The sequence below is a fragment of the Choloepus didactylus genome, chromosome Y (genome assembly GCF_015220235.1).
Source record: "Choloepus didactylus isolate mChoDid1 chromosome Y, mChoDid1.pri, whole genome shotgun sequence".
Lineage (NCBI taxonomy): Eukaryota > Metazoa > Chordata > Mammalia > Pilosa > Megalonychidae > Choloepus > Choloepus didactylus.
Window position 1 is genome coordinate 43,496,439 of NC_051335.1, and position 72,089 is coordinate 43,568,527.

The 72,089-nt window shown below is 37.1% G+C and overlaps 1 protein-coding gene across 1 annotated transcript; it reads left to right on the top strand.

Moving 5' to 3' along the window:
- Positions 1–27,268: 27,268 nt before the first annotated feature.
- On the top strand, positions 27,269–29,934 carry LOC119524070 (methylmalonate-semialdehyde dehydrogenase [acylating], mitochondrial-like). Its single transcript, XM_037822739.1, is given in 1 exon segment — positions 27,269–29,934. A coding segment is annotated over 1 exon segment (1,596 nt). The 5' UTR covers positions 27,269–27,271; the 3' UTR covers positions 28,868–29,934.
- The last annotated feature ends 42,155 nt before the right edge of the window (positions 29,935–72,089 follow it).

Here is a 72,089-nt window from a genome sequence, read left to right on the forward strand (position 1 = left end):
GAGGGGAAATACTCCCAGTGGGCAGAACTTCAAGCAGTGCACTGGTTGTTCACTTTGCTTGGAAGGAGAACTGGCCAGAGGTGCATTTGTATACTGATTCATGGGCTGATGCTGTGGTTTGGCTGGATGGTCAGGGACTTGGATGGAATATGATTGGAAAATTGGTGACAAAGAAGTCTGGGGAAGGGGTATGTGAATAGACCTCTCTGAGTGGGCAAAAAACGGGAAGATATTTGTGTCCCATGTGAATGCTCACCAGAGGGTGACTTCAGCAGAAGAAGATTTTAATAACCAAGTGGATAAAATGACCCATTTGGTGGATACTAACCAGCCTCTTTCCCCTGCAACTCCTGTCATTGCCCAATGGCCTCATGAACAAAGTGGTCCTGGTGGTAGGGATTGAGGTTATGCATGGGCTCAGCAACATGGACTTCCACTCACTAAGGCTGACCTGGCCACAGCCACTGCTGAGTGTCCAATCTGCCAGCAGCAAAGACCCACACTCAGTCCCTGATATGGCACCATTTCCCCAGGTGATCAGCCTGCTACCTGGTGGCAGGCTGATTACACTGGACCACTAACATGGAAGGGGCAGTGATTTGTTCTTACTGGAATAGACACATAGTCCACATATGGGTTTGCCTTCCCTGCACAACATGCTTCTGCCAAAACTACCATCCATGGGCTTACAGAATGCCTTATCCACCATCATGGTATTCCACACAGCATTGCTTCATACCAAGGAACCCACTTCACAGCAAATGAAGTGAGGGAATGGGCACATGCTCATGGAATTCTGTGGTCTTACCATGTTCCCCATCATCCAGAGGCAACTGGGTTGATAGAATGGTGGAATGGCCTGTTGAAGGCTCAGTTATGCTGCCAACTAGGTGGCAATACCTTGTAGGGCTTGGGTAGTGTTCTCCAGGAGGCTGTGTATGCTCTGAATCAGCATCCACTCTATGGTGCTGTTTCTCCCATAGCCAGGATTCATGGGTCCAGGAACTGAGGGGTGGAAAGAGGAGTGGCACCACTCACTATCACTCCTAGTGATCCACTAGGTAAACTTTTGCCTCCTGTCCCTGCAAGCTTAAGCTCTGCTGGTCTATAGGTCTTGGTTCCAAAAGGAGGAGTGCTTCCACCACGAAACACAACAATAATCCCATTTAACTGGAAGTTAAGACTGATGCCTGGCCATTTCGGTCTTCTTATGCCTCTGAATCAACAGGCAAGGAAGGGAATTACTGTACTGGCTGGGGTGATTGATCCTATCAAGGGGAAATAGTATCATAACTATGCAATGGAAGTAAAGAAGAATTTTCCTGGAATACAGGAGATCCCCTAGGGCCTCTCTTAGTACTACTATGCCCTGTGATTAAAGTCAATGGAAATCTGCAGCAAACCAATCCATGTAGGACTACCAAGGGCCAAAAAACTTCAGGAATGAAGGTTTGTGTCAGCCCACCAGGCAAAGAACCATGGGCAGCTGAAGTGCTTGCTGAGGGTAAAGGGAACATTGACTGGGTAGTGGAAGAAGTAGTGATAAATATGAACTATGGCCATGTGACCAGTTACAGAAATGAGGACTATGATGGCATGCATATTTCTTCCTCATTTTGTTATGATTATGTTTGTATTTGTCTGTAAAACAAAGATCTTTGTTTTCTTCTCTATCTTATCCCCTTATCATATGGCATAACCTGTACTGTTCATTTTGCTGTATTTAAGCTAAAGGAAATCAATTTTAAGAGCTAATATCACCCAAGGACTTGCACCCTATTCTGGAGAGATTTAGTGCATTTCCAGTTGTATGTTGCACAGCAGAGTATTGTTAGGCAAAATATATATCTGTTATTGTTATCTATTTAGGGATAAAGAATGGTTTTAGGTGATGTGTATAACTGCCAAATTGACAAGGGGTGGACTGTGATTGTTAGGTTCATGAGTCAACTTGGCCAGGTGATAGTACCCAGCTGTCTGGTCAAGCAAACACTGGCCTTACAATTGCTGTGAGGATGTTTGTGGCTGGTTAATAAACCAACAGGCTGGTTTATTAAATCTTCAGTCCATTGACTGCAGCTGTGACTGATGATGCACCAAAGGGTGTGTCTTCCACAATGAGGGAATTGAATTGGCTGGATTTAATTCAATTAATCAGTTGATGGCTCATAAGTGAGACAGATAGACGACCTTCACTTCTTCAGCTGCCCAGCAAAGCATTTCTTGAGAATTTCATCAAAGTTGCCGTTTCGTTTCCTGAGGAGTTCATCGGACATCTTCCTTGTAGTTGACAGTTTGCTGACTGCTCTATAGAATTTGGACTCATGCATTCCCACAGTTGTGTGAGTAACTTTTATACATTTTATAGTCATAGATACCTCTCATTGATTTTGTTTCCCTAGAGAACCCTAAATAATACAGGTAGTATTTCATTTTCTTCAATGTTTTGAAGGAGTTTAAGTAAGATTGGTGTCAGTTCTTTTTGGAAAGTTTGGTAGAATTTCCCTGGCCCTGGACATTTATTTGTGGGAAACTTTTTGTGACTGATTCTATCTCTTTGTTTTGATTGATTGGTTGAGGTCTTCTGTCTCTTCTCTGGTCAAAGTTGTTCATGTTTCCAGGGAATTGTCCATTTCCTCTACAGTATACAATTTATTGGCATACAGTTGTTCATAGTATCCTGATATATTTTTTTAATTTCTTCAGGATCCACAGTAATGTCACCTTTCTAATTCATTATTTTGTTTATATGGGTCTTCTTTCTTTTTGATTTTCTCAGTCTAACTAGGCGCTTGTCCATCTTGATCTTCTCAAAGAACGAAATTTAGGTGTCATTTATTCTCTTTATTTTTTTTCTCTATGTCATTTATTTCTGCTTTAATCCTTGTTATTTCTTTTCTTCTACTTGGTTAAGGATTGGTTTGCTCTTAATTTTCTAGCTTCTTCAGTTGCTCCATTAGTCCTTTGATTTTAGCTTTCTTCCTTTTTCATATATGCATTTAGTGTTATATATTTCCCCCCGTACCACTTTTGCTGCAGCCCACGTGTTTTGATATGTTGTGTTCTGATTTTCATTTGTCTCTATATATTTAGCAATTTATCTTGCTATTTCTTCTGTAACCCACTGATTGTTTAGGAGTGTGTTGTTTAATCTGCAGTTAATTGTGAATTTTCTGGGTTTCTGATGGTTATTGACTTCTAATTATATTCCTATGTGCTCAGAGAATGTGTTATGAATAATTTCATTTTTTTAAAATTTATTGAACCTTGTTTTATGTCTCAGCATATGGCCTATTCTGCAGAAAGTTCCATGAGCACTAGAGAAGGATGTGTATCCTGGTGATTTGAGACGTAATGTTCTAAATATGTCTGTTAAATCCAATTCATTTATCAGATTGTTTAGATTTTCAGTTTCCTTATTGGTGTTCTGTCTGGTTAATCTATCTATAGGAGAGAGTGATGTGTTGAAGTCTCCCACAATTATTGTGGAAACATCAATTGCTTCCTTCAGTTTTGCCAGTGTTTTGTCTTGTGTATTTTGTGGCACCTTGATTGTGTGCATAAACGTTTATGATTGTTATTTCTTCTTGTTGAATTGCCACTTTTATTAGTATGTAGTGGCCTTCTTTGTCTCTCATAACATCCTTGCAGTTAAAGTCTATTTTATCTGAGATTAATATTGATACACTTGCTTTTTTTTTGGCTTTGGCTTCCATGAAATATTTTTTCCATCCTTTCACTTTCAATTTCTTTGTGTCCCTGTGTCTAAGATGAGTCTCTTGTATGCAATATATTGATGGTTCTTATTTTTTCATCCATTCTGCCAGTCTATATTTTTAATTGGGGAGTTTAGTCCATTTACATTCAACGTTATTACTGTGAAGGCATTTCTTGAATCAGCCATCCTATCCTTGTTTTATGTTCATCAGATATATGTTTTCCCTCTCTCTCTTAATGTCCTTTAATGTACCCATACTGAATCTCTTTAGTACTGGACCTTTCTCCTTTCTCCATATCTCTCTCTCCTTTCTTTGTTTCTCTGTCTGTAGGGCTCCCTTTAGTATCTCAAGTAGGGCAGATCTCTTCTTAACAAATTCTCTCAGCATTTGTTTTTAGGTGAAAAATTTAAGCTCTCCTTCAAATTTGTAGGGGAGCTTGGCTGGATAAAGAATTCTTTTTTGGCAATTTTTCTCTCTCAGAATTTTAAATATGTCATGCCACTGCCTTGTCCCCTCCATGGTGGCCTCTGGGTAGTCACTGCTTAGTATTATACTGTTTCCTTTATAAGTGGTGAATTGCTTTCCTCTTGCTGCTTTCAGAACTTGATCCTTCTCTTCAGTATTTGACAATATGGTCAGAATATATCTCAGAGTGGGCTTATTGGGATTTATTCTATTTGGAGTTTGCTGGGCATTTATGATTTGTGTATTTATGTGGTTTAGAAGGTTTGGGAATTTTACCCCAAAAATTTCTTTGAATGCTTTCTCTAGACCTTTACCCTTGTCTTCCCCTTTGAACACCAATGACTCTTTTTTTAAAATTCATTTTATTGGGATATATTCACATACCATGCAGTCATACAATACAAGGTGTACATTCAGTTGTTCACAGTACCATTACACTGTTGTGCATTCATTACCAAAGTCAATCCCTGACACCTTCATTACCATACACACAATAGCAAGAAGAATAGTTAAAGTGAAAAAGAGCAATTAAAGTAAAAAAGAACACTGGGTGCCTTTGTTTCCTTCCCCCATTTTTCTACTAATCCATCCATAAAGTAGACAAAGAGGAGTGTGGTCCACATGGTTTTCCCAATCCCATTGTCACCCCTCATGAGCTACATTTTTATACAATCATCTTCAAGATTCATGGGTTCTGGGTTGTACTTTGATAGTTTCTGGTATTTACTGCTACCTTCTTCAATTCACTAGAACCTAAAAAGGGTTGTCTATATTGTGCATAAGAGTGCCCACCAGAGTGACCTCTCGGCTCCTTTTGGAAACTCTCTGCCACTGAAGCTTATTTCATTTCCTTTCACATCCCCCTTTTGGTCAAGAAGATGTTCTCCATCCCATGATGCCAGGTCTACATTCCTCCCCGGGAGTCATATTCCAAATTGCCAGTGAGATTCACTCCCCTGGGGTCTGATCCCACATAGTGGAAGGGTAGTGATTTCACCTGCCAAGTTGGCTTAGCTAGAGAGAGAGGGCCACATCCATAAATGACTTATATTTTGATGTTTTATAATATCTATCATATCCCTGGGGTTCAATTTGATTGTTTTTCCACATTCTTTCTTTTGTTCTTCGTTTTCCATTCTGTCATCCTCAAGGTCACTGAATCACTGTACAGCTTCCTCTCATCTTGTACATTTTATGTTCACCATAACTCCAAAATTCTCTGTTTTCATTTTTGAGGTTTTTTTGCTGTTTTTTTCTAGCCTTATCTCCTCTCCATCATGCTGACTGTGCCTGGATTATCCAGGATCTGGTCTCAGTCTACCTATGTCTTTAATTTTTCATCAGCCATCTGAGTTTTCAATGCTGCAACTGTAGTTCTCCATCCTTGTTCCCAGCACTGACAGTCCCTCCTCTCATGGGACTGACCCCAGTAGGGAGGGACACAGATCCCCTGGCCATGGGAACTTACAGATTTCACTGATCTCAGCTGTTCCCCATGTTTGTGAGTGTTGTATGAAGTATTCCCAAATTCAAATTTCTCTGCAGTGTCTGGTCCATGCAGTGCCTGTCTTTCTACCTACTGCCCTGGAGAAGGAACTAAAACCCACACTTCAGCACTCCGCCATCTTGCTCCACCCTCCCCCTTTGACATAATTTTGATGGTTGTCTTTCTTCAAAGTTGGTTGTTGAAAGTTTGATTGGGATTGTGTTGAACCTATAGATTGCTTTGGTAGAATTGAGATCTTAACAACATTTCATTAACAAATCTGTGCTAATGGAATGTTTTTCCATTTACTTACATCTTCTTTGATTTCTTTTATCAATGTTTTGTAGTTTTCTGTGTATAAGTGCATTGCATCCTTCGTTAAATTTTTTCCTAGGTATCTGTTTCTTGTAGTTGCTATTGTAAACACAATTTTTTCTTGATTTTTCTTCGAGTTGTTCAGTGCTTGTGTACAAAAGTACTACCATTTTTGGGTGCCTATCTTGTACCCTGCCGCTTTGTGGAATTCATTCATTAGCTCTTGGAGCTTTATTGTGGAATTTTCAGGATTTTGTCTGTATGGGATCGTATCTGCAAATAGGGAAAGTTTTACTTTTTCCTTTCCAATTTGGATGATTTTTATTTCTTTTTCTTGCCTAATTGCTCTGCAAGCACTTCCATTACAATATTGAAAAGTAGTGGAGACAGTGTTCATGCTTGTGTTGTTCTTGATCATAGAGGAACATCTTTCAGTCTTTCATCATTAAGTAGGATGTTACCTGTTGGTTGCTTGTACATGCCCTTTATGATGTTGAGGAAGTTTCTCTGTATTCCTATTAATCTAAAAGTTGAGGAAGTTTTCTTGTATTCCTGTGACTCTAAAAGTTTTCATCAAGAAGTTATGCTGGATATTGTCAAATGCCTTTTCTGCATCAATATAGATTATCATGTGTTTTTTTCTCTTCTTTCTGTTAATGGGGTATATTACACTGATTGATTTTCTTCTGTTGATCAATGCTTTCATACCAGGGATAAACTCCATCTGATCAAAAAAAAAAGATCATTTTTTTTGTTTTTGCATTTATATTCTTTAAATTTATAAATTTATATATTTTTTTGCATTTATATTCTTTAAACGTAGTCATCTGTAGTTTTCTTTTCTTCTGGTATCTTTATATGGCTTCAATATGGGGTAATGTTGGCCTCATAAAATGAAATAATAAGTGTTCCCTCTTCTTCAAATTTTTGGAATAGTTTGAAAGGAATTGTCATTAAATCTTCTTGCAGTGTTTCATAAAATTCCCTGTGAAGTCATCTGGTCCTGAGCTTTCATGTCTTACTTGGTTTTGGATAAGCAACTGATTTTTTTTTTTTTACTAGTAATTGGTTTGTTAAGGGCTTTTTCTTTCTTCCTTAAGTCATTGTAGATAGTTTGAATGTTTCTGAGAATTTCTCCATTTCATGTATGTTATTCAATTCATTGTACACTTGCTCATAGTATCCCCTTTATAGAACTTTTTATTTCAGCAGGGATGGCAGTAATGTCCTCTTACTCATTTCTGATTTTGTTTATTTGTTCCTCTCTCCTTTTTCCTTTGTCAGTCAAGCTAAAGGTTTTTTGAATTTATTGTCATTTTCTAAGAACCACCTTTTACTTTGTTGATTCTCTCTATTATATATTTCTTTATTTCCTCTATCTCTAATCTTTCTATTTTCATCTTTCTGCCCACTTTCATTTGGTTTCTCTTCTTCCTCTAGTTCTTCCAGTTTTGAGGTTAAGTCTATGATTTGAAGTCTCTCTGTTTTTTCAATATGAGCATTTAGTGCTATAAATTTACCTCTCAGCACTGCCTTTGCTGCATCCCATAAATTTTTCTGTTTTATTTTCATTTTCTTTTGCCTCAATATACTTCCTTAATTCCCTTGTGACTTACTCTTTAACACAGTATTTTTAAAAGAGTATGTTGTTGGATGGGGCAAAGTGGTGGAGTGGGGAGGTGCAGAATTTTGTCTGTCTCCTAGAGCAGCTGGCAATTACCCCAGAACAATATGAAACTGTGTTTTCAGGGTCTCCAGTAACCAGTCACACATGGGCTGCAAGTTTGGAATTGGAGGAAATGCTGAGAATGCAGCAAACATTGTAAGTTCCCTGGACCAGGGGTCTGGCGCCCATCCCCACCCAGACCTCACAGACTGTCTTGCTGCTGGCTCCTTGAAAGGGGAAAAAAAAACCCCCAAAAAACAGCAATCTGCTGAGGGCAAGAAGAGGTGCTCAACCCAGCCTCAACTGTAGAATTAATTAACAAATTAATTAACTAATTTTGGGAGCTGGGGTGCTAAAGAAGGGCTAGGCTCCAAGAAGGGGGGCAAATAAAAGTGGGCACCCATTCCCAGTCTCCAAAAAAGCCATTTTTCCCCTACATTTTGTCCCTTCTGGCTTCTCACTGATACCTTATCTTTTTTCATTTCCATAGGCCCCTGGGAGGGGTGGAATTGAAGCTGTTGGAGAGTAATTATCAGACAATAGCCCAAAGTACATCTTTAAATGCTCTATTCTGACACTGACAAAACTTCCAGGTTGGGGAAAGACTTTTAAAAGGGACTCCTTTTTTTTTTTCCTTTTTTCTTTTTCTTGTTTTTCTTTTCTATTTTTTTAATTGAAAAGTAGCATATGTGGTTATTTTGTATTGGAAAGCCCAGGTTGAGGGGCTAGGCTGGGCTTGGGGAGAGACACAGTACCCACAGCATCTATGAGTTCCAGATTCACTTCTGAAGGTCTCCACCCCATATTTAATTGGCAACTCTGGCTGACCAAGGAATCTAGCTGGAGATGCCCCAAAGAGGATAGGGGAGAAGAGAATAGAGCCCCTGAGAGACAACTGGAGTTCTGAGGATTGGGACAATGGAAGGAGGTCCAGCTCAACTGGCAGTCCTCCTTCTGGGAACTGAGACCCCAGGGGCTGAAATTCAGATTCTGGCTTCAGTCAGCCACACTCCCAACAGGATCAGAGTCACCAGGAGAACCAGTCTCCATACCTCCTTACACTGGTGGTGGTGCTGCAGGCTGGCAAGCCACCTGCTGGACAGGAGAGAAAAAGCACCAATACCTCAGGAAAACTCCATACCCCCCCAATGAGACCTGGGCCTCACTAGACTGGGAAAATCTGACTGGGGTCGACCATATCTGAGGAGACCCTCTCACAAAAAGGCTATATAGGGGCAGAGCAAGAAACAGAAAAAACAAGAGGTGAAAAATTCTGGTAAACTATATAGAACCTAAGTTAGAGGTCTACAATAAGTTGAACTGAATAACAGAGGCCAGACAACAAAGCCAACCAACAAGAAAACTGCTAGGTAAAATATAGATAACAAGCTACAGAATAAACTAATCAAGAAAATCAGATGCCTAGACAACCTAAGATAACAAGCTATACCAGGAAACATGAAAATATGGACAAGCCAAAGGAAGAAACTAATAGTTCACCTGAGATACATGAGTTGAGGAATCTAATGCTAAGTAAATTCAGTGAAATGAAAGAAGATATAGTGAAACAGATGAAGGATATAAAGAAGACACTGGATGACCATAAAGAAGAATTCATAAACTTGAAAAAACAAATAGCAGAACTCATGGGAATGAAGGCCACAATGGAGGAGATGAAAAACACAATGGAGGGACACAACAGTAGATTTGAACAGGAAGAAGAAAGGATCAGTGAACTGGAAGACAAGACATTTGAATTCATATGCACAAAAGAACAGATGGTGAAAAAAATGGAAAAACACAAGCAGGGTATTGGGGAGCTGAGTGACAACATGAAACACACAAATATACATGTTATGGGTACCCCAGAAGGAGAAGAGAGGGGAAAAGGGGCAGAAAGAGTAACAGAATAAATATTCACTGAAAATTTCCCAACTCTTATAAAAGACAGAAAATTAGAGATTCAAGAAGTACAGCATACCCCAAATAGAATACATCCCAATAGACCTCCAAGACACTTACTGATCAGATTGTCCAATGTCAAAGAAAAAGAGAGGATTCTGAAAGCAGCAAGAGAAAATCAATCCATCACATACAAGGGAGGGTCAATAAGACTATGTACAGATTTCTCGGCAGAAACCATGGAGGCAAGAAGACAGTGGCACGATATATTTAAGATACTGAAAAAGAAAAACCGCCAACCAAGAATTCTATATCCAGCAAAACTTTCCTTCAAAAATCAGGGAGAGATTAAAACATTTTCAGACAGACACTGAGAGAGTTTGTGAATAAGAGACCAGCACTACAAGAAATACTAAAGGGAGTGCTACAGGCTGATAGGAAAAAACAGGAGAGAGGGAGTTGGAGAAGAGTGCAGAAATGAAGATTATCAGGAAAGGTAAAAGACAGAGGAAAAAATAAGATATGACATACAAATTCCAAAAGACAAAATGGTAGTAGAAAGTACTGCCCTTACAGTAATAACACTAAATGTAAATGGATAAAACTCCCCAATGAAAAGAGACAGACTGGCAGAATGGATTAAAAAACAGGACCCATCTATATGCTGTCTACAAGAAACTCACTTTAGACACAAGGAGAAAAATAGACTGAAAGTGAAAGGTTGGAAAAAGATATTTCACACAAACAACAACCAGAAAAAAAGCAGAAAGAGCTATATTAATATCAGACAAATTAATCTTCAACAGTAAAACAATTTAAAGAGACAAAGAAGGACACTATATATTAATAAAAGGGTCAATTCATCAAGAAAATATAACAATAATAAATATTTATGCACCAAGCCAGAATGCCCTAAAATTTATGAGGCAAACATTGAGATCACTGAAAGGAGAAGTAGACACCTCTAAAATAATAGTTGGAGACTTCAATACACCACTCTCATCAATGGATAGAACATCTAGAGAGAGGATCACTAAAGAAACAGAGACATTGAATTTTATGATAAATGAACTAGACAGACATTTATAGAACACTACATCCAACAACAGCAGGATACACTTTTTTTCTCAAGTGGTCATGGATTGGAAGACTAAATATCATCACAAAGCAAGTCTCAACAAATTAAAAAATATTGATATTATACAAAACAATTTCTTGGACCATAATGGAATGAAGTTGGAACTAAATAAAAGGCAGAAGGTTGTAAAAGTCACAAACATATGGAGGCTAAACAACACCATCTTAGAAAACCAGTAGCTAAAGGAAGAAATTACAAGAGAAATTAGTAAATACCTAAGGCAAATGACAATGAAAACACAAGTTATCAAAACTTATGGGATGCAGCAAAGGTGGTGCTGAGAGGGAAATTTATTGCCCTAATTGCCTATATTAAAAGAGAAGAGAGAGCAAAACTTGAAGAGTTAACTGTTCACCTGGAGGAATTAGAGAAAGAACAGCAAACTAACCCCAAAGCAAGCAGAAGGGAAGAAATAACAAAGATTACAGCAGAAATAAATGCAATTGAGAACAGGAAAACAATAGAGAGAATCAACAAAACCGGAAGTTAGTTCTTTGAGAAAATCAATAAAATTGATGGACTGCTGTCTAGGCTTACAAAGAGAGAGAGAGGCGGGGGGGAGGGAGAGAGGGAGAGGATACAAATAAATGCAATCAGAAATGGGAAAGGAAATACAACTACTGACCCCACAGAAATTAAGGAGATGATGAAAAGATACTATGAGCAACTGTATGCTAAGAAATTAGAGAACTTAGATGAAATGGGCAATGTCCTAGAAAAGCATAAAAACCAACATTGACCCAAGAAGAAATAGATGACCTCAACAAACCAATCATGAGTAAAGAGATTGAGTCAGTTGTCAAAAAGCTGCCAAAAAGGAAAAGCCCAGGAGCAGATGGTTTCACATGTGAATTCTACCAAGCATTCAAGAAAGAATTAGTACCAATCCTGCTCAAACTCTTCAAAAAAAATTGAAGAAGAGGGAAAGCTACCTAACTCATTCTATGAAGCCAACGTCACCCTAATACCAAAATCAGACAAAGATACTACAAAAAAGAAAATTATAGACCAATTTCTTTAATGAATATAGACTCAAAAATCCTCAACAAAATACTTGGAAATTGAATCCAGCAACACATTAAAAGAATTATACACCACGACCAGGTGGGATTTATTCCAGGTATGCAAGGCTGGTTCAACACAAGAAAATCAATTAATGTAATACACCACATCAATAAATCAAAGCAGAAGAACCACTTGATCATCTCAATGAATGCAGAAAAGGCATTTGACAAAATTCAACACCCTTTCCTGATGAAAACATTTCAAAGGATAGGAATAGAAGGGAACTTTTTCAATATGATAAAGGCAATATATGAAAAACCCACAGCTAACCTCATTCTCAATGGGGAGAGATTGAAAACTTTTCTTCTAAAATCAGGAGCAAGACAGGGATGCCCACTGTCACCATTGTTATTCAAAATTGTGCTGGAAGTTCTAGCTATAGCAAATACTGAAGAAAAGGAAATAAAAGGCATCCAAATTGGAGAGGAAGAAGTAAAACTTTCACTATTTGCAGATGACATGATTCTATATATAGGAAATCCAGAAAAATCTACAGCAAAGCTACTAGAACTAGTCAATGAATACAGCAAAGTCACAGGCTACAAGATCAACATGCAAAAATCTGTAGTGTTCCTATACACAAGTAATGTGCAACAGGAGGAGGAAATCAAGAAAAAAACCCCATTTAAAATAGCAGTGAAAAGAATCAAGTATTTAGGAATAAACTTAACTAAGGACACAAAAGACCTTTACACAGAAAAGTATAAGAAACTGCTAAAAGAAATTGAACAAGATCTTAAAAAATGGAAGAACATACCATGTTCATAGATTGGAAGACTAAATATAGTTAAGATGGCAATTTTACCTAAACTGATTTACAGATTCAATGCAACATCAATTCAAATCCCAATAACTTACTTTACAAAAATAGAGAAACCAATAACCAAATTTATATGGAAGGGCAAGGTGCCCCACATTGCCAAAAGTATCTTGAGAAAGAGGAATGAAGCAGGAGGTCTTACACTACCCAACTTTGAAGCATATTACAAAGCTACAATGCTCAAAACAGCGTGGAACTGGCGTAAGGACAGATATACTGACCAATGGAATTGAATTGAGAGTTCAGAAGTAGACTCTCGCATCTATGGACAACTGATCTTTGATAAGCCAGTCAAGCCAAAGCAACTGGGAAAGAGCAGCCTGTTCAATAAATGGTGTTTGGAGAACTGGATATCCATTTCCAAAAGAATGAAAGAGGATGCCTTTCTCACACCTTATGGAAAAATTAACTCAAAATGGATCAAAGACCTAAACATTAGCACCAAGACCATAAAACTCTTAGAAGAAAATGTAGGGGAATATCTTAAAGATCTTGTGATAGGAGATGTTTTCATAGACCTCACACCCAAGGTGTGAGCAACCAAAGAACAAATAGACAAATGGGATCTCCTGAAAATTAGACACTTTTGTACATCAAAGGACTTTGTCAGAAAAGTAAAAAGGCAACCTACACAATGAGAGATGATATTTGGAAACCACATATCAGATAAGGGTTTAATATCCCAAATATATAAAGGAATCCTACATCTCAGTAACAGAAAGACAAATGATCCAATTAAAAAATGGGCAAAAGACATGGACAGACATTTTTCTGAAGAGGAAATACAAATGGCTCAAAAACATATGAAAAAATGCTCAACTTCACTGGCTATTAAGGAAATGCAAATCAAAACCACAATGAGATATCATCTCACACCTACCAGAATGACCATTATCCAAAAAACATAAAATGACAAGTGCTGGAGAGGATGTGGAGAAAGAGACACACTTATTCATTGTTGGGGGGAATGTAGAATGGTGCAACCACTCTGGAAGACAGTGTAGAGGTTCCTCAGGAAGCTAAATATAGATTTGCCATATGACCCAGCTATTCCATTGCTAAGTATGTACTCAGAGGAACGGAAAGTTAAGACAGAAACAGACATTTGTAAACCAATGTTTATTGCAGCATTATTCACGATTGCCAGGAGATGGAAACAGCCCAAATGTCCATCATTGGATGAGTAGATAAACAAACTGTGATATATACACATGATGGAATATTATGCAGCTGTTAAGACAGAACAAAGACATGGATCATATAATAATGTGGATGAACCTTGAGGACATTATGTTCAGTGAAGTTAGCCAGAAACAAAAGGACAGATTCTGTATGGTCTCACTAATATGAACAGACATTAATGAACAAACTTTGGGAGTTAAAAGCTGACAACACAGGTGACCAGGAGACAGAGAGCAGAGACCAGGCATTTGGTGCTGAAGGACTACAGAAGTTTATGTTTGACTGTATAGGTCCAGAAATAGATAGCATAATACTGTGTGATGGTCGCACAGTATTGTAATTACACCAAAGATGTCTGTGAGTAAAGCTGAAAGATGTGGGATAGAAGAATATATGACACCAGAGGTAAAGATAAATGATAAAGACTGGGACAGTATAACTCAGCAAAAACTGGAGTGGCCAATGACTGTTACTAAATATGCAAATATAAAAATGTTTTTGCATGTGGGAGAGCAAATGAATGTCAAACATGTAGAGTGTTGAAAAAGGGATGGTATTCAGGAAAAAACATAATCAAAGCAAACTGGAGTCTATGGTCAACAGTAACATTGTAATATACCTCCATTAAATGTAACAAAGGCAATATGCCAATGCTAAGTGTATATGAGAGGGGGATATAGAGGAGGAATATGGGATTCTTGGTAGTGGTGTTATTTTCTGTCCTTAATATTATATTGTATTGTATGACATGTTATTTTTCTTTTTATCATCTTTTTTATTATTGCTAAAAAAACAATTTTTCTTGTAGTAATCAATATATTGAAGTGTTGATTGTGGTGATAAATGTACAAATTTATGATGATACCATGAACAACTGATTGTACACTGTGGATAAATGTATGGTATGTGAATATAACTCTATAAAATTGTAGGAAAAAATATATGTAGTAGTAAAAGTGTTGGAGAAAACATGGTGAGAGGGATGTACCTATCTACTGTTGATGAGAAGGTAGAATGGTGTAGCCTTTCTGAAGGTCAGTATGGTGGTTCCACAAAAAGTTATGCGGGGGCCATAAGGTCCTGCAACCTCATTATGGGTGTATAATAACAGTGTTTGTCCCTTGCAACTGTTTTTGACTTACTGTCTATTTTATCTGATGTTAGTATAGCTATCCCTGTTCTCTTTGGCTACTACTTTCATTATATATATATCAAGAATACATGTTCAACATCCTTGTATCTTTTAAGGTGAATCTCTTGCAGATAGCATATGTTGGGTTGTTTTTTTCATCCATTCTGCCAATCTCTGCCTTTTCCCTGGAGAGTTTATTCCACTTAGAATTCAAATCCTAAAGACAATTCTGGACTTTCTCCTGCTATTTTGCTATTTAAGCTTTCCTAAATCTTATATCTTTTTTCCCTTAATTCTTCTGTTAATGCCTACATTTATATTTATTTGATGTATTATGTTGTACCATATTGAGCACTTTCTCTTTTCTTATCTGGATATATTTTTCATATATTTTCTTTGTGGGTACCATGGGGTTAAAATTTAACATCCTAAATATATCAAAATCACATTTGATTTGATACCAACTTAACTTCAATAGCATGCACATTTTCTTTCCCCATACTTTTCAGCACCCCCACTTTATTTACACTTGTTACTACTTATATCTTTATACATTGATGTCCAAAACCATGTATTCATCATTATTTTATGCATTTGCATTTTAGTGCCTGTAGGAAGTAAGAAGTGGATTTACATACCAAATGATACAATAATACTGGCATTTACAATTACCCAAAATGATTACCTTTACTGCAGGTCTTTATTTCTTTATGCCATTTTGAACCACTGTCTAATGTCCTTTCCTTTAACTCTGAAGAACTTCTTTAAACATTACTTGTAGGGCAGTTCTTTTGGTGATGAACTACCTCTGCTTTTATTTATCTGGGAATATCTTAATCTCTCCCTTATTTTTGAAAGAAGGTGTCACCAGATATAAAATCTAGGTAGATGGTTATTATTTTTCAGTACGTTAAGTACTTTTATCACTTTCTTTCTTGCTTCCATGGGTTCTTATGAGAAATCAACCCTAGATGTAATTGGGACTCCAGTGTACATAACACTTTGTTTTCTTCTGCATTTGGAGTTCTCTCCATGTCCTTTGCATATGGTGGTGTGATCAGTATATGATGGTGTGTACTTTTCTTCATGTTGCTCCTGTTGGATGTTCTCTGGGTTTCTTGGACATGCATTTTCATGTCTTTTCTTAAGTTTGGACAGTTCTCTGTCCTTATTTCTTTGAATAGTCCTTCTGCCTTTTCTCACTTTCTTCCCTTTCTGGAAATCCCATAGTGCATATATTGGTATGCTTGATGGTGTCTCAGAGGTGTCTTAGTCTCTTTTCACTTTTTATAATTAGTTTTTCTTTCTACTACTCAGTTTGATTTAATTCAGTTGTCTTATTTTTGAGTTCACCAATTCTGCCAGCTCCTATCTACTATCGAAACCCTGCTGGGCATTTTTCATTTCAGTTATTTTGACCTTCAACTCCAGCATTTCTCTTTGGTTCCTTTTTAAAATTTCTCTTCATTAAAATTCTCATTTTTCTCTTTCATTATTTATCTGATATCCTTTAGTTCTTTCTCTGTATTTTCATTCATCTCTTTCAGTATGTTAAGGTCATATTCTAAAAGCATTTTTTGATATGCCCACATTCTCATCTTCATTTTTTTTTCTGGACTTCTATCCTCTTCCTTTGGATGGGCTACCATTTCCTTTCTTTGATTGTCTAGTTCTCTTTTTCTTTCATACTGTACATTTTACTATTTTAAAATTTTAATGCTGGGATTTATTCTATGTGATATCAGTTTATTGATTTTGGAATCAGCTGGTGATATGACAGAATTTTCTTGAGCTTCAGCTCTGCTATCAAGAAAGTTTGCCCAAGGAAAATGCAGGGTGTGGGGTCCTCCCTATCCTTCTGGGCCTATGTCTTTTACTGTGCCTGTGCTTGTTAGTTGTTTTGGAGTTGACCTGCTTACAGGTGTTTGACTACCCCCTCTATTTCCCAGGATACAGACTTCCTCTTCTTAGGCATGCTTTTTAAAGCAGGCATGCCTTCTCCCATACTCTCCACCTGTATAAGTTTCTTATTCTCCTTTCATTTTCTCAAGCTCCTTTCACGTGGAGGGTGGATATATGAGTTTTTCATGATGGAGAGGTCTTTTCCATGTCATTGTTTCCCAGTGAAAACAAGGGGCAAGGACCCACAGTGGGGGTACAGGCCAGGTTCAAAGTTTCCTGGGATGGAATCAGGAATGGCACCAGGAACTTCTTTCACGGCTCCCCAAAGCTGAGCTTTCTTGATCTGCCCAGAAAATGCATCCCTTCAACTTATTTTCCCCTGCAATCCTGAGATGCATAGTGCCTTTAAGTATACTGTGCTATGACTCTGGCTGGGGCAGGTTTAAACAATGACTACCTTCAGGTCTGGGCACTCAGTGACGTGAAGTTGTTAATCAAAAGCTGCAATCAGCATTCAGATGTGCACAACACTGTTCTTGGAGAAGTGTATTTGTTTATCACTTTCTGTCACAGCTGGCTAGTTAGGGGCTGGATTCATGGTGGCCTGCTGCAAGATTTGTTGCTGGGTGCCAGTAACCACTGCAAGGAAAGCACAATTTACTGTAATTTACCATCCTCTTTGGGACATTGTATAGTGATCTCATGACCTCCAGCATTTGAAAATAATTGCTTCAGACAGTCCTCCCTGTTTATTGGTTGTTTTTTTGAAGGACTGAATTCTAGTGCTTATTACTCTGCTGTATTCCCACAATCTTCTCAATTTCCCTCTCCTTGAAACTCTCCCTGGGATTTGTAGACAAAGTGTTTTCCTCATCTCTGATCTTCCTTTTTAATCTTCTTTGCTGGATCATTAACCTCTGTTTACTGATGGGTTCTATGTAGATTAAGAGCAAAACAGAGAATAGATCCCTAGAGAAGGTTAACATTTTAAAGTATTGTTTATCTTGTTTTACCTGTTCACAAATCTTTAATTTGTCTAGAATGTGTGTGTATGTTTGATAAGAGGTAGGTAATTTTGGTGGCTTGGAACTTGTACACCAGAAACACATATTCTTAATTTTATTTTATTCCTGTGGGTGTGAACCCATGGTAAATAGGGCCTATTGACAAGGTTAATTCAGTTAAGTTTTGGCCCAACTGAATTAGGAGGGGTATTAATCCTGTTTATGAGGTCCTTTAAAAGCATTATGAAATTCAGACTCACAGAGAGAAAGTCACAAGATGAAGCCAGAAGTCAATACAAGCTAGAGAAACAAGGAGAGACTTCTGTATGCATTGGCACATGACAGAAAAGCCAAGGACCAAGGATTATCAGCAGCCAGCTCCAGATCACCATAGTCTTCTGGGACAAAGCATCATCTTTGTGACACTTTATTTTTGAACTTCTCTTAGCCTCAGAATGTGAGCTAATAAATTCCAATTTTTTAAGCCTGCCCCTTGCATGATATTTGTTTTATCAGCCAGGAAAATAAAACAGTAATCAAACTATGTTTCCATATTAAATCAACTAACTAAACACTCTTCTTTTAATAGTCCATTCCTTCTCAATGAATTTTAGTGCAACTTCTGCACATTTCAAATTCCATGTAACTATTTTAAACTGCTTGTTCAATTTAAATATATTTATGTCTACTCCTATTAAAATAACATATTGTTTAATTGTTATAGCTTTATAATAAACATTGATAGCTGAAGTTTTATCAGGGTTCTCCTTTCCCCTCCCTCCCTGCCCTTGATCCACTCCCACTCCACCTCCTATTCAGTTGAGGGTGTAAAACAATTACCTCTTATTCTGGACTTTTTTATCTTTGATTTTTCTCCTCCTGGACTTTCATATTCTTGGGGAAGACAGAGAATAAAACTAAACCTGCATTCTTCTGACTTCTATGGTTTATTATACAAATGCTATGTTCTGTGTCCCCCAAATTTTTATGTTCAAAACTTATCTTCTGATATGCTTATTTGGTGCAAAATCGATATTTTCTGCAGCACACTAGATAATTTAACTAGTATAGTTAATTTACTCAAGCACCATAATTACATGGAACTTTGAATAGAGAGTGAGAACTTGTTGGTTTGTACAGGTTAGTGTGAAAACCTGATACATCCCAAAGTAATTTGGGCAGAGAATAAAAATATATTTGCAAATCCCTTCTAAGAGACTGGAGAAAATGAGGAAATATTAAACTTTCACACCTGGGGAATTACTGATATTCTCACAAGCATTGAGGACTACAAATTTAGAAGGCCAAGCCCTCAATCTTGGGGCTTGCCTTTATGAGGCTTGTTACTGGAAAGGAGAAGCTAAGCTTACTTATAATTGTGCCTAAGAATCTTGCCCAAAGAACCTCTTTTGTTGCTCAGATGTGGTCACTCTCTTTAAGCCAACACTGCAGGTAATCTCACTGCCCTCCCTACTATGTGGAATGTGACTCTCAGGGGTGTAAATCTCCCTGGAAATGTGGGACATGACTCCCAGGGATGAACATGGACCTGGTACCATGGTATTGAGAAAGTATCCTTGACCAAAAAGGGAAGAGAAATGATACAATATAAGGTTTCAGTGGTGGTGAAATTTCAAATAGAGTTGAGAGGTCATTCTGGAGGTTATTCTCATGCATGATATAGCTATCCCCTTTTTAGTTTTTAGTGTATTGGAATAGATAGAAGTAAATACCTGAAACTGTTAAACTGCAACACCGTAGTCTTGATTCTTGAAGATGAGTGTATAACTATGTAGCTTACATGATGTGACCATGTGATTCTGAAATCCTGTGGCTCACACTCCCTTTATCCAGTGTACTGACAGTTGAGTAGAGAAATGGGAACAAAAATTAAATGAGACTGGGGCAAGATGGCAGCATAGAGAAGAGTGGAAGCTAAGTAGTCCCCCTGGAACAACTACAAAAAACCAGAAACGACTAGTAAATAATCCAGAATAACTGCAGGGGGACAAACGAGACCATCCACTCATCATACACCAACCTGAATTGGGAGGAATGTCCAAGAACACAGCATAAAATCTGTAAGTAAAACCTGCGGAACCAAGTCGTGGGACCCCCTCCCCCATAGCCCGAGCTGCAAAGCCTCGTGGTGCCAGGGAGAAGCTCTCTCCCAGCAAGCAAATATAGCTCAGCTGAGCTCCAACTGGGGTTTTAAGTAGCGAGTGTGAACTGCTCACTACAGGTATGCATCCCCCAAAAACAGACAGAGGCTTTGGGTGACGACTGACCTGGGAGAGCCAGAGGGTCACCTTGGACTGGGTCTAAAGGGGACTATCTGTTTCTTTTTTGGCTCAGTGGAGAAAGCCCCAGTCATTTTCAGTTTCCAGGGCTGTGAAGCGGAGAAGGGTGGAGAAAGCACAAGCAGAGAGAGAGACCATTGCAATGCTAATGACCTCCACCTGGGGGCTCTGTCTTCTCTAGGAGGAAAGGGGTGGGGCCCTTTCCATTCAGAACCAGACCCCAGAGCCTGGTGAAACACAGCCATACCTCCTCACACCAGTCAAGAATTATAGGCTAACAGGCGTCACCGGCTGGGCAGAAAAGCATGGTGACCTGAGGCATCAAAGGGTGGAGCAATTTTCTAAGACACACCCACAGGGAAACCAGATACTGAATATTTCTTCCCTCTGGGACCTGAGCCTCTTCTGGTCTGGGAAAACCTGATTTGGATAACCAAGGAAACCATGCCTAGACAACAGAAAATTACAACCTACACTAAGAAAAACAAAGTTATGGCCCAGTCAAAGGAACAAACGTACACTTCAACTGAGATACAGGAATTTAAACAACTAATGCTAAATCAAATAAAAAAGTTTAGAGAAGATATTGCAAAAGAGATAGAGGCTGTAAAGGAAGCACTGGGCATGTATACAGCAGAAATCAAAAGTTCAAAAAAACAACTAGTAGAATCTATGGAAATGAAAGGCACAACACAAGAGATGAAAGACACAATGGAAACATACAACAGCAGATCTCAAGAGGCAGAAGAAAACACTCAGGAACTGGAGAACAAAACATCTGAAAGCCTACATGCAAAGGAGCAGATGGAGAAAAGAATGAAAAAATATGTGCAACGTCTCCGGAAACTCAAGGATGAAACAAAGTACAATAATGTATGTATCATTGGTGTCCCAGAAGGAGAAGAGAAGGGAAAGGGGGCAGAAGCAATAGTAGAGGAAATAATTAATGAAAATTTCCCATCTCTTATGAAAGACATAAAATTACAGATCCAAGAAGCACAGTGTACTCCAAACAGAAGAGATATGAATAGGCCTACGCCAAGACAATTAATAATCAGATTATCAAATGTCAAAGACAAAGAGAGAATCCTGAAAGCAGCAAGAGAAAAGCAATCCATTACATACAAAGGAAGCTTAATAAGACTATGTGCAGATCTCTCAGCAGAAACCATGGAGGCAAGAAGGAAATGGTGTGATATATTTAAGATACTGAAAGAGAAAAACCTCCAACCAAGAATCCTGTATCCAGCAAAGCTGTCCTTCGAATATGAGGGAGAGCTCAAAATATTTTCTGACAAACAGACAATGAGAGGCTTTGTGAACAAGACACCTGCCCTACAGGAAATACTAAAGGGAGCACTACACAGTGATAGAAGACAGGAGTGTGTGGTTTGGAACACAATTTGGGGAGATGGTAGCACAACAATGTAAGTACACTGAACAAAGATAACTATGAAAATCAATGAGAGAGGAAGGTGGGGCGCATGTGAGACAACACAAGAAAGGAGGAAAGATAAAGACTGGGACTATGTAACTTGGTGAAATCTAGAGTATTCAACAATTGTGATACAATGTACAAATATGTTCTTTTACGAGGGAGAACAAAAAAATGTCAACCTTGCAAGGTGTTAAAAATGGGGAGGCACTGGGCGAGGGATGCAATCAGCATAAACTAGAGACTATAACTAATAGAATCATTGTATTATGCTTCCTTTCATGTAACAAAGGTGATATACCAAGGTAAATGCAGATACGAGAGGGGTATAGGGGAGGCATGTTAGACTCTTGACATTGGTGGTATTGTCTGATTCTTTATTCTACTTTGATTTAAGGTTATTTTTCCTTTACTGCTTCCTAGCTGTCTTTTTTTTCCCTCTTTCTTTTGCCTCTCAGCCTTCTTTGACTCTCCCTCCTGCCTTGTGGAAGAAATGTAGATGCTCTTATATAGATAATGGTGAAGGTTGTGAACGCATAAATGTATGACTATGCAGAAAACCATCGATTATTTACTTGGGATGGAATGTATAGTGAGTGAACAAAACCATATTAAAAAAAAATGGGTTGATGACAAAACCTCGAGGGCAATATACTGAGTGAAATAAGCCAGACACATTAGGACAATTATTGCAGGGTCTCACTCATAGGAACTAATTATAATATGTAAACTCATAGACATGAAATATAACGTACCAAGATATAGGACGAGGCTTAAGAATGGGGAGTGGTTGCTTAGTATGAGCAGAATGTTCAATTAGGATGAACTTAAATGTTTGGAACTGAACAGGGGTGTTGGTAGCAAGATGTGAGAATAACTAACAGCACCAAGTGGTATGTGAATGAGGTGGAAAAGGGAAGCTCAGAGTCATATATGTTACCAGAAGGAAAGTTGGAGGTCAAAAGATGGGAATGTATAAAACTGAATCCTATGGTGGGCAATGTCCATGATCAACTGTACAAATACTAGAAATCACTTCCATGAACCAGAACAAATGTATGACAATACAATTAGAAGTTAATAATAGAGGGGCATATAGGGAAGAACTATATACGTATTAGAAACTATATACTACAGTTAGTAGTATCTCAACATTTTTTCATAAATAGTAACAAATGTACTATATCAATACTACGAGTCAACAATTGAGGGGGGGAGGTGGTTAGGGATAGGGGAGGATTAGAATTTCCTTTTCTTTTCTTTTTTTTTTTTCATCTTTCACTTTATTTCTTGTCTGGAGTAATGAAGTTTCTAAAAATTGAACAAAAATTAAGTGTGATGGATGCACAGCTGTATGAGGGTACCCAGGGGCAAGTGATTGTACACTTTGGATCTTTGGATAATTGTATGTTATCTGAACAATCTCAATAAAAATGAAAAAAAAATTAAATGAATAATAGGGGGAATGGTTTGGGGGATGTTTGGGATGTTTTTGACTTTTTTTTCTGTTCTTGTTTTTATTTTTATTTTTTGGAGTAATGAAAATGTTCAAAAACTGATTTTGATAAAGAATCCAGAACTATTTGATGATATCATGAAAAATTGTATACTATGGATGATTGTAGTTTACATGAATATATGTGAATAAAACTGGGTTAAAAAATAATAGGAAAATATAAAGAAAAATTATCTTCTGAAATTCCAAGAAGAATCATTTCTCTCTCAAAAAAACCTGGTTCTTATAAATCAAAAGCATTTTGGCTCTCTGGTATTTCTTTGTGTTATAGACTTACAAACATCTTTACAGGGTAGCCAATCCTTAAAATTTAACTCTTTGTTACAATTTGTGTAATCTCTTCAGCTCTCCTACTTGCAACTGTGGCTGCTGTGCAATAGGGAGTGGAAAGTTTTTGGTGCAAGAGGGAGGTCTAGAGTGTAACAGTCTTAATTATTTCAATTTTTTCCTACTACATGTGAATACTTAATGAATCACATCAGTAATTAGGTAAAGAAATATATCATAATATAATATTTCTAAATGATATTTGCAAAAATTAAAAGTCTTGCAATATCAAGAGTTTGCAAACCATGAGGAAATTGGTAGTAACATGCACTGTTAGTAGAAGTATAAATTGATAAATTTATTGGAGCTATTCTGTAGGGAATTTTTATATTATCCATTAAAATGGAAAAATGACCATCTCTTTAAGGCATAATTTCATTTCCAGATTTTTTCCCTAAAGGAAAATTTTCATTTTTTTCAAAAAGACATAAAGATTTTCATTGCATCATGTTAAAAGCAAAAATTGTAAAAAACCTAAATGTCTGTCAATATGGAAGACATAATTACATTGTACTATATCCATTCAATGGACTGTTGTTACAGAAATTAAACGGAATGAGGTAGACTTTTATCAGTTGATATGCTTCAACCTAAAGAACAGTGTCAAAGCAAGTTGCAGAATGATACTTAAAGTGTGATATATCTGTAATTTTTCATACTCCAGAAAATAATACTATAGATTTTATGAATAAAAACATATAAACCTTAATAAGTAAAATAATATTAAAATCACTCCAATGGTTCCTATTAAATTTAGAAAAATATTTATTTTCAGGGAATAGTGGAGATAATTGGTATTAGAGGTAGAAGAACAAAGAGTTTTTAGTTTTAATGTTGTAATTTTTACTGAGCAATTTTATTCACATATTGTTTGTGATATATTACAAAAGAAGTATTTGTATAGGCAGAAAAGACTGGAAGCAAACAGGTCAAAATATTAAGTGTAATTCTGGGTGATGGGAATATGCATGAATTTTTTTTTTTTTTTTTACTTTTTAAAGACAAATCTCTCCCTGCCCTCTCCTTTGTGCCCCACATTTCAAACATAAAAACAAACTAACAAAATCTTTCACTGGTTCACCAATGCTTAGGGAAAAGGATACAAACTCAGCTTTTCATACAGGGCTCTTTCCTGAGTACCTTTATGCACTCTATACTTAACACCTCCTTTCATCTTAGTCTAACCATCATATTTCCTCTTTCTTTGCAGAAGACATGGAAGCATCCTCATAAATGTTATAGTGTTGAATGCATAAATATGTGATTATACCAGGAGCCATTGATTGTTAATTAGGATTCATTGTATGGTGTGTGAATAAAACTGTTTAAAAAATAAACAGAGGGATACAAGTGCTGGAGAAAATGTGGAAAGAGGGATGCACCTATTCGCTGTTGGTGGGGAAGTACAATGGTGAAGCCCATCTCAAAGGAAATGTTGCAATTCCACAAGGAGCTAAGTATGGGGTTGCCATATGGTCCATTACTGGGTATACACTTGGAAAAACTGAGAGCAGGGGCATGAATGAACATTTTCACACTGCTGTTTATGGTGGGATTATTCACGATTCACAATAGATGGAAATGGCCTAAGGGTACATTGACTGATGAATGCAATTGTGAACTATGGTGTATACATATAATGGAATATTGAATGGCTGCAAGAAGGAAGTTGTGAGACATGCAAAAATGTTAATGGGGAGAGGACAGGGCAAGATGGCAGAGTGGTGAGGTCTAGGTTGTAGTTACTCCTCCAGGACAGTTGGTAGAAAGCCAGGAACTGCATGGACCATACATTGCAGAGGAATTTGGATTTGGATAAAATTCATACAGCACTCATGAGCATGTGGAACAACTGAGATCAGTGAAATCTGTAAGTTCTTGTGGCCAGAAGGTCTGCACCCCTCCCTGCCAGGCACAATCCCAAGGGAGGAGGGGGCCACCTATGCTGGGAACCAAGAGGGAGAACAAAAGCTGCAACCACAGATAAACTGAGAGCAGACACTGGAAAATCTGGGAACAGTCAGCTCAGTGGAGAGGAGATAGAGCTAGCAAAACGGCAAAAAATTAAAAAAATAAAAAAAAATAAAAAGAGAGATGTTTTGGTGTCAGGTGAACATAATACAGAGAAGGTCAGGGCTCAAACAGAATTGAACACATATTCAAATCCAGGGAGGGAGAGCATTTGTCTGGAAAGCCAGCTTCTCTTCTTTCTTCAATGCTCCTTAATCACCCTCAATTCCTGGTCTTTTAGCATTTCAATAGCCCATTAGATCTTCAAAGACTGTAAATAGTCCATACTGGGTCCTTCCTTTTTTATTTATTTATTTTTCTCTTTTTCTAAAACAATTACTCTAGGAAGCCCACTACAAAAAGCCTCAAAGACTTGCAATTTGGGCCCAGGCAAGAGCAGAGCTAAGATAGCTCTGAGAGACAAAGTGGTGAGACTGGTTGCAGAGAAAATTCACTGAACACCATAACTTCCTAGCCCTTTTGGGAACTCAGACTCCAGGGTTTGGAATTCATTAACTAGCTTCAGTCCACCACATCCCAGACTGGGTTAGGGTCACCTGGAGAACTAAAGCCCCCTGTCTCCTTACACTGGTCAGGGAACTGTGGGCTGGCAAGTGCCACCTCCTGGACAGCATAGGAGAAGCACAAAGTCTAAAGGCCTCACAGGAGGGACTTATTTTCAAGGAAATGTCATACCCTCCTCCCAAGACCTGGGACTCTCTGGACTACAAAAATCTGACTGGGGCTGACAATATCTGAAGCTATCACCACACAAAAAGGCTACATAGAGGCAGGGCAAGAAACAGAAAAACAAGAGGTGAAAAACTCTGATCAACTAAACAGGATCTAAGTTAAAGGTCTAGAATAAGCTGAACTAAACACCAAAGGTTAGAGAACAAATCCAACCAACAAGAAAATCCTAGGTAAAGAGTGAAAACAAGCTCCAGAATAAACTAAACAAGAAAGTCAGATGCCTATACAGCTTAAGATGATGAGCCATACTAGGAAACATGAAAATATGGATCAGTCAAAGGAACAAAATAATAGTTTAACTGAGATACAGGAGTTGAAGCAAATATTGCTAAATTAATTCAATGAGCTGAAAGAAGAACTAATTGGAGATGTTCAAAAAAATCTAAATCAATTCAAAAATCAAGTCAATGAACTGAGGGAAGACATAGGAAAAGAAATGAAGGCTATAAGGACATAGGATGACCATAAGGAAGAATTCATAAACTTGAAAAAATAAATGACAGAACTTATGGGAATGAAGGTCATAATGGAGGAGATGAAAAAGACAATGGAGGAATACAACAGTAGATTTGAACAAGCAGAAGAAAGGATCAGTGAACTGGAAGATCGGACATCTGAACTCACACACATGAAAGAACACATGGTGAAAGGAATGGAAAAATATGAGCAGGGTCTTAGGGAGCTGAGTGACAACATGAAATGCACAAACATACATGTTATTGGTGTCCCAGAGGGAGAAGATAGGGGTAAGGGGGCAGAAAGAATAATAGAAGAAATAACCACTGAAAATTTCCCAAATCTTATGAAAGAGAGAAAATTAGAGATTCAAGAAGTACAGCATACTCCAAACAGAATAGACCCCAATAGACATACTCCAAGACACTGATCAGATTGTCCAATGTCAAAGAGAAAGTGAGGATTCTGAAAGCATGAAGAGAAAAGCAATCCAACACATACAAAGGAAGCTCAATAAGACTATGCACAGATTTCTCCACATGAACCATGGAGGTGAGAAGACAGTGGCATGATATATTTAACATAGTGAATGAGAAGAACTGCCAACCAAGAATTCTATATCTAGCAAAACTGCCCTTCAAAACTGAGGGCAAGGAGGAGGTGAAGAGGCTCAGAGCCATGGCGGCTGTGGCGGCAGTGCGGACGCGTATCCTGCAGGTTTCTTCCAAGGTAAACTCCATCTGGTATCCAGCATCCTCCTTCTCTTCCTCTTCAGTGCCAACTGTAAAACTCTTCATTGATGGGAAATTTGTTGAATCCAAAAGTGACAAATGGATTGACATCCACAACCCAGCCACCAAAGAGGTAATTGGTCGGGTCCCTCAGGCCACCAGGGGTGAAATGGATGCAGCTGTTGCTTCCTGCAAACATGCTTTTCCCACATGGGCAGACACTTCAGTTTTAAGCTGTCAGCAGCTCCTGCTCTGCTATCAACAACTTATTAAAGAAAACTTGAAAGAAATCGCCAGGTTAATCACATTGGAACAAGGAAAGACCCTAGCTGATGCCGAAGGAGATGTATTTTGAGGCCTTCAGGTGGTTGAGCATGCCTGTAGTGTGACATTCCTCATGATGGGAGAGACCATGCCATCCATCACCAAAGACATGGACCTTTATTCCTACTGTCTGCCCCTGGGTGTGTGTGCAGGCATTGCACCATTCAATTTTCCTGCCATGATCCCCCTTTGGATGTTTCCCATGGCCATGGTGTGTGGAAATACCTTCCTAATGAAACCATCAGAGCGAGTCCCTGGAGCAACTATGCTTCTAGCTAAGTTGCTCCAAGACTCTGGTGCTCCAGATGGAACACTGAACATCATCCATGGACAACATGAAGCTGTAAATTTTATTTGTGATCATCCGGCCATCAAAGCAATCAGCTTTGTGGGATCCAACCAGGCAGGAGAGTACATCTTCGAGAGAGGGTCAAGACATGGCAAGAGAGTTCAAGCCAACATGGGAGCCAAGAACCATGGAGTGGTCATGCCAGATGCCAATAAGGAAAATACCCTGAACCAGCTGGTTGGGGCAGCATTTGGAGCAGCTGGTCAGCACGGCATGGCTCTTTCAACAGCGATTCTTGTGGGAGATGCCAAGAAATGGCTGCCAGAGCTGGTGGAGCGTGCCAAAAACTTGAGAGTCAATGCAGGAGACCAGCCGGGAGCCGATCTTGGCCCTCTGATAACTCCCCAGGCTAAAGAGCGAGTCTGTAATCTGATTGATAGTGGAACAAAGGAGGGTGAGTCCATCCTCCTTGATGGACGAAAAATTAACGTTCAAGGCTATGAAAATGGCAACTTTGTTGGACCAACCATCATCTCAAATGTCAAGGCAAATATGACCTGTTACAAAGAAGAGATTTTTGGTCCAGTTCTTGTGGTTCTGGAGACAGAAACATTGGATGAAGCCATCAAGATTGTAAATGACAACCCATATGGAAATGGAACTGCCGTCTTCATCACCAATGGAGCCACAGCTCGAAAATATTCACACCTAGTGGATGTCGGACAGGTGGGTGTGAATGTTCCCATTCCAGTGCCTTTGCCAATGTTCTCATTCACTGGCTCACGATCTTCCTTCAGGGGAGACACCAATTTTTATGGCAAACAGGGCTTCCAATTCTACACTCAGTTAAAGACCATCACTTCTCAGTGGAAAGAAGAAGATGCTACTCTTTCTTCACCTGCTGTAGTCATGCCTACAATGGGCCGTTAGAAATAAGTTTATTCCAGACTCAGTCCATCATAAGTAATCTCCTTATATTGCTGACCAACTTCACTTGCCAACTTTGCTGAGATAATTACCAGTTCCCTGGGATTGGAATACCTTTGTTAACTAAGATCTTTTTCAGGACCATTCGCCCCTGCAAAGTTGCTATAGGGAGACTCCTAGTATAACTTCGAAACCAGATTTTCACTCATTCTTCATACTTCCATTTTTGAGGTAACTGTTGTAACTGTGAAATGCTTATCTGGAATGAGAGCTTAGATCTGTTTTTTTAAGAATTCTCCCCTTTTATGAAGACTGGAAAGAGGGGAAGGTTAGTGCATATAAAGATCTTCCAATAATTGAAAGAATTCTTGGATGGGGAAATAGGATAGAAATAATTCACCCTTTGGTTGGTCCTCAAACACAGCTCTACATAAATGCCAATGAGGGAGAGCCTCTGCCAAGTTTTCCTGAGTCTCTAATTTATCCCACACTACACAAAAAATAATCCATTTCTCCTAATTCCAACATTGTAACAACTATGTCTTTCTATTCTGAGTGCCACTTTGTTGTCTTGAAGATTCATGACTATTATTTAACTTTATTATTGTCAGTGTTCCAGCTTCTTAAAATCACCACTACTCAAGGATTCTTTAGTGTACATTGGGTAAATCAACTTTTTTATAATGTGTGCCAAGTGTTAGATTCAGGGTTTTCTTCAGCAATCATTAATTAATGCTTCAACCATTAATTAAGACCTTCAAGATGCAAAATTTAACCCAGAAATTAAGGGGTGTCCCAATCATGTAAGAGGGCAAGACTTGCCCTAAGCAAGTCTAACCTGATATTACTTGTCTTACTAGAATTTTATATATTTCTTCCTCTTGCTTGCATTTTTTATTAGTGATACTTTTTAATGAAAAAAAATCTTTAATTTGGAGTAATTGGCAGGGGCCTAAGAAATTTCAAAGCTTTTTGTGACACAAAGTAAAAAAAAAAAAAAAATGGCTTGACAGAATTCTACTGCTACTATTAATTGAAGTGTCTTTATGCTTTTTGTTTCTTTGATATATCCAAACTATAGGTCAGAAAAGGAATTGAATTGCTAGACAGAATAGTTTGTCTTTCTGACTTGGTTTTATACCCAGTAAGCTAGGAAAAGGCTGATGGCTCTGATAAAGTAATCTCTGTTCCTCGGCCAGATGGCATAGGTCATTTGTATTTCTGCTTTCTGATTAGTTACTTAGATAGTGCTAATGTACTACATAGGGATTATTCTGTGAATTAAAATGTTAAAAAACTTTGAAAATATTTGTACATACAGTGTACTTCAGGCTTAATACTACCAGCTGCTGAACAGACTCTTAGAGTCTCCAATCACTTAAAGTGACTGGAACTTTAATGAAGAACCTAAGACCCTAATGGGACTCTTCATTTTTGGATTTGCCTTCCTTTCAGTGAGGTAATAGAGATTTATATTTTGAGAATAGAATGCCCCTTGTTTTATCTCTATCACAGCTGGCAACTGGTAGTTAATCCAATCCAATGGGTTATAGGTTGGGTTGAATAAAAGGTCATATTGTCTAAATTCCAAATGGAATTAAATATAATCACAGAGACTCCTAAGTTTTCCTTACATCTAAGGGAAATCACTTTTTTAAAAATATGGAATAATCAGAATAGTGTTGCTCTAATTGGAGTCAACTCACTCATTTGGCCAACTACTTGCTGCTCTGAAGAGTTTCTTGTTTCTTAGAAGGAAAAAAATTGTACAGTTATGGTCATGCTAATAGCAGTTAAAACATTCACTATTTTATTTTCTTTTTGCTCTGAAGTGGCCTCATATGAAACTTCTCAGATTCTACACTGTGCTGCTAGATTATGAATAACAAATTATGAATAAAAAATTTCTGAAGAGAGAAAAAAAAAACTGAGGGCAAGATTAAAATATTTTAAGACAAACAGACACTGAGAGAGTTCATGTATATGAGACTGACACTACAGGAAATACCAAAGGGAGTGGTACATGCTGATAGGAAAAGACAGGAAAAAGAGGTTTGGAAAAGAGTGTAGAAATGAAGATTATCAGGAAAGGTAAAAAGAGAGAGAGGAAAAAATAAGACATGACAGATAAAATCCAAAAGACAAAATGATAGAAGCAAGTGCTGCTCTTACAGTAATAACACTAAATGTTAATGGATTAAAATCCCCAATAAAAAGACACAGAGTGGCAGAATGGATTAAATTACAGGGCCCATCTATATGTTGTCTACAAGAAACTCACCTTAGATACAAGGATGAAAACAGGCTGAAAGTGAAAGGTTGGAAAAAGATATTTCATGCAAACAGCAACTAGAAAAAAGCAGGAGTAGCTATATTAATATCAGGCAAAGTAGACTTCAAAAGTAAAACAACTAAAAGAGACAAAGAAGGACACTATGTACTAATAAAAGGGTCAATTCATCAAGAAAATGTAACAATCATAAACATTTATGCACCTAGCCAGAGTGCCCTAAAATTCATGAGGCAAACATTGAGATCACTGAAAGGAGAAGTAGACACCTCTAAAATAATAGTTGGAGACTTCAATACACCATTCTCATCAATGGATAGAACATCTAGACAGAGGACCAACAAGGAAATGGAGGTGGTGAATTATATAATATATGAACTAGACTTGACAGACATTTATAGAACACTATACCCCACAACAGCAGAATACACTTTCTTCTTGAATGCTCATGGAACATTTTCTAGGATAGACCACAAGCTGGGTCACAAAGCAAGCCTCAACAAATTTAAGAATATAGATAGTATAAAGAAACACTAGCTCAGATCATAACAGAATGAAGTTGGAAAAAAATAAGAGGCAGAAGAGTGAAAAATTCACAAATATACAGAGACTAAATAACACACTCTTAGAAAACCAATGGGTAAAGGAAGAAATTACAGAAGAAATTAAGAAATACCTTGAGGCAAATGACAATGAATACACAACATATCAAAACTTATGGGATGCAGCAAAGGCAGTGCTGAGAGGGAAATTTATTTCCTTAAATGCCTGTATTAATAGAGAAGAGAGAGCAAAATTAAGTGTCCACCTGGAAGAACTAGAGAAAGAACAGCAAATAAACCCCAAAGCAAACAGAAGGAAAAAACAAGCAAAGATCAGAGCAGAAATAAATGAAACTGAGAACAGGAAAACAGTATAGAGACTCAAGTAAACCAGAAGCTGGTTCTTTGAGAAAATCAACAAAATTGAAGGACCCCTAGCTAGGCTAGCCAAAAAAAAAAAAAAAAGAGAGAGAGAGAGAGAGAGACAGAGAGAGAGAGAGAGAGAGAGAGAGAGCAGATGCAAATAAATGCAGTCAGAAATGGGAAAGAAAACATAACTACTGACCCTGCAGAAATAAAGGAGATACTAACACTATGAGCAACTATATGCTAATAAACTGGACAAGTTACATGAAATGGACAACTTCCTAGAAAAGTATAAACAACCAACATTGACCCAAGAGGAAACAGAGGACCTCAACAAACCAATCAGAAGTAAAGAGATTGAGTCAGTCATCAAAAAGCTCCCAAAAAAGAAAAGCCCAGGACCAGATGGTTTCACATGTGAATTCTACCAAGCATTCAAGAAAGAACTAATACCAATACTGCCCAAATGCAGAAAAGGCATTTGACAGAATTCAACATCCTTTCTTGATGAAAACACTTTAAAGGATAGGAATAGAAGGAAATTTTCTCAATATTATAAAGGCAGTATATGAAAAACCCACAGCTATCATCATACTCAATGGGGAGAGACTGAAAGCTTTCCCTCTAATATCTGGAACAAGACAGGGTTGCCCACTGCCACCATTGTTATTCAACATTGTGCTGGACGTTCTAACTAGGGCAATCAGACAAGAAAAAAAAATAAAAGGCATCCAAATTGGAGAGGAGGAAGTAAAACATTCACTGTCTGCAGATGACATTATTCTATATGTAGAAAATCCAGAAGAATCTAGTCAATGAACACAGTAAAGTGGCAGGTTACGAGATCAACATGCAAAAATCTGTAGTGTTCCTATACACAAGTAATGTGCAAAAACAGGAGGAAATTGAAAAATATTTCCATTTACAGTAGCAACCAAAATAATCAAGTATTTAGGAATAAACTTAATGAAGGCCAAAAAAGACCTATTCAAAGAAAAATTACAAGAAACTGCTAAAAAGAAATTGAACAGTACCTAAAAAAATTGAAGAACATACCATGCCAATGAATTGGAAGACTAAATATAATTAAGATGTCAAGTCTACCTAAACTGATTTATAGATTCAATGCAATACCAATTAAAATCCCAACAACTTTGCAGAAAAAGAAAAACCAATAACCAAATTTATTTGGAAGGGGAAGTTCCCCTGAATAGCCAAAAATATCTTGAGAAAGAGGAATGAAGTGGGAGGTCTCAAACTACCTGACCTTAAAGCATATTACAAAGCTACAGTGCCCAAAACAGCATGGTACTGGCATAATGATAGAGATACTGACAAATGGAATCAAATTGAGTGTTCAGAAATAGACTCTCACATCTACAGACAATTAATCTTTGATAAGGCAGTCAAGCCAAATCAACTGGGACAGAGCAGCCTCTTCAACAAGTGGTGTTTGCAGAACTGGACATCCATTTTGAAAAGAATGAAAGAGGACTCCTACCTCACATCCTATACAAAAATTAACTCTAATTGGATCAAAGACCTAAACATAAGCTCTAAGTTCATAAGACTCTTAGAAGAAAATGTAGGGCAGGATCTTAAAGATCTTGTTATAGGAGGTGGTTTCCTACAACTTACACCCAAAGTGCAAGCAACCAAAGAATGAATAGACAAATGGGATCTCCTCAAAATCAAACACTTCTGCACATCAACAGGCTTTGTTAGAAAAGTGAAAAGGCAGCCTATACAATGGGACACAATATTTGGAAACCACATAGCAGATAAGGGTTTAATATCCTGAATATATAAAGCAATCCTACAACTCAATAACAGAAAGACAAGCAACCCAATTTAAAAAATGGGCAAAAGACATGGAGAGACACTTTTTCAAAGAGGAAATACAAATGGCTCAAAAACGTATGAAAAAATGCTCAACTTCACTGGCTATTAAGGAAATGCAAATCAAAACCACAATGAGATATCATCTCACACCTACCAGAATGGCCATTATCCAAAAAACATAAAATGACAAGTGCTGGAGAGGATGTGGAGAAAGAGACACACTTATTCATTGTTGGTGGGAATGTAGAATGGTGCAACCACTCTGGAAGACAGTGTGGAGGTTCTTCAGGAAGCTAAATGTAGATTTGCCATATGACCCAGCTATTCCATTGCTGGGTATATACTCAGAGGAACTGAAAGTTAAGACACAAACAGACATTTGTAAACCAATTTTTATTGTGGCATTAGTCACAATTGCCAAGAGATAGAATCAGCCTAAATGTCCATCAACAAACAACTGGATAAACCATCTGTGGTATATACACACAATGGAATATTATGCAGCTGTAAGACAGAACAAAGACATGGAACATATAATAACATGGATGAACCCTGAGGACATTAACTTGAGTGAAGTTAGCCAGAAACAAAAGGACAAATACTGTATGGTCTCACTAAAATGAAATAACACTAATAAGGGAACTTTGAGAGTTAAAAGCTGATAACATAGGCTACCAGGTGATTGAAAGAGGGCAGAGATCAGCCATTTGATGCTGAAGGACTACAGAATGTTTAGGACTGATTGCATAGATCCAGAAATAGATAGCATAATACTGTGTGATGGTAGCACGGTATTGTAAGTACACTGAACAAAGATGTCTGTGAGTAAAGCTGAAAGAGGTGGGATAGGGGAATGTATGACACCAGAAGTAAAGATAGATGAAGACTGGGAGTGTATAACCTGGCACAAACTGGAGTTGCCAATGACTGTTGATAATGTACAAATATAAACATGTTCTCACATGTGGGAGAACAAATGAATGTGAACCATCCAGAGTGTTGAATAAAATGGATGATATTCTGGAAAAAAACATAATCAATGCAAACTGGATTCTATGGTCAACAGTAACAGTCCAATATGCTTCCATTAAATGTAACAAAGGCAATATACCAAAGTTAAATATTTATGAGAGGGGGATATAAGTGAGGGATATGGGATTCTTGGTAGTGGTATTGTTTTTTCTGTCCTATTATATTGTATTTTATAACATTTTTTTATTATCTTTTTTATTATTCACCAAGAAAACCTAACACTTTTTCATAATAATCAATATGTGCAAGTTCTGACTGTGGTGATAAATGTACCACTATGTGATGATGCCATGAACAGCTGATTGTTCACTGTGGATGGTTGTATGTTATGTGAGTATTTCTCTATAAGATTGTAGGAAAAAATATAAATAGAGGTAAAAGTGCTGGAGAAAACTTGGAGAAAGGGATGTACCTATTTACTGTCGATGAGGAGGCAGAATGGTGTAGCCTTTCTGGAGGTCACGGTGGTGGCTCCACATGAAGCTGAGTATGTGGGGCCATGGGGTCCTGCAACCACATTGTGGGGTGTATTTGGAGGATCTGGGAGCAGAGACATGGGTGGACATTTGCACAGTGGTGTTTGTGGAGGAAGTGATCATGATTTGCAATGGGACAAGGTGGCCTAAGGGTACACTGACTTGGGAACAGAAAGATCAACTGTGGTGTATGCACACAGTGGAATATTGAGCAACTACAAGAAGGAGTGAAGCTGTGAGACACACGATGAAGTGAATGTATCCTGTAGACAGCATGTTGAGTGAAGTACGCCAGAAACCATGGCAAACACTATAATGCCTCACCAATATGGACTGCCTACAATGTGTAAACTCAGAATTGAATCTTAGAGCATGGCCTAACAGGGAAATGATTATTGGTCCCTAGATCGTAAGCTCTTACAGCAGTCAAATCTATTCCTGAATTGAAATGGCTATTTCCAAACTCTGAGATGTTGATCCCTTAATGTATAACCTGATTGGTCTCTATAAAATTGGGTATCTGTGTTACACCTGAAACTCAGAGCTAGAGCTCAGCAGATATGAATATCAGTATTTATGCATACAGCAACTGTTAAAAGAAAATCCTGAAACAGAGCCCAGACTTCAGTTAGAGATATGAATAATGCAGATCTGGTTAAGACTAGAGCAAATCGGGCCAAAGGGTAAAAGTTGAAACTGACTGTGTGCAAACTTCAACTTCCATGTGAGACCAAGGGAAGAGATGTTTATTTGGTGTAGGATTGATATTTTCTAAACAATATAACTTCTACAGTCAGTTTGTTCAAACACTACAATTACATGGAACTTTGAATAGGAAGTGAGCTATGGTAGGTCTGTATAGATTAGAATGAAATAGCAACACTTCCTAAAGTGATTTGGGTAGAGAATAAAAACATGTATTTTGGTCCCCCCTGAGGAACTGGGGGTGGATGCAGAGGTGTTGGACTTCCTCACCTGGATTGTTGCTGGTGTTCTCACAAACATTGGTGACTGACAGCTTGATGTGCTAGGCCCTGTGTCTTGGGGCTGGCACCTGTGAAGCTTGTTGTTGCAAGGAGAGGCTAAACCTGCTTATAATTGTGCATAAGAGTGTCCCCCTGAATGCCTCCCTGTTGCTCAGATGTGGCCCCCTCTAACTAAGCCATCTTGGTGGGTGACCTTGCTGCCCTCCCCCCTACATGGGACCTGACTCCCATGGGTGTTAATCTCCCTGGCAACACAGGATATGACTCCTGGGGATGAATTTGGACCTGTCATCATGGGTTTGAGAACATCTTCTTGGCCAAAAGGGGATATGAAATGAAATGAAATGAAATGAAATAAAGTTTCAGTGGCTGAGAGATTTTAAATGGAGTCTAGAGTTCACTCTGTTGGACATTCTTACACACTATATAGATAACACTTTTTATGTTTTAATATATTGGAATAGCTAGAAGTAAATACCTGAAACTACCAAACTCCAACCCACTAGCCTTGACACTTGAAGATGATTGTATAACTATGTAGTGTACAATGGGTGACAGTAAGCGTGATTGTGGAAACCCTGTGGATTGCACTCCCTTTATCCAGTGTATGGATGGATGAGTAGAAAAATGGGGACAAAACTTAAATGAAAATTAATGTGGGATGGAAGGGTGATCTGGGTGAGGTTTTTTTATTTTTATTTTTTATTCTGATTCTGATTTTTCTGATGTAAGGAAAATGTTCAAAAATAGATTGGGGTGATGAATGCACAACTGGAAGATGGTACTGTAAACAGTTGATTGTCCACATGGATGATTGTATGGTATGTGAATATATCTCAGTAAAACTGAATTTAAAAAGAAGTGAATGGACCTTAAGGACAGTATGTTGAGTGAAATAAGCTAGAAAAGAAAAGACAAACTTTATAATGTCTCATTGATAATGACTAAGTATAATCTGCAAACTGAAAATTGAATCTGAGAGCACAGATTATCAGGTGAAGGCTTATGGTAAGCTCTTATAGCAGTCACATCTATTTCTGAATTCTAATGCTTATTTCTAAATTCTGAGATGCTGAGCTCTTTGTGTATAACCTAGTCAGTCCCTTGAACTTTGTGTATCCATGTGACACTGGAGACCGAGAGCCAGATTTTGGCATCTATGAATGTCAGTCTTTGCCCATACAGCAACTGCTAAAAAAGCTGAAAAAGAGATCAGTCTTCAATTCAAACATGAATGAAATGGACTTTATTAGGACTAAAGTAAATCAAAGAAAGGGTAAAGGATGTTATTGACTGTGTTTTAAAACTTCAACTTCTCTGTGAGACCATAGGAAGAGATGTTTCTCTACTGCCCAATCTGTATTTTCTGTAGCACACTATGTAATTTAACTTGCATGGTCAATTTTTTCAAACACTGTAAGTACATGGAAACTTGAATAGGGAGTGAGATCTGGTTGGTTCGTACAGGTTAGTTTGAAGACCTGGTACATCCCAGAGTAATGTGAGCACAGAAATAAAAAGTATTTTCAAAGCCTCCTTGAGGGAATGGGGAAAAATGTGGAAATATTAAATACTAAACTTCCCCATCTGGAGAATTTCTGACATTCTTGTAAGCATTGGGGACTACAAATTTCATATGGTGGACCCTCAATCTTGGGGTTTGCCCTTATGAAGCTTGTTATTGAAAAGGAGAGGCTAAGCTTACTTATAGATTTGCTTAAAAGTCACCCCCAGATAACTCTTTCGTTGTTCAGATGTGGCCTCTCTCTAAGACCACTCAACTGGTAAACACACTGCCCTCCCCTCTTCATGGGAAATGGCCTGCAGTGGTGTAAATCTCCCTGGCAATGTGAGATGTGACTTTCAGGGATGAGCTTGGACCCAGCATCATGAGTTTTTGAAAGACTTCTTGACCAAAAGTAGGAAGAGAAATGAAACAAAATTAATTTTCAGTTGCTCAGAGATTTCAAATTGAGTTGAGAGGTCATTCTGGAGGTTATTCTTATGCATTATATAAATATCCAATTTTAGTTCTTGGTGTGTTGGAATAGATAGAATAAAATACCTGAAACTGATGAACTGCAACCCAACAGCCTCGATTCTTGAAGATGCTAGTAAAACTGTATAGCTTAAATGGTGTGACCATATGATTTTGAAAACCTGGTGGCTCACACTCCCTTTATACAGAGTACAGACTTATGAGTGGAAAAATGGTGACAAAAAGTAAAAATAATAGGGGGTAAGAGGGGATTGGGATGTTTGTGTGCTCATTTTTTCTTTTATTTTTATTCTTTTTTATTTTTTGTGTAATGAAAATGTTCAAAACTTCATTGTGATGAATGCACAACTTTATGATACTATGAACATTGATTGTACACTTTGGATGATTGTGTGGTTTGCTAACAGAACTCAATAAAATTGCATAAAAAACCAATCACACACACTGTTTATAGCTTTTTAAAGGGGCTATATTTATTTTATCTCACTCTCATTCCCCTACCTACCTCTTTACCTGAACAGACACTTCATGGTTCATGCTTCATGCCTGAAGATTGGAAAAGATGTCAACTCTTCCCCCAAAACATGCCAAAATTGAGTCTTCTGAATTCTTTATGTGTTCTCAAAGAATTCTATGTTGTCTTCCATATTATCACTTGTCAAACTACTTGTCCATCTCCTATTTTGCCTTGAAGGCAGGGCCATACTTATACTAAAATCATGTTTGTTGCTTATCTAAAATTGAAATTTGTCTGACTGTCCTGTTTTTTTAGTTGTTGATCTGGCAGCCCTAATCATATTGAATGCATGACTGCAATTTTTTTCCCATTGTATATTCTGTTATATTATATTAACAATTGTATTGTTTCATGGTATTAAACATTCTGACTAGAAATTATTTTTTTTCCTATGGATATATTACTAACAATTTCTTTGTTATTGGAGAATTAGACTGTTTTTGATTTCTTTATCATAAATAATTTCATGAAGAACATACATTTATATAAATATTTATTTGTATTTATGAATATTTAATTAGGATAAATTACCTAAAGTGCAATTACTCAAACTATATGAATATTTGTTAAGACTTGTCATATGTAATAACAAAATCTTTTAAATAAATTGATGAGTTTTAAATTATTTTATTTTTCTTTCATAGAACAGGCATATTTGGGTAGAGTTTAGTTTGCTATTTGCACCCTGCAAGTTTGAGGGGATGGGAGAATATCTAAGTGGAGATGTCATTCAGGAACTTGGAAATATAAACTACAGTGGAATAGGGCTACCCTAGAAATGTAGATCCTCATCAGCACAATATTGGTAGATAAAGTCATGGGAGGAAGGGAGCTCAACAAATAAGTGAATATAGACACAAAATACAGGAAAGGGGACAAAGTCTTGGTAAACACCCATGAGGTGAATGGAGGAAGATAAATTAATAAGGAGCAGTTATAATAGAGCATTACAGCAGTGTAAACAGAAACCTGCAATTTAAATGTACAGCCAGCATTAGAATAATTGGTAGTTTCTTCTCATTTCTGAATTCTCAGTAAGTCAGAAAGTTTTAAAATAGAAACATTTATCTAAGATAAATGTTCTAAGTTCTCAGAGGTCTGGAAATTACCAATATTAATTATAATAAATACCATTTATTAAGCCCTTACTAGGAAGGAAGCACTGTGCTAAGTGCCTGGCATGCATTATCTCCTTGAATTTTGGCAAAAATTCTGAAAGGTAGGTATGAATATTAACCTCATGCTACAGCTAAGGAAAGAGGTACAGTTAAGTCAGGTAATTTGCCCCAAACAACCAATTAGCAAATAGCAAAATTGGATTTGAATTTGTCTTTTAGGACATAAATTTTAATATTTATCACCAGACTATATTGCTTTACATTTACACAGGACTTTATAATAATGCACAGACTATTTTTATATTTATTATCAGATTTAAAGCCATATCGCTATTTAAAGAAATGACCCACTGACATATGACAATGCCTCCCAAATAACAACTAGCCTTCAAATCTCCCAATGATTTTGTTAAAATTAAGATTTTAATTCAGAGGATCTAAGATGGGACCTGAGATTCTGTGTTTTTAACAAAATACTAGGTGATGCTGACGATGCTGGCTTACAGACAACACTGTGACTAGCAAATGTACATATGGAAAAGGAAAAATTTAAAAGTTTTTTTGAATGTCAGTACATCATTATATCTGCATTTATGAAAACTTCTAAAATTTTATTTAGTTATAAAATATATCAAGCTTATAGAAAATAGAAAATAATGTAACAGACTTCAGTGTACCTACAATTCAGATTTATTAAATATAGATACTAACACATTTGCCACTATTGCTTCAGATTTCTGTGTGTTTCTTTCTCTATTTCTTTATTATCCACTCTCTTTTAGATAAATAAAGGAGTACAGATGAAGTTAAAGGCCCACTTCCATCCAATCCAGAAGGAACCACTGTATTAGTTAGGATTCTCTAGGGAAACAGATTCAACAAGAGATATCTATACATATAAGATTTATAAAAGTGTCTCCCACAACTGTGGATGTATAAGAGTCCAAATTCCATATGGCAGACAGCAAACTGGCAACTCCAGTGAAGATGCTTGATGAATTCCCCAGGCAGTGAACTAGCAACTTCGATGAACTTGTTGATGAAATCCTCAGGAAACGAACTGGCAACTTCGATGAACTCCTCAGGAAATGCTTTGCTGGTCAGCTGAAGAAGTGAAAGTGCTCTGTCTCTCTCACTTAAAAGTCTTCAACTGATTGGATTAAATCCAGCTGACTGCATTCACTTATTGTGGAAGACATGGCTTTCATTGATGTCATCAATCACAGCTGCAGCCAAATGGCTAATGATTTAACAAACCAGCCTTCTGGTTTATTAAGCAGCCACAAACATCCTTGCAGGAATGATTAGGCCAGTGCTTGCTTGACCAGATACCTGGGTGCCATCACCTGGCCAAGTTGACACATGAACCTAATGATCACAGTCCTCCCCCACTTGTCAACTTGGCATTTATCCATCACCTAAACCATACTTTATCTCTAGGTAGGGAACAATAACAGACATATGTTTTGCATAACTATACTCCACTGTCCAGTGTACAACCAGATATGCACTAAATCTCTCCAGAATAGAGTTCAAGTCCTTGGTTGACCCTAACTCTTAAAATTGATTTTCTTTAACTTAAATACTGCAAAATAAACAACACAGCTTACATCATATGACAAGGGGATAAGACAGAGAAGAAAGCAAAGATATTTGCTTTAAAGACAAATACAAACATACACATAACAAAACAAGGAGGAAATATTCATGCCACCATAGTCCTCATTTCTGTAACTGGTCACATGGCCATAGTTCATATTCATCAGTACCTTCTTCCACTACCCATTCCATGTTCCCTTTACCCTCAGCAAGCACTTCAGCTAGCCATGGTTCTTTGCCTTGTGTGGTGATCCAAACCTTTATTCCTGAAGTTTCTTGGCCATTGGTAGTACTTCCTGAATTGGGTTCTTGCAGTTTTCCATTGACATTAATCACAGGGCATGGTAGTACTAAGAAACGCCCTACAGGATCACCCCTTTTCCAGGAAAATTCTTCTTACCTTCATTGTGTCCTTGCAGTGCTATTTCCCCTTGATAATCAGGATCAATCAGCCCAGCCAGTACAGTAATCCCCTTCCTTGCCTGTTGTTTCAGAGGCATAAGAAGCCCAAAGAGGCCAGGTAGCTGTCTTAACTTCCAGTTCAATGGGATTATTGTGTTTCCAGGTGGAAGCACTCCACATTTTGTAACAAAGACTTGTAGACCAGCAGAGCTTAAGCTTGCAGGGACAGGAAGCAAAAATTTTCCTAGTGGATCACCAGGAGTTATAGTGAGTGGTGCCTCTCCTATTTCCACCCATTGATTCCTGTACCAGGAATCCTGGCTATGGGAGAAACAGCACCGTAGAGTGGATGCTGATTCAGAGCATATACAAGCCTCCTGGAGAACACTGCCCCAGCCCTACAAGGTATTGCCACCTAGTTGGCACAATAATTGGGCCTTCGATAGACCATTCCACCATTCTGATCAACCCAGCTGCCTCTGGATGATGCAGAACATGGTAAGACCAGAGAATTCCATGAGCATGTGCTAATTCCCTCACTTCATTTGCTGTGAAGTGGTTTTCTTGGACAGAAGCAATGCTATGTGGAATACCATGATGGATAAGGCACTCTGTAAGTCCATGGATGGTAGTTTTTGGCAAGAGCATTTCATGCAAGGAAGGCAATCCCATATCTGGAGTATGTGTCTGTTCCAGTAAGAACAAATCACTGTCCCTTCCATGATGGAAGTGGTCTAATGTAATCAACCTGCCACCAGCGAGCAGGGTGATCACCTTGGGGAATGGTGCCATATCAGGGACTCGGTGTGGGTCTTTGCTGCTGGTAGGTTGGGCATTCAGCAGTGGCTGTGGCCAGGTCAGCCTTGGTGAGTGGAAGTCCATGTTGCTGAGCCCATGCATAACCTCCATCTCTACCAACATGACCACTTGGTTCATAAGCCCATTGGGCCATGACAAGAGTGGCTAGGGAAAGACGCTGATTGGTATCCACCAGTGGGTCATTTATCCACTTGGTTATTAAAGTCTTCTTCTGCTGAAGCATCCACATGGACACAAATACATTCATGTTTTTTGACCACTCAGAAAGATCTCTCCACATATCTCTTCCCCAGACTTCTTTGTCACCAATTTTCCAATCATGTTCCATCCAAGTCCCTGACCATCCAGCCAAACCACAGCAACAGCCCATGAATCAGTATATAAATGCACCTCTGGCCAGTTCTCCTTCCAAGCAAAGTGACCAACCATGGGTACTGCTCAAAGTTCTGCCCACTGGGAGGATTTCCCCTCACCACTGTCCTTCAGGGACATCCCAGAAAGGGGCTGCAGAGCTGCAGCTGTCCACTTTTGGGTGGTGCCTATATATCATGCAGAACCATCTGTAAGCCAGGCCTGAGTTTTCTCTTCCTCATTCAACTGAATGTAAGGAACTCCCCAAGATGCCATAGCTGTGGTCTGGGAAAGAAAAGGTAAGGTGGGAGGAATGGGGGGCATGGGCATTTGGGCTGCTTCCCCTTTTAACTTACTTGTCCTTTTAGGACCCACTCAAGCTCTATCTCATATATACCATTTCCATTTTATGATGGAGTGCTGCTTTGCAATCCCAACTTTATGACTTGGTGGGTCAGATAATACCCAGCTTATGATAGGTAACTCAGGTCTCATGGCAACTTGGTGGCCCATGGTTAGGCATTCTGTCTCTACTAAGGCCTTGTAGCAGGCCAACAGCTGTTTCTGAAATGGAGAGTAGTTGTCCGCAGAGGATGGTAAAGCTTTACTCCCAAATCCTAAGGGTCTGCATTGTGATTCTCCTATAGGAGCCTGCCAAAGGCTCCAAACAGCATCTCTGTTTGCCACTGATACTTCCAGCACCATTGGATCAGCTGGATCATATGGTCTAAGTGGCAGGGCATTTTGCACAGCAGCCTGGACCTATCAGAAAGCTTCATCTTTCTTGGACCCCCACTCAAAACTAGAAGCTTTTCTGGTCTTTGGTAAATGGGCCAGAGTAGCACACCCAAATAAGGAATATGTTGTCTCCAAAATCCAAGAGAGGCCAACTAAGCCTTGTGCCTCTCTTTTGGTTGTAGGGGGTCCAGATGCAACAGCTTATTCTTCACCATAGAAGGGATATCTTGACATGCCCCACACCACTGGACATGTAGAAATTTTACTGAGGTGGAAGGTCCCTGTATTTCTGTTGGATTTATCTCCCATCCTCTGCCACACAAATGCCTTACCAATAAATCTAAAGTAGTTGCTACTTCTTGCTCACAAGGTGCAATCAGCATGATATCATCAATATAACAAAACAGTGTGATGTCTTGTGGAAGGGAGATACGATGAAGATCCCTGTGGACAATATTATGACATAGGGCTGGAGAGTTGATATAACCCTGAGGTAACACAGTGAATGTAAACTGCTGGCCCTGCCAGCTGAATACAAATTGTTTTTGGTGGTCCTTACTAACAGCTATTGAGAGAAAAGGATTTGTCAGATCAAAAGCTGCACACCATGTACCAGGGGATGTGTTGATTTGCTCAAGCAATAATACCACATGTGGAACAGCAGCTGCAATTAGAGTCAAAACCTGATTTACAATAATCCACTGTCATCCTCCAAGACCCATCTGTTTTCTGCACAGGCCAAATTGGACAGTTGAAAGGGGATGTGGTGGGAATCACCACCCCTGCATCCTTCAAGTCCTTAAGAGTGGCATTAATCTCTGCAATCCCTCCAGGAATACAATGTTGTTTCCAGTTTACTATTTTCCTAGGCAGGGGCAGTTCTATTGGCTTATACTTGGCCTTTCCCACCATAATAGCCCTCACTCACTCCAATGTGAGGATTCTCCCAGTTGCTGAGTATGTCTATTCCAATTATGCATTCTAGAACTGGGGAAATAACACAGAATGGGCCTGGGGCCCACTGAACCCACTTTGAGACAGATCTGAGCTGAAACTCCATCAATCACCTGACCTCCATAAGCCCCAACTCTGGTGGGCCAGAGTGATGTTTGGAATTAATGTTAAAACTCAACCAGTGTCTAATAATCCATGAAATATCTGATCATTTCCTTTTCCCCAATGCACAGTTACCCTGGTAAAAGGCTGTAGGTCCCCCCTGGGGAAGGCTGGGAAGAAGATTAACTAAATTTTTGGTGATGTAGCAGTGTTCTTCCCCAAGGTTACCCAGCCTTCCCCTCATTTAAGGAGTTCTGAATCTGTAAACTGTCTCAAGTCTGGGAATTGATTAAGGGGCAGTGACTCTCTGCTTTTGTAATTTAATGTAGACTTTTGTTCACTTGACCTAGAATTCCTCTGCTTATATAGTTCAAAGAAGAATTCAGTTGATTACCCATCTATTTTACCACTAGGTACTCCATGATCTACTAGCCAGCACCATAAGTCTCTGCAAGTCAGATTATTTTGACTGATGCTTTGAGCCTGTTTTCCATTATGGTAGCCATGCCCATCTTGTCTTTGGCTATTAACTGTTGCAACATGGCTTCCACTGAGTCAGGATCTGATTATCCCCATTGTGTTTAAGGATTCCAGCTCAGTGACTGCAGTTCCTACACTAATATCTGACCTACAGAGAAGGGTGACTACACAGCTTTTCAGGGATGAGGGAGCTAGTTTCACAAATTTATTCCTCATAGTCCTGGTAAAAGGTGTGTCCTCTGGAGTTTCCAGGGGTGTGTCAGCAGATCTTTCATGATGAATCAATTCTAATATTCCAATCTATCCAAGCCTTTGAATTCCCTCCTCTACATAATACCAGGGCAGTTCTGGCATTTGAACCTCCGGTGTGTCAGCCACCTTTCATCTATGTTTCAGCCAACCAACCAAATATACTGTTAATGCCCTTTCTAACTCATTGAGCCACAACATTAAATGCAGAATCTCTGCTTAGTGGGCCCATATCAGTAAATTCAGCCTGGTCCAACTTTATATTCCTTCCACCATTATCCCACACCCTTAATATCCATTCCTGTACATATTCTCCTGGTTTCTGTCTGTATAAGTTCAGTTCTTTCGTCAAATAGCATACTTACTTATGGGTCACACTGTGCAACTCACCCTTTGGGGCCTATTGGGACTTTAGTTATAGGTCCTGAAGCAAAGAATGGTGGTGGGGGTAGGTCATGAAAACAATTGGAAGTATCCTTGAAGATATTTACCTCAGGACATTCTGTTGCAGCTTCCTCTTGAAAAACAGAATTAATCTCTCCTGACAGAGGAGTGAGGGCTGCTTCCTCAGGGCATGTGATTACAGGTTTAGTAGGCACTGAAGGGTTAATCTCTTTAGGGGGAGATTTGATGGCAGGCTCCTTGGGGCAGACTGGAGTAGGGAAACTGTTTCCTCAGGACAGCCCACTACAGGTAAGTCTAACAATGACTCAGCAGAATCCTAGGTTCCAATATCCTCACTGCCATTATTATCAATTCATATATCCCCATCACAAGTTTCAGGATCCCATTCCTTTCCCATCAATGCCTTTACTTTAACAGCAGACACCCTGTGAGGTTGAGATTTTAGTTTATGTTGTAAATCTGCTACTCATACAATGAGACTTTGCATTTGGTTTTTAGAAATCTTAAGTCTACAGCCACAGGAAATAAGATTTTCTTTCAGGGCACACATAGAAACTTTTACATCTGTCATATGGCACTTAAGTTTCAAATTTGAAGCTTTTCACTCATCCCTTTCTTTATAACTTTTTCCAACATATCTACAGCAGCCAGCCAATATCATTAAACCTCTTAATTCTGCAAAACTTTGTGAAGGTGTTGAAAGCACTGTAACCCAGAGCCTTGCTTCATACAAGAGTATGATTAAGAGAATCAAATGGTTCTATTTTGCATATCTCCATTCCCAACTCATGCCATGGACTGTAAGTGCCTTCTTGATTATTGGAAATGGAGTCATTAGTGCCTTTGAATCTAACCAGAGCACAAAACAAATTGTAAAAGCCCACTTTAAGATTCTGTTTCTCAAGAACCACTCCCGGTACCAAGTTGTATTAGTTAGGATTCTCTAGGGAGACAGAATCTATGAGAGATATCCATATATATAAGATTTATAAAAGTGTCTCATACATCTGTGGGTATGCATTAGTCCAAATTCCATAGGGTAGGTGGCAAACTGGCAACTCCAATGAAGATTTTGATGAACTCCTCACGCAGTGAACTAGCAATTTCTATGAATGTGTTGAACTTCTCAGGAAATGAGCTGGCATCTTTGATCAACTCCTGAGGAAACGCTTTGCTGTTCAGCAGAAAAAGTGAAGGTCCTCCATCTGTCTCACGTAAAAGTCTTCAAGTGATTGGATTAAATCCAGCTGACTGCATTCTCTCACTGTGGAAGTCATACCGTTCATTGATGTCATCAGTCACAGCTGCAGCCAATTGACTGATGATTTAACAATCCAGCCTTCTGGTTTATTAAGCAGGCACAAACTTCCTTGCAGTAATGGTTAGGTCAGTGCTTGCTTGACCAGATACCTGGACACCATCATCTGGCCAAGTCGACACATGAACCTAAACATCACAAGCCACTAATCTTAATTTGGTTTTTATTAGTTTCAGAGATATTTTATGATTTTATTTCCTATTAATTTATTCATATAAAATAAGTGCCATTTTTGGAACATTAATAAGTAAAGGAGGATCACTTCTAGAGTGGCAGATTAAGTACCTCTGAAATATCCCATCCTCAAAAATAGACATAACAACACTTGCAAAAATGGTCAAAATCAACTTTTAAAGAACTCTGGAAATCAATGAAAGGCTTGCATCAGTCTAGGGAGTATTTATTCACGTGAAATGGCTGAATCTTGGTAAGAACAGTGAGCTCTGTGGCATATGAACTTTCCCTGTTTGCAGCCAATTCTCTCTATTCCCAAAGTAGTCTTGAAAATGAACAGCCCCAAGTCACAGTGAAACTGCCAGCCTAAGAGCTTTTGGAAGAGACAGCATGGATTTGGAGCACCCCAAGGGCCCTATTATCAGAGAATTGTCATTATTTGACCTGCCCCTAAGACCACTGGAAAATCCCAATCACAGGACTTAGAGCTCACTCTCTGATAGCAGATTTTAGCCTGGAGTGTTTGAGAAAAACCATCATTGCATTGTTTAACATTGGAGCTGCCAGAGATAGGGATGAAAATTTAGGCTAAAAACAGGCTAACAAAAAAGCTTAAAAGGATGAACTGGGGAATGAGATGTCATTAGGGATCTTGAAAGACTCCAACATATTCCTGGAACCTAGAAGTCCATATGCATGTGCAGGGCTGTATGCATTTTCATTGAATATTGAAGCATGAGCCTGCTTACACAAAGAGGTCTCTGTAAAGATTGTGAGACTTATTTTTGCTAGATTTTTAAGGAAATCTCTGTTCAGTCATTAACTGACCACTATCTAACCAAGCAGGAACTTCTTTGGCCACAAGCAGAAAAGAATACAGAGTTTACAAAATTAGTTCAGAAAATCAATAAGTAAACAAAAAACATCAAGTATTAGCAGCAAGAAGCAAAATCAAATTTGAGTTGAGGGTTGTTTCCACAGGTGTGAATTTTTATTATTTAAAATGTCCAGTTTTCAAAAAAGTGTGAAATGAAAAGAAACAGAAAAGAATGACCTGTATTCAGGAAAATTTAAGCCAACAGAAACCCTCAGTGAGAAATCCCAGATGGTGGGCTTATTATAGAAAAGATTTAAAATCAGGTATATAAATATACTTAAAGATATAAAGGAAACCAGATCTAAAAACTGAAGAAAAGTATGAAATCTATGTTTCACTAAATGGAGAATATAAATAAAAAGAATATATATTCAAATAGAATTTCTGCAGCTCAAAAGTACAATAACTGAAATGAAAATTTTACTAAAGGAAGTTTTATGAATTCTGAATGGGCATAAAAAAGATTCAGTGAACTAGAAGTCAGGTCAATTAAGATTATCCAGTTTGAGGAACATAAAGAAAAAGGAAGAAAAATGAGCAAACTTCAGAGATCCAAGAAACACTATCAGGTGTACAACAAGCACATTATGGGAATCCAAGAAAGAAGGAAAAGAGAGAAAGGCAGAAAGAAAATTTGAAGAAATAATAGCTAAAAACTTCCCAAATAAAATGAAAAGTGTTAATCTACCCATCAAACGAACCCAGAAACCTCCAAGTAGGATAAAATGAAAGAGATTTACAACTAGACACATCACAGTCAAACTGCTGAATAATAAAAAGTGATTAACCTAATAAAAAGACAGTCTCTAAAAAGCAGCAAGAGAAGACCAACTCATCATGGACAAGGGATCTTCAATAAGATGAACAGCTGTTTTTACATAAGTCATGAAGACATGAAGGCAGTGGGATGACATGCGAAGTGCTGAAAGGTAAACACTGAAAACCAATGTTTCTATATTCAGAAAACCATATTTCAAAAATTAAGGAGAATTTAAGACATACACAAATATAGAAAAACTTGGAGAATTTGCTGCTAGGAGATGTGTACTGCAATAAACAGTAAAGTGATTCCTTCAGAATTAAAAGAAAATATATTGCACAGTAAATCAGATCCACATGAATATATAAAGATCATTAGTAAAAGTATCTACATAGGTAAATATATAAGGCAGTATAAATTTGTATTTCTTTGAAATTCTTTTATCTCTTATTTGATTTACAAGACGACTTCTTAAAGCAACATTTATAAATATGTGTTGATGAGCATACAATGTATAAAGATGTGATTTGTATAACAATATTGGCACAATAGGGGGAAGAGGGAATAGAGACATATAGGAGCAAAATATTTGTGTACTACTGAAAAAAAGTTATTAATACAAACCTGATTCTAAATTAAGTTGATAATTGTAATCTGGAAGGCAATGTCTGAAAAATAAAAAAAAATTAGTAAAAGACAAGAGAAGATAATTAAATTTGTACAAAACTTATCTATTTAATACAAAGGAGGCAGTAATGGAAACCAGTGGAAGAATAACTATGTCAGACATATAGAACACATATGGTTTGGTTTCATTTATATAAATTGCACACATATATCTTTTATTGGTAATATAAATCATAAATGGATTAAACATGCCAATTTAATACAGAGATTCACAGAATGGATGAAAAAAATATGGTCCAATAATATCCTGTCTTTAAGAGGTAAACTTTAGGTTCAAAGACACAAAAAGTTTCAAAAAAAAAAATGGAAAAAGGTTTAGCAAGCAGTCATCAAAAGGGAGCTAGAATGGCTACACTAATGTCAGAGAAAATAGACTTTAAAACAAGTTATTAGAGATAAAGGATACTTTACAATACAAAAGGCTGATACATAAAATAAACATAACAACCGTAAAACAAATACTCACCTAACAACAGAGACCCAAAACATATGTAACAAAAACTGACAGAATTGAAAGGAGAAATAGACAATTCTGCAATAATAGATACTTTATGCTGAATTTAAGTAACGGATAAAATGACTTTACAGAAGATCTTAGAGGCATAGAAGAATGGAACAACACTATGACACCAATTGACCTTAGAAATGTCAAAAAATATCAAAAACACTTTTTTCTTAACTGCACATTGAACATTAAATGTAGAATTGCCATATTACTCAGCAATTTCAATCCTGGATAAACCCCAAAAGAATTTAAATTAGATGTTCAAACAAAAACTTGTATATGAATGTTCATGGCATCATTTTTAACAATTTCCAAAATATGGAAACAAAACAAATGTCTGTCAACTGATGAGTGGATAATACAAATTGCTACATCCTTGCAATGGAATATTATTTAGCAATAAAAAGGAATGAAATACTGATTCATAATACTATATGGATAACCTTAAAAATATTTTGCTAAGTGAAAGAAGCCAGGCACAAAGAACACATATAGTTTGGTTTCATTTATAAAAATAACCAGTATATGTAAATCCATAGAGACAGAAAGTAGATTAGCTGTTGCCCAGGGCAAAAGGCAGAGAGAAATATGTAAAGACTGCTTCATGTGTATGGGGTTTCCTTTGGGGTTGGGGTGAAAATATTCTGGAATTACATAGTGGTGATAGTTGAAAAACAGGGTGAATATACTAAAAGCCACTGAATTGTACTCCCTAAAATGATTAAAGCAGTGAATATTACATTATGTGAATTTTACATCAATAATAAAATGAAACAAGAAATAAAAAATATGAATATCTCTAAAACAAGGAATGACACTGACTTAGTAATAAAACTCTTCCCACAAAGAAAAGACTAGGAGCAGATGGCTTCACTGTTGAACTATACCAAATGTTTAAAGACTGAACAACAAATTTTCACAAACTGTTTCAGAAAATAGAAGAGGAGTGTGGTGGCTTGGACTCCCAGAAAATCATGTTCTTAAAGCCAATCCATTCCTGTAGGTGTAAACCTATTGTAAATAGGACCTTTTGATGAGGTTACTTCAGTAAAGGCATGGCCCATGGTGGTTCTTATTCCCCTTATCAGATTCCTTTGTAAGAGAATGAAATTCAGACAAAGAGAGATAAAGCCATGGAAGCAAGAAGATGAAATTAATAAAACCTGGAAGAGAAAGGAGAGACAAGCAGATGTCACCATGTGCCTTGCCATGTGGCAAAGGACCCACAGTCCTTTGGGAAGCCAGTCTTAGGGAAGAGAGCACCACCTTGATGAAACCTTGATTTGGACATTCTCATGGCCTCAAACTCTAAGCTAATAAATTCCCATTGTTAAAATCCAGCCCATTTAATGATATCTGCTTTGAGTAATCTAGCAAACTAAAACAAGGTGTAATCATTAACTCATTCTGAGGCCAGTGGTGCCCAACACCAAAATCAGAAAAAGCTATCACAAGCCATATACAAGCTACATTCTCATATCTCTTATAAATATAGACAGAAAAATCTTTATCAAAATACTAGCAAACCAAATCCAGCAAAATGCTCAGGATTGCACATCGCTACAAAATGGGATTTGTCTCAGAAATGCAAGATTACTTCAATGAATGGAAATCAATCTATACCAGAACATTATTAATAGAGTAAAAAACAAAGCCATGTGATATTTACAATAAATGCAGGAAATGCATTTGTATTCAACACGCTTTCATGAAAAAGCACTAAAAAATAGGAAGAGAAGGGAGCTTCAACCTGACAAACGTCATCTATGAAAAACCCACAGCTAACATCATAATTAATGGTGGATGACTGAACGCTTTCTCATTATGATCAGGAACAGGACAGGGATGTCCACCCTTTCCACTTCTGTTCAACATTATACTGGAAGTTCTAGACAGGGCAATTACAAAATAACAAGTAACATGTATCCAGATTGGAAGGGAAGAAGTTAAACTATCTATATTTGCAGAAGACATGATCTTATATATAAAAAATTATAAAGAACTCCTGTACATATAAAACAGTATTAGCACTAATAAAGGAGTTCAGCAAGAATGCATGATACATGGTCAATATATAAAAATCAGTTGTATTTCTATGCACTTGTGACAAGCAATCTTAAAAGGAATTTAAGGAATAAATTCCACTTATAACCACATCAAAATTAATAAAATAGTAGTAATATATCAAAAGAAGTGTAACATTTTATACTGATAATTTAAAAATACCATTGAATGATATTGAAGATGGAAATAAATGGAAAAAATATCTCATTTTCACAGATTAGAAAACTTAACATGATTAAGTTGACAATACTACCCCAAATTATCTACAGATTCAATGCAACACTGACAAAATCCTAGCTGGCTTTCATCAGAAATTGACAAATTGACCCTAAAACTCATGTGAAAATACAGGGGACCTGGAATAGCTAAAACAGTCTTGAAAAATAACAAAGTTGTTGGACTTGCACGTCTCTAATTCAAAACTTACTACAAAGCCATGGTAATCATGATGATGTGATATTGGAACAAAGACATATAAAAATCAATAGATTAGAATCAGGAGTCCACAAATAAAATCATATATTTACTCTCGATTTCTAACAAGGGTGATAAGACACTTCAATATGGAAAGAAGTCTTTTCAGCAAATGATTCTGGAACAACTGAATATCTGCATGCAAAAAAAGAATGAACTTATTCTTCTATCTCACATTACACACAAAAAATACTTCAAAATTGATTTAGAACTAAATATAAGTTCCAGTAACATAAAACTCAGAACAAAACATGATAGTAAATATTCATGACCTTGGGAGTAGACTATGGTTTCCTAGATATGATACAAAAAGTATGAGAAATAAAAGAAAAAATGTAGCAATTGGAGTTTTCAAAATTAAAACCTTTTCTGCTTCATACGGTACCATCAAGAAAGTGAGATGACAGCCGACAGAATGGGAGAAAATATTTGCAAGTTATATTTCTGTTAATATATATGTGACTCATATCTAGAATATTATAAATAACTTCTACAGCTCAACAGCTAAAATACAAATAACCAATAGAGCATGTGTAAAGGTATTTACTTTTTTTAGTCATTTCTTCAAAGAAGACATATTAATGGTCAATAGGCACATGAGAAAATGCTTAACATAATTAGTCACTAGGGGAATGCAAATTAAAAACAGGAGATGCCATTTAATCCCAAATTGGATGCCTAAAATAAAAAAGACAAATTGTAACACATGGTGAAATTGGGAACTTATCTCTGCCAGTGGGAATGTAAAATGATGCAGTCACATTAGAAAACAATATTACAGTTTTTCAAAATGTTCAACATAGAGTTACCTTTTGACCAAGAAATTCCACCCCTAGGCATATAACCAACAGTAATGGAAATATTTATCCATGTGAAAAATTATATATGAATGTTAATTTATTCCAGCATTGTGATTAACAAGCATAAAACTTAGTCATATGTCCATCAACTGATAAACACATAAACAAATGTGGTATATACATACAATAGAATATTATTTTGCCATAAAAAGGGATACATAGTGATACATGGTGCTACCTCTATGATGGACCTTGAATACGTTATGCTATGTGAAAGAGTCAGACATAGACGGTCACGTATTTCATGATTCCATTTATGTGAAATTTCCAGAATAGGTGAATTCAAATAGCCATAATGTTAATTAATGACTGTCATGTGCTGGGGAGGGGCAGAGCAGATATGAATATGTGGCTGTGAATGGATATGGGGTTTCCTTCTGGGGTGACAAAATTATTCTGAAATTAGACAATGGTAATCCTTGCACAACTCTTTGAATATAGAATCTTCTAAAAACTACTATGTTGTACAGTGTAAAAGGTTATTTTAATTATATCTGAAATATATCTCAATAAAACTGTTATTAAAATAATACAATAAAGATAAGCAAAAATATATAAGCCAAGCAATTAAAAAGTAATAACAATAAAGCAAACTTACACACAAAGTGCATACACATGTCCTTTTACAATGAACTTTTTTCATCAACCATGTATGTAATACTTCCCTGATTACTAATGAGACGGAACATTTTTTCATGTTTATTTTTAATTTAATTTTCCTCTTGTGTAAATTCCCTGTCTGTAACTATTACACCCCTTTCCTTTTGGTTTCTTGACTTTTCTTTTATTCACCTGTAAGTGCTCTTTATCTATTCTGTATATTATTCTTTTGTTTTTTCTGATGTATGTATTAGAAATATCCTTTCTCAGTCTGTTTCTTCCCTTTTATTTTTGGTCTTTTTTGAGGTGCATTTCTTTAAATGCCAATTTTTATCAATCATTGACATTTTGTGCTTTGGTGTCTTAAGAAATCTTTCCCTACCCTGAAGTGATGTATATATTTGTCCTATAATCCTTATTGATACTTGAAGTTCCATATAGATATTACAATTGTATTTTTTTCCTATTTAAATTCCCTTGTGTCTTGTGTTTTTGTACCTATAAACAATGTCTCAACTGTTAGAAGTTGTTTCCCTTAAGAACTGCTGAATCAGACCACTGAATTTATCTATCTTAGGTCAGTTGATCTTGAGCACAGGGATGGTTGTAAAATATGACAAGCCTTTGCTAGGTAGTAATTGATGACAAAGGCCACAATAATAGACTATTTATATGTACCTGGCTCCTTTCCCCCCTTTAGCCCCCCCAGCTAGGAATACAGGCAGAGTCACTGAAAAGTAGAAAAATGAGTGCCAGTAAGGAAAGTTGCACTGAAAAGTGGAAGTATTTCTGAATCACTTTTCTCCAATTCTTTTCATTCTAGTTTGTTATATGCCAATGCATTCCTAGAATTTTGACCTTGTAACCACAAAGTCATTGTGACATTAGTCATTGTAAGAGATTTTCTCAGACAAGTCCATTTTTATTCCTTTGCTCTTATACTATCAACTGCAAAGATACTTTTGACTATTTTTGGAAGCTTTTAATTCTCAGGTTTTCAGTAACACACTAATAACTGAGTTGGCAGGAAGATTTGGTAAACTATTCTTGAACCATGAAGGAGCTAAAGCAATCAATCTCCAAAAGGATAATAGGCCTATTTTTAAAAATTCAGGGAAAATGTTCAATTTTATTTTCCAACCTATTTTATAGATGAAGCATGATCTATAACAGAAAACATACATTTCTCTTCAATCAAGGAAACTAATGATAAAAGTGTCCTTCATCCCTCTACCATGTATATACCCAAAAGAATTGAAAGCTGGGATGCAACCAGATATTTGCAAACTTATGTTTAAAGCAACATTATTCACATTAGCCAAAGATGGAAGCAACTCAGTGTCAATCAACTGATGAATGGATAAACAAAATGTGGATTATATAAATGATGGAATATTATTCAGCTGTAAAAGAAATGAATTCCTGATGTATGAGACAACATGGATGAACCTTGAGGACATTATTTTGAGTGAAATGAGTCTGGCACAAATGTATGATCTCACTGATATGAAATAATTAGAATAAAACTCATTGAGTTAGAATCTCTAATATAGGTTATTAGAGGCAGGGATGGGGTTAGGGAATAGGTACTTATTACTTAATTTGTACAGAATTTCTATTTAGGTTGATTGTAAAGTTTTGGTAATGGATGGTGGTAATAGCACAACATTGTGAGTGTAATTAACGGCACTGAATTAAAAATATAAAAGGGGAAATTTTAGGTTACATGTATGTTTCTAGAATAAAAATTAAAAGATAAAGCATAGGACTGTACAACAGAGTGAACCCTATTGTAAATGATGGACTATAGCTAATAGTACAACTATAAAAATGTTCTTTCATCAGTTATAACAAATGTACTATACCAATGCAAGGTGTTAATAATAGGGTGGCATATGGGGAAAAAACACCTTGATGTACACTACAGACTATAGTTGCAGTTTCATCAATTGCAGCAAAGGTACCACAGTAATGTAAAGTGTTAATAATAGTATACAGGAGCACTGTATTTTTTACATGATTTTTCTGTAAACCTACTTCTCTAACTAAAAAACTAAAGAAATGCTTCAATTCTACATTATTGCCAGGAAATTTATTACAGTTAATAATGACTTAAATTTGCTTTAAGAAATTTTTTGCTTTAGAATTTATAAAATATTGTATACATTTGCATTTGATTCTCCCAATGACCCTGTGAGATAGATGAGACAAGTATTCTATTCCTATTTCACTGATGAAGAAGCTGAAACTCAGTGGGATTATGTGACTTGTCTAAAGTTAGTTAGCTAGATAGTGACAGATCTGGATTTGAAATTCCAAATCCCCATATCCTAAAGGAGAGCAAGAAGAAAGAAGGATTGGAGATAAAGTTATAGCAGTGTAGATAAATGATTATTAAGATAAGAGATCCAGTTGGAGACACTTGCAACAAAGGAAATGAAGTTGAAAAATGGATTCACTATGTGTTACTGACACCAAAATCTTTGACTTCAAGGTATTGGGTATTTTTTCACCTTACAGTTATGAAAGAATAATCTTTGAGTTCAAGCTTTCACATAGTGCGTAAATACTTGCTAAAAAACAGCCAGGGAGATGACCTTTTTCCATATCCTTAAAGATTTCTACTAATTTTTCATAGATATAGGATCTATGCATTCTCTTTTTCTATTGAGACAAAACTGTCTCTTATAGTTTTAACGTATTTGTTTAAAATGTTTTCATCCAAGGACAGTCCTTCACTTATTAGTTTCAATTTTCTTGCATTATAAAATACATTCAGCAAAGTACATGTCAAAAATGACCAAAATACACTCATGTGGCCAACATGCAGATGAAGAAACAGACCATGATCACAGATAGCCCTCTCATGTCACTTTCCAGTCACTACCCCTTCTTAAACAGCTTACTGAACTGTACAAAAATGCAATGATATGTAATATGTGTTTTATTTCTGACTTCTTTAACTTGACAAATGTTTTCAAGATTCCTTCAGGTGGCTGTATGCATTTTTTTCTTTTTTTTAACTTTATTTATTGAAGAATTGAAAACATTTCAACAAAACTAAACAAAGAAATAAAAACAAATAACCTAAAATAACTACATTGCTTCCAACATGTTCCTACAATACACCAATAAAATTAACAAACATAACAAGACAAAGGAATAAGAAAAATGATTAAATGAAAATAACTACATTGCTTCCAACATGTTCCTACCATACCCCAAGAAAATTAACAAACCATAATCAAAGGCATAAGAAAAACAAATAACCTAAAATAACTACATTGAAGTGAATTTTTAAAAATGCAATAGCATTTTTTTACTTTATCAAAAAATTAAAAAAAAAACAATTGAAACAAGCAAAACAAAGGAATAAGAAAGACAAACAATGAAGAACAGCATTGCTTCCAACATGTCCCTACCGTAGCCCAAGAAAATTAACAAACCATAACAAAACAAAGGAATAACAAAAATAAATAGCCTAAAATAACTACATTGCTTCCAACATGTTCTTACCATACCCAAGAAAATTTACAAACAATACTATTTCCTGAGCATTCCCATAACATTGAGATTACCCTCAATAACTAATCTATTCTTATTATTGTTACCCTTCACCATTTGCTGTCTTTCTCTAGACCCCTACATTCTGCAGCATAAAATATTTATTTTCCACTTTTCACAGAGTTCACATTAGTGATAACATACAATGTCTCTTTTTCTTTCTGGTTTGTTTCACTCAGCATTATGTCTTCAAGTTTCATCCATGATGTCATTTGTTTCATGAACTTGCTCCTGTCATGTAGTATTACACCCTGTGTATATATCATATTTTGCTTATCCACTCATCTGTTGAAGGACATTTGGATTGCTTTCATTTGTTGGCAATTCTGAATAATGCTGCTATTAACACTGGTGTGTAAATAATTGTTTGTGTCACTGCTTTCAGATCCTCTGGGTGAATACTGCAAGGTAAAATTTCTGGATCAAAGGGTAACTCCATATATAGTATTCTAAGAAGCTGCCAGACTGTCTTCAAAGTGGCTGTACCATTTTACAGTCCCAACAACAATGAATAAGAATTCCAATTTCTCCACATCCTCTCCAGCATTTGTAGTTTCCTGTATGTTTAATGGCAGCCATTCTAATTGGTGTGAGATGATATCTCATTATGGTCTTAATTTGCATCTCTCTAATATCTAGTGAAAGTGAACATTTTTAATTTATTTTTTAGCCATTTGTATTTCCTCTTCAGAGAAATGTCTTCTCATGTCTTTTGCACATTTTATAATTGGGCTGTTTGTACTATTGTCGTTAGGTTGTAGGATTTCTTTATATATGCAAGAAATCGGTCTTTTGTCAGATACATGGTTTCCAAAGAACTTTTTCCCATTGAGTTGTCTGACTCTTTAACTTTTTGACAAATTCCTTTGAGGTACAGAAGCTTTTAATTTTGAGGAGTTCACATTTATCATTTTTTCTTTCATTGCTTGTGCATTGGTTGTTTGTCTAAGAAGTGACCTCCTAATACAAGGTCTTGAAGATGTTTCCCTATAATATCTTCTAGGAGTTTTAAGGTGCTGTCTCTTATATTAAGGTCTTTAATCCACTTTGAGTTAATTTTTTTGTAGGGTGGGAGGTAGGAGTCCTCTATCATTTTTTTTTTGGATTTGGATATCCAGTTCTACCAGTCCATTTTGTTGAATAGACTGCTATGTCCCAGTTCAGTGGTTTGGGGTCTTATCAAAGATCAGTCCAGATATAAGATCATATCACCTGCAAATAATGACAGTTTTAATTCTTCATTTCCAATTTGGATGCCTTTTATTTCTTTGTTTTGCCAGATTATCAATTCCCACCATTTGAAGTGTTTTTATCAAGATGGGATGTTGTATTTTGTCTAATGCTTTTTCAGCATCTGTTGAGATGATCATTGGATTTTTCCTTTTTGATTTGTTAATGTGTTGCAATACATTGATTTTCTTCTGTTGAACCATCCTTGCATTCCTGGAATGAACCCAACTTGGTCATGGTGTATGATTTTTTAAATGTGTCTTTGGATTTGGTTTGCAAGTATTTTCTTGAGAATTTTTGCATTGGTATTCATTAGGGAGGTTGGCCTGTAGTTTTCCTTACTTGTAGCATCTTTTCCTGGTATTGGTAGTAGAGTGATATTAACTTCATAAATGTGTTACGTAATGTTCCATTTTCCTCAATGTTTTGAAAGAGTTTAAGTAAGATCGGGGTCAGCTGTTTTTGTAAAGTTTTGTAGAATTCCCCTGTGAAGCCATCTGGCCCTGGGCATTTATTTGTGGGAAGCTTTTTGAAAATTGATTGGATCTGTTTGCTTGTGATTGTTTGGTTGAGTTCTATTTCTTCTCTGGTCTGCCTGGGTTTTTCATGTGTTTCCAGCAAGTTATCCATTTTCTCTACATTATCTAGTTTGTTGGCATACAGTTGTTCATAATATCTTCTTATAATTTTTTAAAGTTCTTTGGGATCTGCAGTAATGTCATCTCTCTCATTCATTATTTTGTTTATTTGGGTCTTCTGTCTTTTTGATTTGTCAGTCTAGCTAGGGGCTGGTCAATCTTGTTGACCTTCTCAAAGAACAAATTTTGGTGTTATTTATTCTCTTTATTGTTTTTTGTTCTCTATGTCATTTATTTCTGCTTTAATCCTTGTTATTTCTTCTCTTCTACTTGATTTGGATTAGTTTACTGTTCAATTTCTAGCTTCTTCAGTTGCTCCATTAGTTCTTTGATTTTCAGTCTTTCTTCCTTTTTTTAGCTGTTTGTATATACTCTTTTAAATATTTTTTACATTTTAATGAAGATTTATTCACAGAACTTACAATCTTCCAAAACATGCAATCAATTGATCACATTACCATCATGTAGTTGTTCATTGATCACTCCAATATATTATTTTAACATTTTACCTGTACCAGAAAATATAATAATAATTAAAAAAAACTGATAATAAGGAACAACTGTATCATCCCCCCCCAAACTACTTTTCTTTTAGTTTTTTTGCTCCCATTTTTCTACTCATCCATACATACACTGGATAAAGGGAGTGTTATCCACAGGATTTTCTAAATCACACTGTCACCTCTTGTAAGCTCCATTGTCATGCAATCATCATTAAGAATCAAGGCCACTGGGTTTGGGTGTGATAGTTTCAGGTGTTTACTTCTAGCTATTCTGATACATTAAAATCTAGGATATATTATCTATATAGTGCATAAGAATGTCCACCAGAGTGACCTCTTGACTACATTTGAATTCTCTCAGCCACTGAAGCTTGATTTTGTTTAATTTTGTGTCCTCCTTTTCATCAAGAAGATGTTCTAAACCACAATGCAGGGTTCAGATTCATCCATGGAGTTATAGCCTGCATTTTCAGGGAGATTTACATCTCTGGGAGTTAGGTCACACATAGTGGGTAGGGCAGTGAGATCATTTGCAGAGGTGGCTTAGTTAGATACAGAGGGCCACATCTTTTCTGTTTGAGGAGTTCCCATTTATCTATTTTTTCTTTTGTTGCTTGTGCTTTAGGTGTAAGTTCTAGGAAGTGACCCCCTAATACAAGATCCTGAAGATCTTTCCATACATTATCTTCTAGGAGTTTTATGGTACTGTTTCTTATGTTGATGGTTTTAATCCATTTTGAGTTAATTTTTATATAGAGCGAGAGGTAGGGATCCTTTTTCATTCTTTCAGTTATGGATGTCCAGCTCTCCAAACACCATTTGTTGAAAAGACTGTTATGTCCCAGTTTAGTGGTGCTGGGGGCCTTATCAAAGATCAGTCAACTGTAGATCTGGGGGTTTATCTCCAAATTCTCAGTTTGATTCCATTGATCAATACATCTGTCTTTGTGGCAGTACCATGCTGTTTTGACAACTGTGGCTTTAGAATAACTTCAAAGTCAGGGAGTATAAGTCCTCCTGTTTCATTTTTCTTTTTCATAATGTTTTAGCAATTTGAGGCATCTTCCCCCTTCAGATACATTTGATAACTAGCTTTTCCAAGTCTGCCAGGAAGGTTGTTGGCATTTTGATAGGGATTGCATTGAATCTGTAGATGAGTTTGGGTAGAATTTACATCTTAATGACATTTAGCTTTCCTATCCATGAACATGGAATGTTTTTCCATCTTTTAAGGTCCCTTTCTATTTCTTTTAGTAGAGTTATGTACTTTCCTTTGTATAGGCCTTTTATATCTTTGGTTAAGTTTATTCCTAGGTACTTGATTTTTTTGTTGTTGCTGTTGCTATTGAAAATGGTATCTTTTTCTTGGGTGTCTTTTCAGTTTGATCATTTCTAGTGTCTAGGATCTTTACTGACTTAAGTGCATTAATCTTGTATCCCACTACTTTGCTAAATTTTTTTATTAACCCTAGTAGCTGTGTCACTGATTTCTCAGGGTTTTCCAGATACAAGATCATAACATCCATGAATAATGACAATTTTACTTCTTCCTTTCCATTTTGGATGCCTTTTATTTCTTTGTCTTGCTGGATTGCTATGGCTACCACTTCTAGCACAGTATTCAATAACAGTGGTGCCAGTGGGCATCTTTGTTTGGTTCCTGATCTTAGATGGAATGCTTTGAGTCTCTTGCAATTGAGTACAACACTGACTGTGTGTTTTTCATACGTGCTCTTTATCATATTGAGGAAGTTTCCTTCCATTGCTACATTTTGAAGTGTTTTTATCAGGAAGGGATGTTGGATTTTGTTGAATGCTTTTTCAGCAACTATTGAGATGATCTTTAGATTTTTCCTTTTTGATTTCTTAATGTGTTGCAATACATTGATTTTCTTATGATGAACCATCGTTGCATGCCTGGAATGAACCACACTTGGTCATGGGTTTGATATTTTTCATGTGTCTTTTGATTCAATTTGCAAGTATTTTGTTGAGAATTTTTACATCTATATTCATTGGTGAGAGTGGCCTGTAGTTTTCTGCTGTTTTAGCATCTTTGCCTGGTTTTGGTATTAGAGTGATGTTAGCTTCATAAAATGTGTTATGTAATGTTCCATTTTCCTCAATGTTTTGAAAGAGTTAAAGTAACATTGGTTTCATTTCTTTTTATAAAGTTTGGTAGAATTCCCTGTGCAGCCATCTGGCCCTGGGCAGTTATTTGTGGGAAGATTTTGATAACTAATTGTATCCCTTTGCTTGTGATTGGTTGTTTGAAGTCTTCTCTTTCTTCTCTGGTCTGTCTAGGTTGTTCATTTCTTTCCAGGAAATTGTTCATTTCCTCTACGTTATCTAGTTTTTTGGCAAACAGTTGTACATACTATCCTCTTATAAATTTTTAAATTTCTATGGGATCTGCAATAATGTCAACTCTCTCATTCATTATTTTGTTTATATGGGTCATCTCTCTTTTTTATTTTGTCAGTCTAGCTAGGGGGTGGCCAATCTTTTTGATTTTCTCAAAGAACCAACTTTTTGTGTTGTTCATTCTCTCTCTATTTTTTCTCTATGCCATTTATTTCTGCTTTAATCCTGTTATTTCTTCTCTTCTAGTTGATTTAGGATAACTTTGCTGTTCATTTTCTAGGTTCTTCAGTTCCTCCATTATTTCATAAATTTTAGCTCTTTATTCCTTTTTAATGTATGCATTTAGAGCTATGAATTTCCCCCTCTGTACTGCTTTCACTGCACCTCATTGGTTTTTATATATTGTGTTCTCATTTCCATTTTGTTTCTATATATTTAACAATTTCTCTTACTATTTCTTCCTTAACACATTGGTTGTTTAGGAGTGTGTTGTTTAACCTATAGACACTTGTGAATTTTCTTAGTCTCTGATGGTTATTCACTTCTAATTGTATTCTTTTGTTATCAGAGAATGTGCTTTTAATAATTTCAATCTTTTTAAATTTATTGAGTCTTCTTTTAAGGCCAGGAAATGATCTATTCTGGAGGACATTCCATGAGCACTAGAGAAGAATATGTATCCAGGACATTTGGGGTTTAAGATACTATATATGTCTGTTAATTCAAATTCATTTACCAGATTGTTTAAGGTTTCAATTTCCTTATTGCTCAGCTGGTTGACTTTTCAATAGGAGTGAGAGATGTATTGAAGTCTCCCACAATTTTTGTGCAAACATCTTTTGCTTCCCTTGGTTTTGCCAATGATAGTCTCATGTATTTGGGGGCACCTTTATTGGTTACATAAACATTTTTTTAAATATTCGTTTTATTGAGATATATTCACATACCATGCAGTCATACAAAACAAATTGTACATTCAATTGTTCACAGTACCATTACATAGTGGTACATTCATCACCTAAATCAATCCCTGACAACTTCATTAGCACACACACAAAAATAACAATAATAATTAAAGTGAAAAAGAGCAATTGAAGTAAAAAAGAACACTGGGTACCTTTGTCTGTCTGTTTGTTTGTTTGTTTCCTTCCCTTATTTTTCTACTCATCCATCCATAAACTAGACAAAGGGGAGTGTGGTCCTTATGGCTTTCCCAATCCCATTGTCACCCCTCATAAGCTATATTTTTATACAATTGTCTTTGAGATTCATGGGTTCTGGGTTGTAGTTTGATAGTTTCAGATATGTGCCACTAGCTACCCCAATTCTTTAGAACCTAAGAAGGGTTGTATAAATTGTGTGTAAGAGTGCCCACCAGAGTGACCTCTCAGCTAATTTGGAATCTCTCTGCCACTGAAGCTTATTTCATTGCCTTTCACGTCCCCCTTTTGGTCAAGAAGATATTCTCCATACCACAATGCCAGGTCTACATTCCTTCCCAGGAGTCATATTCCATGTTGCCAGGGAGAGTCACCCCCCAGGGTGTCTGATCCCACATAGAGGGGAGGGCAGTGATATCACCTTTCAAGTTGGCTTAGCTAGAGAGAGAGAGCCACATCTGAGCAACAAAGAGGCATTCGGGAGGAGGCTCTTAGGCACAATTATAGGGAGGCCTAGCCTCTCCTTTGCAGCAACAGTCTTCCCAAGGGTAAATCCTGTGGTAGAGGGCTCAACCCATCAAACCACCAGTCCCCTATGTCTGTGGTCATGTTAGCAACCATCGAGGTGGGGTAGGCCAATACCCCTGCATTCTCCACAGGCTCCTCAAGAGGGCTCTACATATTTTTTTCCTTGTTTATTTTTAACTTTTTTTAAAAATCAACTGTGTGAAAAATAAAAATATTAAAAAAATAATTTAGAAAAAACATGCAATGAAAGAACATTTCAAAGAAACCATAACAAGGGAGTAAGAAAAAGACAACTAACCTAAGATAACTGCTTTACTTCCAACACGTTCCTACTCTACCTCAAGAAAGTTACCTATATAGCAACGTTTTTGTGAACTTGTTCTTACTATACCCATCAGAAATTAACAGACCATAGTCATTCCTGGGCACTCCCAGAACATTAAATAGCTTATCTGTTCTTCTTAGATTATTGTTCCCCTTCCTTAATTGCTCTCTATTGCTAGTTCCCCTATATTTTACATTATAAACCATCTGTTTTCCATTTTTCAAAGTTCACATTAGTGGTAGCATATATTTCTCTTTTTGTGCCTGGCTTATTTTGCTCAGCATTATGTCTTCAAGGTTCATCCACGTTGTCATATGTTTCATGAGATCGTTCCTTTTTACTGCTGTGTAGTATTCCATCATGTGTATACACCACATTTTATTTATCCACTCATCTGTTGAAGGACATTTGGGTTGTTTCCATCTCTTGGCAATTGAGAATAATGCTGCTATGAACATTGGCGGGCAGATATCTGTTCGTGTCACTGCTTTCTGATCTTCCGGATATATACCGAGAAGTGCAATTACAGGATTGAATGGTAACTCTATATCTAGTTTTCTAAGGAACTGCCAGACTGACTTCCAGAGTGGCTGAACCATTATACAGTCCCACCAACAATGAATAAGACTTCCAATTTCTCCACATCCCCTCCAGCATTTGTAGTTTCCTGTTTGTTTAATGGCAGCCATACTAATTGGTGTGAGATGGTATCTCATTGTGGTCTTAATTTGCATCTCTCTAATAGCTAGTGAAGCTGAACATTTTTTCATGTTTCCTGGCCATTTGTATTTCCTCTTCAGAGAACTGTCTTTTGATATCTTTTGCCCATTTTATAATTGGGCTATGTGTACTATTGTCAATGAGTTGTAGGATTTCTTTATATATGCAAGATATCAATCAGTCTTATATCAGACACATGGTTTCCAAAAATTTTTTCCCATTGAGCTGGCTGCCTCTTTACCTTTTTGAGAAATTCCTCTGAGGTGCAGAAACTTCTAAACTTGAGGAGTTCCCATTTATCTATTTTTTCTTTTGTTGCTTGTGCTTTGGATGTCAAGTCTAGGAAGTGTCCATGTAATACAAGGTCTTGAAGATGTTTTCCTACATTATCTTCTAGGAGTTTTATGGTACTTTCTTTTATATTGAGAACTTTTCTCCATTTTGAGTTAATTTTTTGTGTAGGGTGTGAGGTAGGGGTCCTCTTTCATTCTTTTGGATACGGATATCCAACTCTCACAGCCCCATTTGTTGAAAAGTCCATTATGACCCAGTTCAGTGACTTTGGGGGCCTTATCAAAGATCAGTAGGCCATAGAATCTGGGGGTCTATCTCCAAATTCTCAATTTGATTCCATTGATATATATGTCTATCTTTGTGCCAGTACCATGCTGTTTTGACAACTGTGGCTTTATAATAAGCTTCAAAATCAGGGAGTGTAAGTCCTCCCAGTCCATTTTCCTTTTTTAGAGTGTCTTGAGCAATTCGAGGCATCTTCCCTTTCCAAATAAATTTGATAACTAGCTTTTCCAAGTCTGCAAAGTAGGTTGTTGGAATTTTGATTGGGATTGCATTGAATCTGTAGATGAGTTTGGGTAGAATTGACATCTTAATGACATTTAGCCTTCCTATCCATGAACATGGAATATTTTTCCATCTTTTAAGGTCCCCTTCTATTTCTTTTAGTAGAGTTATGTAGTTTTGTTTGTATAGGTCTTTTACATCTTTGGTTAAGTTTATTCCTAGGTACTTGATTTTTTTAGTTGCTATTGAAAATGGTATCTTTTTCTTGAGTGTCTCTTCAGTTTGTTAATTTCTAGCATATAGAAACATTACTGACTTATGTGCATTAATCTTGTATCCCGCTACTTTGCTAAATTTGTTTATTAGCTCTAGTAGCTGTATCGTCGATTTCTCAGGGTTTTCTAGATATAAGATCATATCATCTGCAAACAATGACAGTTTTACTTCTTCTTTTCCAATTTGGATGCCTTTTATTTCTTTGTCTTGCTGGATTGCCCTGGCTAGCACTTCCAGCACAATGTTGAATAACAGTGGTGATAGTGAGCATCCTTGTCTTGTTCCTGATCTTAGAGGGAAGCCTTTCAGTCTCTCACCATTGAGCACTATGCTGGCTGTGGGTTTTTCATATATGCTGTTTATCATATTGAGGAAGTTTCCTTCAATTCCTACCTTTTGAAATGTTTTTATCAAAAACAGATATTGGATTTTGTCAAATGCTTTTTCAGCATCTATTGAGATGATCATTTGATTATTCCTTTCTGAATTGTTAAGGTGTTGTAATACATTGATTGATTTTCTTATGTTGAACCATCATTCCATGCCTGGAATGAACACCACTTGGTCATGGTGTATGATTTTTTGAATGTGTCTTTGGATTTGATTTGCAAGTATTTTGTTGAGGATTTTTGCATCTATATTCATTAGGGAGATTGGCCGGTAGTTTTCTTTTTTCTGTAGCATGTTTTCCTGGTTTTGGTGTTAGATTGATGTTAGCTTCCTAAAATGAGTTAGGTAGTGTTCCATTTTCTTCAGTGTTTTGAAAGAGTTGAAGTAAGATTGTTGTCAGTTCTTTCTGGAAAGTTTGGTAGAATTCCCCTGTGAAGCCATCTGGCCCTGGGCATTTATTTGTGGGAAGATTTTTGATGACCGATTGGATCTCTTTGCTTGTGATGGGTTGGTTGAGGTCTTCTATTTCTTCTCTGGTCAGTCTAGGTTGTTCATATGTTTCCAGGAAATTCTCCATTTCCTCTACATTATCCAGTTTCTTGCCATACATTTGTTCATAGTATCCTGTTATAATTTTTTAAATTTCTTTGGGATCTGCAGTAATGTCAACTTTTTTCATTCATTATTTTGTTTATATGGGTCTTCTCTCTTTTTGACTTTGTCAGTCTAGCTAAGGGCTTGTCAATATTGTTGATGTTCTCAAAGAACCAACTTTTGGTGACATTTGTCCTCTCTATTGTTTTTTTGTTCTCTATGTCATTTATTTCTGCTTTAATCCCTGTTATTTCTTTTCTTCTACTTGGTTTAGGATTGGTTTGCTGTTCATTTTCTAGCTTCTTCAGTTGCTCCATTAGTTCTTTGATTTTGGCTCTTTCTTTCTTTTTAATATATGCATTTAGTGCTATAAATTTCCCCCTCAGTACTGCTTTTGCTGCATCCCATAGGTTTTGGTATGTTGTGTTCTCATTTTCATTCATCTCTATATATTTAGCAATTTCTCTTGCTATTTCTTCTTTAACCCACTGATTGTTCAGGAGTGTGCTGTTTAACCTCCAGCTATTTGTGAATTTTCTAAGTCTCTGATGGTTATTGACTCTAATTGTATTCCACTGTGGTCAGAGAATGTGCTTTGAATAATTTCCATCTTTTTTAATTTATTGAGCCTTGTTTTTTGTCCCAGCATATGATCTATTCTGGAGAAAGTTCCGTGAGCACTAGAGAAGTATGTGTATCCTGGTGATTTGGGATGTAATGTTCTATATATGTCTGTTAAATCTAATTCATTTATCAGATTGTTTAGGTTTTCAATTTCCTTATTGGTCTTCTGTCTGGTTGATCTAGCTATAGGAGAGAGTGATGTGTTGAAGTCTCCCACAATTATTGTGAAAACATCAATTGCTTCCTTTAGTTTTGCCAGTGTTTCTCTCATGTATTTTGTGGCACCTTGATTGGGTGCATAAACATTTATGATTGTCATTTCTTCTTGTTGAATTGCCCCTTTTATTAGTATTTAGTGGCCTTCTTTGTCTCTCAAAACATCCCTGTATTTAAAGTCTATTTTTATCTGAGATTAATAGTGCTACACCTGCTTTCTTTTGGCTGTAGCTCACATGAAATATTTTTTTCCATCCTTTCACTTTCAGTTTCTTTGTGTCCCTGTGTCTAAGATTAGTCTCTTGTATGTAACATATTGATGGTTCATTTTTTAAATCCATTCTGCAAATCTATATCTTTTAATTTGGGAGTTTAATCCATTTACATTCAATGTTATAACTGTGAAGGCATTTCTTGAATCAACCATCTTATCCTTTGTTTTATGTTCGTCATGCATATTTTTCCCCTCTCTCAATTAATATCCATTAATGTACTCATACCAAATCTCTTTAGTACTGAACCTTTCTCCAAGTCTCTCTCTCCTTTCTTTATTTCTCTGTCTGTAGGGCTCCCTTTAGTATCTCCAGTAGGGCAGGTCTCTTGTTAGCAAATTCTCTCAGCATTTGTTTGTCTGTGAAAAATTTAAGCTCTCCCTCAAATTTGAAGGAGAGCTTTGATGAATAAAGTACTCTTGGTTGGAAATGTTTCTCACTGAGTATTTTAAATATGTTATGCCACTGCCTTCTTGCCTCCGTGGTGGCTGCTGAGAAGTCACTACTTAGTCTTACCTTGTTTCCTTTGTATATGGTGAATTGCTTTTCTCTTGCTACTTTCAGAACTTGCTCCTTCTCTTCCATGTTTGACAGTGTGATCAGAATATGTCTTGGAGTGTGTTTATTTGGATTTATTCTATTTGGAGTTTGCTGGGCATATATGATTTGTGTATTTATGGTGTTTAGAAGATTTGGGAAGTTTTCCCCAACAATTTCTTTGAATATTCTTCCTAGACCTTTACCCTTTTTTTCCCTTTCTGGAACACCGATGAGTCTTATATTCAGACATTTTATATTATCTATCATATCCCTGAGGTCTGTTTTGATTTTTTCAGTTTTTTTTCCCATTCTTTCTTTTGTGCATTCTTTTTCCATTCTGTCATCTTCCAGGTCATTGATTCATTGTTCAACTTCCTCTAGGCTTGTACTATGAATTTCCAGAATCTTTTTAATTTGGTCAGCAGTTTCTTTAATTTCCATAAGATCATCTATTTTTTTATTTAGTCTTGCAGTGTCTTCTTTATGCTCTTCTAGGGTCTTCTTGATGTCCTTTGTATCCCATATTATGGTCTCATTGTTCATCTTTAGTTCTTTGATTAGTTGGTCTAGGTGCTGTGTCTCTTCTGATCTTTTGATTTGGGTGCTTGGGCTTAGGTTATCCATATCATCTGTTTTTTTCATATGCTTTATAATTGTCTGTTGTTTTTGGCCTCTTGGCATTTGCTTAACTTGATAGGGTTTTTTTTAGGATTTGTAGACCAATTGAAGACCTTATCTCTAATTTACTGGATCTACAGCTTCGTGGAGTACGCTTTCTCTAACTAACCAGCAGGTGGTGTCCACGAACCAGCTGTTCTCCACAAGCTTGTTCTCCCCTGGTTTGCCTTTGTGGTGAGTGGGGGAGTGAGTCTTGTGGGGTCCAATTGGTGTACCCAGCTTGCATGTGTAGTTGGTGTTGCCCGCCCTGTATATGGGGCATGTGTCTGGGTGATCAGGGAGGGGGGTGTGGCTCTAACAATCAAATCTCCCTGGTGTTCCCGGAGTTTTAAAGCTGCTGCAATAGTCTAATCCTTCAGTTCAGTCCTGCCACAGTTTTTTTCTGCCACTGACCCACAAGTCCTTGGTATTGGTGTATGGCTCCTGAGACTTGCGAGTGGGTCCCTCTTCCAGGCCATGCACCCCCTGGTCCTCTGTTGAGGGATGACTGTGCTATGTCACAGGTGAGTGCCATCCCCCCAGGGCAGTTCTGGGCTGCAGGGCTGTGTAGGGAGTCTCCCAGTTTGCTGAAATGATGGCCAAATGGGGCTTTGTTAATTCACACTGCTCCACCTTCCCAACTCTGGGACAACCAGCTGAGGGTGCAGGGAAGCCTAATGTCCACGCCCAGTTTTGTGATGTGTGCATCTTATTTGAAGCACTTCCATCACACTGGGCTATGTGGGGCAGCTCTGGGCTATGGGGCTGGCGATGGGCAGGAGTGTTTCCTGTCCACCAGGATGATGGCTGTGAGTGGACACCCCCCTTTTCTTGGGAAGTAGTGGTGTATAGTGAATTTTCTCAGCCACTGATTATTGCCTTTTGTCTCAGAGCTCTCTTAGTTCTGATCTTGTCTTGACCTGCCCAAATTGCAAGTCTTTGAGGCTCTCTATATTGGACTTCTTAGAGTAATTGTTTTAGAAAAATAAAAAAAGATTAGAAAAAAAAAGGCCCTCCTCACAGATCTAATGGGTTATTGAAATGCCAGGAGACAAAGCAATTAGGGCCATTAAGGAAAGGTCCACAGGGCAGAGAGATCAGTTTTTCTTTGGGATTTGCATATGCGCCTCAGGGCCTGAGCTCTGCCCTTCCCCTTTCTATGTTCACCAGAACTCCAAAAAGCCTCCACTTTTATTTTGGAGTTTTTCTTGCTGTTTTTTGCTATGCCTGTCTCCTCTTTGCTAGGTTGGCTGCTCTCAGATTCTCTGGCATATGGTCTCAGTCTATCTATGGTTGGAGTCTGGATCAGTAGAATGAGTTTCCGAGCTGCCACTTTAGTTCTCCATTCTCCTTCCCAGAGCTGACGGCCCCTCCTCCCACAGGACTGAGCCTGGCAGGGAGGGGCGTGGGTTCCCTGTCTGCAAAAACTTACATATTTCGCTGATCTCAGCAGTTTGATGTGTTCATGAGTGTTGTAAGAAGTATGCCCAAAGTCAAATTGCTCTGTGGTGTCCAGTCCACGCAGTTCCTGGCTTTCTACCTACCTTTCTCGAGGAGTAATTAAAACATACAGCTCACCAATCCACCGTCTTGCCCTTTTCTCCATTGCATAAACATTTATGATTGTTATTTCTTCCTGTTGAATTGTCCCTTTTGTTAGCATGTAGTGAGCTTCTTTGTCTCTCATACCTTTGTTGCATTTAAAGTCTATTTTATCAAAGATTAATATTGCTACTCCTGCTTTCTTTTGGCTGTAGATTGCATGGAATATTTTTTCCATTCTTTCACTTTCAATTCCTTTGTTCCCCTATGTTGAATATGAGTCTCATATATATATACATAATTGAGACTGTTCACATAGCAGACACCTATCCAAATTCCAAAGTATACAATCAATTACCCATACCATCATACAGCTGTGCATCCATCATCACAATTAATTTTTTTCAATTTTTAGAACATTTTCATTACTCCAGAACAGTCATAAAGACAAAAAATGGAAACTCAAATCCTCGGAAACCCTAACCACCTCTCCTTCATTACTGATTCATAGCTTTGGTATAGTACATTTGTTACTGTTGATGAAAGAATGTTAAAATAGTACTAACTGTAATATATGATTTGCAATAGGTATATATATTTTTCTTATATGCCTCTCTAATATTAACTTCTAGTTATAGTATCATACATGTGTTGTAGTTCATGAGAGAGATTTCTAATATTTGTACAGTTAATCA